Here is a 72,089-nt window from a genome sequence, read left to right as displayed (position 1 = left end):
GTCCCTGTACAAACTGGCTCTATTTTACCTGAGTTGCCCCCCCTCCAGTGTGTACTCCGAAAGAGTGTTTAGTGCAGCCGGGAACCTTGTCAGCGAAAGGCGTAGGAGGTTGCTTCCACAAAATGTGGAGAAGATGATGTTCATAAAATGAATTATCAACTCTTCCAGGGAGACCAGCCTCCAGAACGTACAGAGGGACCTGTGGTTCCAGCAGGGACGAATTAATACTCTGTGAGGATGAGGATGTACACACTGAAGAGGGTGAGGAATCGGTGGATGAGGAGGATGAGGATGACATCTTGCCTCCGTAGAGCCAGTTTGTGCAGGGACACATTAATTGCCAGCTTGTTTTGTGGGGGCCCAAACGAACCAATCATTTCAGCCACAGTTGTGTGGCAGACCCTGGCGCTGAAATGATTGATTTGTTAAAGTGTGCATGTCCTGTTTATACAACATAAGGGTGGGTGGGAGGGCCCAAGGACAATTCCATCTTGCACTTCTTTTTTTTCTTTGCATTATGTACAGTTTGGGGCCTAGTTTTTCTAACTGCCATCCTGTCTGCCACTGCAGTGTCACTCCTAGATGGGTCACGTGTTTGTGCCGCCCACTCGTGTCGCTTAGCATAGTCATCCAGCTACCTCGGTGCAACCTTTTGGACATGAAAACACTATTGTGAGGTGTGAGGTGTTCAGAATAGACTGGAAATGAGTGGAAATTAAGGTTATTGAGGTTAATAATAGCATAGGAGCAGAGAAACCAACAAATTCTGTGGTTTTAGCTGTTTTTATGCTTTTTAAAAAAAAAATACAGATCCAAAACACAAAACCCAGAACCCAAAACACGGAAGGGTGGTTTTGGCAAAACCAATCCAGATCCAAAACACGAAGAAAGATCCAGATCCAAAACCAAAACACAAAACACGAAAAGTGGCCGGTGCACACCCCTAAATTGAACCCACTAGATCACTAGCTGCTTACTTTCTGAGGTGTTCCAACCTCTATAAATTATAGTAGCAAATTTGGGGAATGGCAAGCGCTCAGTGATCTAGCATGTAGTATGGACATGTGCTAAATTATGTGTATTGGCTGTATCCCTTGATATAAATGTGTAAAGAAAGTTGTGACTCTAAGCTTCTTGTCCTACTGGTCGGCAATAACTGTAGGCAGAATATTCGATATATAAATGTTTTTTGGAATCGTCAGTTTATAGAAAGTTACGTTCTGATAGTCTAATATGCGGACAACTTTCTTTACACATTTATATCAAGGGATACAGCCAATACACATAATTTAGCACATGCCCATACTACATGCTAGATCACTGAGCGCTTGCCATTCCCCAAATTTGCTACTGTAGCAATACAGACAACTGGGCACGCGCCATGGCATAGTGCTACTTGGTTTATGGCTTGGCTCCACTGGGCATGCGGCACACATTCCATTGTCATTGTAACCCCTCCACTGGGCATGCGCTGACATTGACGCAATTTTGCGGTTTAAACGCAGAGTCAGTTTGTAATACAGAGCCCACTCTCTTTAACAGAGACCACTACCAGTTGAAGGTTATAAAAAATCACTATAATGTCCAAGTCTGGGTCAGCGCCGGCATTGACGCAAGTTTGCGTTCTAAGGTATAGTACTGTATGTACAGTAATAAAAATCCAAATTTTGCTGTTTGACTCCCGAAGCACTGGGCATGCGTTCCACATGTACTGAATATTTTAAGTGAAGATTTTAAAAATAATAAAAAAAAACATTTTCAAGGCCTCGAACCCACGGAACAAGAAGAGGGGAGAAGCAGTGAGACTAGGCATTAGACCGCTAGGCCACACGCTTCACCCATTACTAGAGTTCTGTACTTTGTAAAGTAATGAAACCACTACAATGTCTAAGTCTGGGACAGTGCCGACAGTATTTACATTTGCGCAAGTACTGTATGATTTCAACTGCACAGTCAGTGGGTAATACAGAGCTTAATGATTTCAAACTTTATTAGACATTCTTCTACCGCTTTATTATACCATGCATTCCTGATTCCATGTGGAAAACGCTGTAATACTGTATAGTGTACCGAATCACCGCTTCTGTCAACCAATCATTGGGCGGTGATACAGAACATACCGTACAGTACATTGGAAATCACACGCATGCGTTATGTAGTTTAGGAAAAGTGACACCTGGTGGGCAAAATGTTGTATTACACGTAATGAAATTAGACGCATGCACTATGTAGTTTAGGAAAAGTGACATCTGGTGGGCAAAAAGTTGTATTACATGTAATGACTTTTTTCATTACTAAACTTTCTTTGTGGCGCGACTCATGGCGTGGTGTGTGGCGTGCCATGCGTGGCGTGAGAGATAACGCTGTGATGCCACGTGATAGCTGGGCACATCTGTATGATGGAATTTAGTTCTGCTCTTGTCCAAGGACAATGCATTACTACTTCCCTCGTGGGCACTACACCGTTTGCATGTGCATTTTCATTCGGAACAGTTATTGTCTGAATGGGATGCACCTGGTTACCTGGCTGGGGGTTTAGTCTGCTGCTGCTGCTACGTATGGTATGAACAACTTCCTCTATGGGTGCAGAGGGTGTTAACACTTCCCTTGCTGTTACCGATGGAGATGGCGGCACCACTCGTGATTGTGGTGATGCAGCATCTATCATCTGCACAGCATGGGAAATGGCAGACATTACAATAGGCTCATCATCCACATCATGAACATTTTCTTTATAGTTGCTTAAGAGAGGGTACAATTTGCTTGTTAAATTTGTATGGGTATTTTTGGTAACTGTACTTGCACCTCCATCCACATAAGGTGGGGGAGGTGAGCGTGAACTGCTGGCAATACTCTACACAATGCTACCTTGCCGCACGTGCGCGCCATTTTGCGGCTCGCCCATATTGCAATTTAGCGTCGCGGATGTATTCTCTCTCAATGTGCTTGCGATGCTAGTTTGCGTCGTTTGCACATTTTTAAGCCACGCATCCCCTTCATGCTGCCACAGTTTTAAACGTTCATAATATTTAACCTTTTTCTCTCGGGAGCGCATCAGACTGATGTGATCCCGGACATTATCTAACACATTTTTATCAAAACTACCAATTCTGGGAAACGGTCTAACACTCTTCATCGTCACTTTAAACCATACATCACAATACCTTATCGCATAAGTACCATACTTAGTATGCATAATACGATGAGCCGATCCGATCGGCGCCTCCATTAGCAGCACATCATTGTCTAACATCTCTACTGTTTGCGCGGCTCCCATTCTGAGACAAAATCCTACGCTTTTCAATAAAGATTTAAACTGGTGAAAGACAATCAAGATACTTTCACTTACCTATGGACGATTTAAGTCGGCGGCGCCCACACACCTGGATTAGATTTGAAAAAGGCAACTTCCACATCCGGATAAGATTTAGTAAGGCCACTTCCACACCTATGGAAGTTTATATGTCGGCCACTTCCACGCACCTCTCTACAACAAAGACAACATGTACACCTGCTACTGTGTATAGAACGGTAAAGCTGCTTACAGAGCGACTAGCACTTAGCCCTTAAAGGTCATACGGTACCTTTAACTGTAGGGAACAAGTTACCCCTACCAACAAAACACTCGCTGTTACACACTTTTTCCTGCGCAGAAAAATACACGTTAACCAAGATATTGGTAATAATTGAAAAATGTAAACCTCAACGGCTTTATCTAAAACACGTGGCAGCACAACCGGAAGTACGTATACGCTATTGTGCGACCAGTTGCATACACAATAATGCGACTACCACACAACCGTATGACAACCTTTAGCTGCGTACACAAAAGTGCATCTTTGTTGTGCACAAATCTGTGACTTAGCCGAGTATTCAGTACTGCGGCACCCCTTTAAACATAAGGTTCTATCAACAGGGGAAAACAAACTTTTTCCTCTCTTGTCCCTGGATTCTAGTCAGCTTCCTTGATTCACACGGAGATGGATAGCGATCTTTCAGCACAAAGCGGTTGCAGGAAAACCCTGCATGTGGCCACTCCACCCTTTGCTGAAATATCAATAGCCGTATGTACCGTGTGAGCAGGTAAGTGACTTCACTATGAGTCCCAACTAACGATACTGGATCAGAACCTCTATACACACCTTCCTATACCTTCTAATATCCTGCCTATACCTTCTAATATCCTGCCTATACCTTCTAAGGATGATGCTATTTTGCGTATGCAGTCATATAGTAAATAAAGACTTAGACCTGGAATCTGTGGTTCCAAAGCACAAGTATTATTCAAGTAAAAGTACAGTCAGTTACACGCAATTGATCCAGACACAATTTAGGTGCAAAGGAAGTATACAGACCCAAGTACAGTATACATACGCAGCACTTCCGGTACCAGGTGTTAGGAATCAGCAAGAAACCCCTCGTCTATCAGCATTCAGCACGAAGACTAAAAACCCAGTGTTGGAGCACACATATTTATACCCCCCAGGGATAGACAAAACAATAGAGAAGTTTGTTGCTGATGCTATTGGTTCTCAAGGTGGATCCATCTGTTACGGAGCATTTAACAGGCTGATTCAAATAGACTCTCCCAGCCTCTAACAACTGGGGGTCTCTGCCCTCCCACACCATGCAATCATCCTAACAGTTGTTCATATAATATACATTTTGTTGCTTGAAGTCTCTGCAGTCCATAAGTTGAGAATGCATGATGCGATCTCCCCACCGATAACACCGGAATACTGTGAAAAGAGTACGCATCAGTACGAAACCAAACACGGCTTATTTAGCATGTATAAAACCTTAGTTACCAAATATCTTTATTTCACAGCATTTATACTAACTGAACAAACTTAAATCTTATACCTTAAAGCTAATGGAACCTTGTAAGTGAATATGTAATGTGTGAGTGTACGGGGTTTGATATGAAGATGCTAGTTAACTGGGGACGGATGCGTGCGCATTTAGCTACTAAACTGTGTTTTCATTCGGGGTCTTGTGCATTTGCTAATATGCGACTAGTTAACAGCACTATTATCCGTATTATTGTGTATATGAGAAATGATGAGATATGCAATCGCATGGTGCTAATAGTAATCTCGCCATATGTACTTAATTGTGAGTTTATCTAAAATGGCGTTTGGGTGGTCATTCGCAAAATGGCATCTTGCGATCTCATTTCCAAGATGGCGTCTTGCGGCCAGTCGCAAGATGGCGTCGCCGCGATTCAATTTTAAACTGAACTTGTCTCAGCCAATTACTCAGCTTCGACAATTTTGATGGACATCATGTTTTCCACATTTTGGGGAAGGAGTCTCAGGCTGATCACTGACAAGGTTCCCGGCTGTGCTGAAAACTCTTTCTGAGTACACACTGGAAGATGGGCAGCTCAAGTAAAGTAAAGGCAGTTTGTGTAAGGGCCTCCAAATTGCTTCTCTTTCCTGCCAGTAGTTCTTACATCTCTTCAGATCTTTGTCCGTTGGGAAGACAAAACAATGTCTTCATCCCTTCTGTGATAAAAATCCACTCCCAGCAGCAGGCATGGTGCTCAAGAATCCTCAAGAAAGACACAATGTAAGACTTAAATCTGATATGTTGCATTTGCTACTCTGTTCCGCTTGTCCACATATCTGCTCTATTTTAGTGGACAGTTGGTACAATGGCAGTTTGAAGCCCACTAAATGTGAGCATGTGGTAGGGAATATACATTGTAAGCTCCATTGAGGCAGGGAGTGATGTGAATGGATAAATAAAGTGATGCGGAATATGTGTGCACTTTATAAATAACTGCTAATAAATAATAAATAAATAACTGTTTTTTTAATGTCCCTGTACTGGTTGGGAAATGCTTTTCATGTGGAAGCTTTCAAAGGATTATTTAACAGTCAATTGTTTTTGAAAGCATTCTTCCTGGGCCGCTTCTGGGATGAAAATCCACTCCTAGCAGCAGAAGTGTGAGGTTTTGGTCTTGTTGTGGGCCCGGGGTGGTAATAAGAGCAGACACTGAAGCAGATTTAAAAATAAACATGGAGTTTTTAATGAGTGGCTTAATAGACATGAATGTGGTAAAACAGAAAGTCTGGGTATAGCACTAAAGTGCACTTGGGAACTGTAGTGAGGCAATGGGAAAAAGTCCAGGTAGTGAAACAGAAGGCAGTCCAGTAATCCAGGTCTTGTGAGGCTGAAATGAATTGTGGCTGAAGAAATAATGTCCAGAGGAAGGTGCAGGGTAACAGCTGACAGAGATGCTCAGGCAATGGGGAAGGCAAAGGAGGAGGCAGTGGGAGAAGGCAGTGGAAGTCCAGCAGGGTAAGGAGCAGGTTAGGCGAAGCAGGCTTAGGCAGAGATCCAACAGGCAGACGGACAAGCTCAGGAACTCTCTCAGCTTGCGCTGAGAAACACGTTGCACTGGCAATGCAAGGGAGCTCTGAACTCCCTTTTATCCCCAGCGCCCAGCCGTGAGTGGTCAGAGAGTGAGCATGTGACACGCCAGGATTGGGGAACTAGGTAACATGGCCAAAAGCAAGATGGCGGCGCCCATGCAGAACGGAAACACCGCCAGGCCTACTAAGCACAGAGTGACAATATGCCCACACAGGACCGCACACAGCAAATGCTCCCTGCCAAGCACCAGCACCACCACCAGATGCCCCCCGCCATAACATCCACACAGGTAACACCCGCCAACCACCATGCCGAGAAACCCTGGTCGTGACAAGAAGCAGGTGCAGGATTCTCAAGAAAGACACAACATAAGACCTTAAGGGGTAAATTTAATTTACCAAAGTTTTTAGAAGTGAGTTTTAGAAGTCATGTTGCTTGCCCATAGCAACCAATCATATTCTAACTATTATCTTCTAGAACAGAGGTTCTCAAACTCGGTTCTTAGGACCCAACACAGGTCACCCAGCAGGTGCATAGGTGTATTCGTTACTCACTGACACATTTTATAAGATCCACAGGTGGAGCTAATTATTTCACTTGTGATTCTGCCGAGGAGACATAGAAAACATGCACTGTTTGGGGTCATGAGGACCGAGTTTGAGAACTAGAAAGTGCTAGGTAAATGTTAAGTCGAATCTGGTTGCTATGGGCAACATCACTTCTAAACTCACTTGTAAAAACTCTCACTTTAGTAAATTAAATTTACCCCGGCTTAATCTTAAATCTTGCACTTGTCCACATATCTGTGCTGGTTAAGTGGAAGTTTGGAGGGCACTAACTAAGTTTTTTTAATGTCCCTGTGCAGGTTGGGAAATGCTATTTCATGTGGAAGCTTTGCAAAGGATTATTTAACAGTCAATTGTTTTGAAAGCACTACTAAAAGTCTTCCTGGTCCCCTTCTAGGATGAGAAAATCCACTCCTAACAGCAGCAGCAGGCATGGTGCTCAAGGATTCTTCTGGGGCAAGGACTGATGTGAATGTGTAAAATATTTTTTTGTAAATGCCTCCCCTCCTCCATCATAAATTTAGTTCGGAATCAAAAAATTAAATTAAATTTACTACCAATAACCCTTCATGTCCCTGCCTTCAACTACATACATACTCCAACTCCTTCAGGCCTTGAATAATAAAAACATTATTTCCTGATGTGCCATGTTGGAAGTTGTACTGCTTAGCTTAGTCAGCCATCTAGCTTGGTGTAAATGTTGGGCCTAAATTGGATGAAAACAATATAGTGAGCTGTGAGGTGGTCAAAATTGTCTGGAAACTAGTGGAAATAAATGTTATTGAGGTTAAAAATACTGTAGGAACAAAAACATGCCCATAATATGTGATTTTAGCTGTTTTATGATTTTTTAAGAAAAAATCCAGATCCAAAACCAAAAAACAAAAACACAGAAGGGAGGTTTTGGCAAAACCAATCCAGATCCAAAACCAGGGGAGAGCCAGATCCAAAACCAATACCAAAACACGGGAGTCAGCGCACATCCCTAATCAATGTACATTACCGTAGTCACTCACAGAGACTATTTACTTGCAGTGTGATAGACAGTCATGGAGCATTTGTATGAGGTAACGGGGAGTGGCGGCAAAGAATGCAGGCATGTTGTGACCGTTTTTGGGGAGTGTCACAGCCTGCGTCTGCAATCCCGAATGCAGTAAAAATGGCAATGCCATCTCAGTACACATGTCCATTCTGTGCGACCATGGGGCAATTTAGAAGTCCGATTATCAATGGATCTATGACTAATACTGCGTCTTTGTAAGCGGATGCTTGGATTTTCAAAGCTGCAGGTGGGTGTCTCAATACATTCCCCAGTGACTGCAACATTAACATATTTTCGCACAGCAGCTGTGTACGAGATTGTAGCTGTGATGGAATTACCTTACATCTCTGAATCAGGCCCATAATTCAAATATTACTGTGTTTCCCGGTTCAGCCAGTAACTTAACTGTCAAGCCATCTGATCAAATTTTCTGACCCTTGCAGGACACATATGGACCACACATTTGTGCCTCTGCTCAGTTTCTGTCTGAAGCTTATGCTGAGATCTCCAAGCTGCTGCACAGCTCCTTAGTTACAAGAGAAAAGTACTTTTCTGGTACTGTTTTATCTGTTTACTTTTTAGTACTGTTATATATAATTGTGTATTAAATAAACACTTAATAATAAAATTTAGTTTTTTATATTAAGGTGAAACAGTACAGGTAGGGGTATATTTACTACAGGTAAATATTAATTGATTTTGATAAATTTTAAATCAATCTAAATTAGAGATGTGTGCCGACCCCCGTGTTTTGGATCTGTATCACTTTTGTGTTTTAGATCTGGATTTGGTATTTCCATAACCGCCCTTGTGTGTTTTGGTTTTGGATTTGTATTTTTTTCTAAAAAATCATAAAAACAGCTAAAATCACATAATTTGGGCCTGTTTTTGTTCCTACAGTATTATTAACCTCAATAACATTTATTTTCAGTCATTTCCAGTCAATATTGACCACCTCACAATATTGATTTCGTCCAGTTTAGGCCAAAAGGTTGCATCCAGCTAGCTGGCTGACTAAGCTAAGCAACAGCAGTGAATGTCACAAACATGTGGCAGTTCAGCTTTCAACATGGCACATCTAGAAAACAGAGTGGCACTGCAGTGGCAGACAGGATAGCAGTTTAATAAACTATACGACCCCATAGGAAGTTATAACCAAGAATATTTTCATTAATCAAGAACTAGGTCAGAAGCCCGAGGGAGTTGGAGTATGTTTATATTCAGTCTCTGCACCATCGCACAGAGATTCTTGTGGCGTATATGGGTGCAGGCTCACTTAAGCCCTCACATTGTGTCTATGTGAACCAACCACCTAAAACCTGATCACCTGAGTGACATCTGCAGAGCACCTGTTGCTAACACACAGTGAGGACAGCCATTTTGTGCCACATCCTCATTAAATATTGATTCAGCCCATATACGCTGTATATTTATACATCTAATAGAAATGCGGTGGCCTTGCTTGTGGAGGTGCTGCTAAATAGTACACACTGTAAACAGAAGTTTACTTTGTGCTTGGGGAGGTTGATGGAGATAATGGGACCAAGACTTGCTGTTTACCTCAGGGGAAAGCAGCCTGTAGCTCTCCGGCTGAACTACAACTCCCAGTATCTGTGCTCTTTGCCAGGCCTGCTGGAAGTTGTTTGTCAACAATGAACTATTAATGTGGCAGCACACAAAACAGAAGCTCTGAACAGGAAGGGTGCAGAGAGAAACATCTCTTATCTTTGTGCTTCTGAGATTATGTATGGGAAGGCAGGGAGGGGAGGAGGAGAACATCTCCAAATACCATTATAAAATAGCCTCTCCATTTGGTGTTTGAGTTGCATCTGACCAAACATGGCTATTATGATCAAGGAAAGCCAACCCCACTAGGTTGGTTTCTACAAATCAAGGTTGAAAAGTGGCATAAGAGTATTTTGCTAGTATACCTATTTGTGATTTTAGTTGAAATAAATGCAGAATGAAACAAATAAAAGTAAGCATCAGCGCAGCAGCATAAATGCACAGTGCTTATATAGATACACTGGAGTATGGCCTGCAACATCACAGTGCTTATATGGATACACTGGGGTACAGAAATATACACTGGGGTACAGGCTGCAGCATCACAGAGCTTATACGGATACACTGGGGTATGGCCAGCAGTGTCACAGTACTTGTATGGATACAGTGGGATATGGCCTGCAGCGTCACAATACTTGTATGAATATTACACTGTGGTATGACCTACAGCGTCACAATACGTGTATGAATAGTAAACTGTTGTACGGCCAGCAGCATCACAAATCACAATACTTGTATGAATATTACACTGCCGTATAACCTACAGTATCACAATACTTGTATGAATATTACACTGTAGTATGACCTACAGCGTCTCAATACTTGTATGAATATTACACTGTAGTATGACCTACAGCGTCTCGATACTTGTATGAATATTACACTGCAATATGACCTACAGCGTCACAATACTTGTATGAATATGACACTGTAGTATGACCTACAGCATCTCAATACCTGTATGAATATGACGAATATGACACTGCACTATGGTCAGCAGTGTCACAATACTTGTATGAATATTACACTGCAGTATGACCTGCAGCGTCTCAATACTTGTATGAATATTATACTGCAGTATGACCTACAGCATCACAATACTTATATGAATATGACACTGCGGTATGACCTACAGCGTCACAAAACGTGTGTGAATATTACACAGTAGTGTGGTCTGCAGCATCACAATGATTGTGTGAATATTACACTGTGGTTTGACCTACAGTATCACAATACGTGTATGAATATTACACTGCAGTACGGCCAGCAGCGTCACAATACTTGTAAGAATATTACACTGAGGTACGGCCAGCAGCGTCACAATACTTGTATGAATATTACACTGCAGTATGACCTACTTCGTCACAATACATGTATGAATATTACACTGCAGCATGGCCTACAGCGTCACAATACATTAATGAATATTACACTGCGGTATGGCCGGCAGCATCACAATACTTGTAATAAAATTACACTGCGGTACGGCCGGCAGCTTCTCAATACTTGTATGAATATTACATTGCGGTATGACGTACTGCGTCACAACACTTGTATGAATATTACCCTGCGGTATGAATGACCTACAGCGTCACAATACCTGTATGAATATTACACTGCGGTACAGCCGGCAGCGTCACAAATCACAATACTTGTGTGAATATTACACAGCAGTATGACCTACAGCGTCACAATACTTGTATGAATATTATACTGCGGTACTAGCGGGCAGCGTCACATATGCTTATATGGATACACTTGGGGGGTACGGCATACAGTATCACAGTGCTTATATGGATACACTGGTGTACAACACAAAAAAAAATCTTTTTAACTTTTTTTTTTACTTTTATTTACTTTTTTTTTTTTACAGCCTGTGGACGGATAGCACGCCCCTGGATGGACAGCACACTGGATGGACAGCACATCCCTGGATTGCACAGCGCAGCATCCTGGACAGAGCACAGTACACCCCTGGATTGGACAACACAGCACCCTGGACGGAGCACAGCACAGCCCTGGATTGGACAACACTGCCCCCCCTGGACGGAGCACAGCACAGCCCGACAGCCTGGGACTCAGCAAGGAAATGGCGCCGATCACCGCGGGGAGGGACTTATATACGATCCAAAACCTGCAAGAATCTGACAGCAGGAGTATGACGTTTTGCCTCGTTCCAAGTCAGGTGAGAAATCCCAAGCCTGACTCGGATCCTACTGGGATCCACTATGTTCGGGTGGGTCCGGTTCTCTGAGAACCGGACTGGCTCATCTCTAATCTAAATTGATGTGTTTCTGGGGCTAAATCACACATTTACTAACACTTAAAAAAATAATCAAATATTTCCTGTAAATGTGTAATTTAGCTCCAGAAACACAGCATCAATTTAGATCAATTTAAAATTGATTATAATTGTGCTTTAGTAAATATACCTCGTAGTGATTTCTCTTGTATCTAATTAAAACATTCCATTTTTTAATTTAACTTGCTGCTGATGTGTCAACCTAAGAGAATAATTTTATTTAAATGCCTGAGGCATGTGCACAGCCGCTGGGGAGGCAGTGAGGAGGCGACAGAGGGATCCGCTCGGATACCTCTTCGCATCCCCGGAACTCCTTTCCATACGAAGGAACGGGGCTATGAGAATAAGCGCCATCTGAAGGTGTCATTTGTTCTCGCAGGCAAACTCCAAAAACATTAAGTTTTCGGAGTTTGCTGAACATCAGGTGGTCCTATCGGACCCCTGATGATGAATGGCCCGGTAACATAAATATGCAGAAACTAGCATTTCCACATGTGTAATGGGCCATTAATGGATGATAAATGTACCCCTCTGGTATTTTTAATAATGAAAAACCTTTTACTGTCAAATTCCTCTATTGCTACAGCCCAAAATGATAATAAGTATTACATTACAATTTTCTGACCAATGCTGATTTTCTAGCAACACTTTTAGTGGACATATGAGGAGATGTACTAAGCATTGGAGAGAGGTTGGTACTTTGTCTCTCTCCACTTTATCTCTCTCCATGGCTTAGTACATCTACCCCATAGAGAGGGATCAAATTTCTTGTAGGTAAACAGCACACACATGTTGCTGTCACTCGCTGCATAATCACCCTGTTTGCCTGTAACTGTCCCATATTACCACTTACAATTAAGCGGGCAGGATTATTGGATGCTTCCATACTGTATGTCCTATTATAAACTTGCTCTATTTGTATACACCGTTATTTACTGCTCTGTAAGTTCACGTCCTTTGTAAGTAAGGGCAGAAGGACACAGTTGGGGAACAAGAACTCTGCTGTACTCAGTGTGTGCTGGATAAAACATGTTGAAATACATCCAGATGAGCAGACAGAAAAACAAAAAAACACTCCAAGAAGGATAAAACACAGTTTTACAGGTGATGCAGGATATGTACTCACATTGCCTATTTATTATTTTCAGTACCTGCAGTAATCAGTTATATGTAACTACTAACACATCCTATACCATGAAATATCTACTGTATGCTGAAACTGTAAACTGTCCACCTTCACCCAGAATTCCAGGTATCTTCCATATACACCATCTGGATGTTTTTACTTTTTCCACAGCTTAGGTAATGATGTTCCTATGGCAGCAGAGTGTTGTGATCTGTATTGTCCCGGAAATTCCTTGTTAGTTGGTTGCTAGATCCATCCTCAGTAGTACAGATCTTGTCAGCCACTTTCACTATTTATATAACATGCTTCATCATAGTTTGTTAAAGCTTTTCATTTAATAGCTTTTCTTTTGCATCTTATACTGTGACTGTTTTATATCAGAACAATCATCTTTGGCTACCACTTTAGAAGAAATGTGAATCTATGATTTGTGATTAAACCCTGGATATATTGGCTTGTATACAACTGTCAGATGTTATTTTGGAAGTTATTATTTTTGATTTCTGCTTTATGTAGCTTTGGACTGAGCATGTTTGTTGTTCCAGGACAGCATAATATTATATTTGTCTTTTTATTGGTTTGTTTTCTGGTGTCTTGTTTGCTTTTGTTGTTCATACTGTATAGTGTCTTTGTGGAAGTTAACAAACCTTTATGACAATAAAGTTTGTTTATGAACAGAAAAATGTGGAACTAGGGCATTCGAAGATGTGCGCCCACAATGCTTGGACCTGCTGCGAAAAATCAATCAGCATGTACCTCTTACCATATTAGTATCCCCTCCTTGATATATTTAAGCTTTTTTCAATGTTTCTACTAAAAATAAGATTTTTATTCAACGTAAAATATCTTCCTTGTAGTCCATATGGGGGATGCCATTACCTCTGGGTTATGTGTAGTGAGGCATGGAGTCAGACATTAGCTAATTGAAACTGGCTCTCATCCCCTATATAACCTCTTCCCTTGCACCTTAAGCTCAGTCTATGTTTAACAAAGCCGGAGAAAGACCCACGGAAGAACCGAGATACCAGAGACCAACAGGTTTCTAGTGTGAAATGAAACACAGGAGGGATTTTGGCATTCCTCAGATGGACTCCAAGGAACAGATTTTACGGTGAGTAAAAATTGTATTTCCTTTTTCATCCATCTGGGGGATGCCATTACTTCTGGGATATACCAAAGCAAGCCAATTAAGGGTGGGGGCGTCGGAACCGACTGCTCTAAGAATTTTCCGCCCAACACTGGCATCCTTATGCCAAATGTATAAAAGCTGTAACATTCTGTAAAAGTGTGTATGGATGTCCAGGTAGCTGCTTTGCACAGCTGTTCAACTGAGGCACCATACCGTACAGCCCAAGAAGCCCCGATAGCACGAGTCGAGTGGGCCCGAACTGAGGCCGGAACTGTCACATTCGAGGACAAATATGCCTGCTGAATGGCAGAAGTAACCCATCTAGCGATGGATCCTTTCCAGACAGGCCAGCCTCTTTTTGGTGCATCACTCAACACCAACAGGGAATCTGTGCGCCTCAATGATACAGTACGGTCCAAGTAAATGCTTAACGCACGTACCAAATCCAACAGTGCTAATGAAGAAACTTCAATAGTCACTGAATCCTGGCGAAAAGCTGAAAGGACAATATCCTGGTTAATGTGGAAAGCCGATACCATCTTCAGAAAACAGGAAGGTTTACTACCCTATCCTCATGAAAAATGAGAAGCAGAGATTTACAGGAATGAGACACTAGCTCAGATACCCTTCTGGCCTAGGCAATGTCAAAAACGAAAACAACCTTCAAATCAGGGTCTCATATTTGCCTGGGAGTGACATAATTCACCTATGGCCTCAACCATAGACCTGGCCTAATCAGGCATCACCGGCTGTTCAGCCAAACCTCCTGGTAATGAAACCCCCTGTGAACCAGCACCTTGGGTCCGTATGTTTTGCCAATTTTTTCTCACATTTTATACAAGTATAAATAGTGACTGATCCCTGTTTTTTGGACCCCTTGTCTGGCTTATCCATACTGAGAAAGAAAGACAAGACAAGTCCTACCAGTACAGATAGCTACCTAAATTCCTATGGAAAAAGTGTAGCACTGATTGAATAGCAAAAACCAAGAAGAGGCTACTTAAGACTCTAATTCACCCATCTGTTAAATGAAAAAAAAAAAAAACCCGGAATCCTAAAAGTCCAATTCTTTGCAAAAACCAAAAGGTAAACAAATCTTATATACCCCTGTATGTTACAGCCTAAATTCATTACAAAAAGTGCAGCAAAAAAGTGGCTTACATACTATAAGCCCAGAAATCACCAGGTTAACACTAATAAGTAATAATCCTAGTTAACTGCTTATCTTGTTAGTACACATCCATCCCCTTGTATCTGCTGTGAGCTTCTCCCCACAGATCTTCAGCTGTTCTCATAAGATGTTATGCTGCATGGCTTTACAGCCACGTGAGCTGCTGCCAATGAAATACCTGTGGGAGGCGTGGCCAGGCCTGGCGTCCTGTTCACTCAGGTCAACTGATGTAATCATAGCCTCCGGAGTTCCCCGGGGACTACCTGTGGCCACACGTGTAGCAGCACAGAGTACTGGAACCAATCAAGCCTCTCTCTCCTCAAAAGCCAGCAGCATGTTGATGCTCTGTAATTCCCTCTGGCAGTCCACCAAGGAAATCATTGGAGACTGAAAGTGGTGTGGTGCTGTTGAAGCCCCGGGCAGGTGTGAGACATGCCTGCTCTACGGTGCATGTGAGTAATAACAAACCCGGACAATCTGCTCACAAGCAGTGTGCCGGGAAGCAGTACATAAAGGCAAGAAGGTTTTTGATACATATCTGTAAAAAGCGTACCTTCTCTTTGCCAGCGCCCCCTCAGATGTGTGTCTGGCATGGAGAGAGACCCAGGGACTATGTAGTTTTGTGACTCTCTCAGGGGCCGTCTTTAGAGTGGGATACAGGATTCACACAAACCTATATTCTATAACTCCCACTCTGCTAGTCCTTGTCACCTGTTGCCAGGAACTAAGCACCCAAACCAAACATTAAAATAAAGAAATAAAACCTAACTAAAAGCTAGAACCTAGCCAGGTTAAAAGTGGAGGGGTTATATAGGGGGTGGGAGGCAGTTTCAATTAGCTGGTGTCCGACTCCACACCTCACTACGCATAACCCAGAAGTAATGGCATCCCCCAGATGGATGAAAAAGGAATACTGTTCTATTTGGCCCAGGGGCATATTAGCAGTCAAGGGGCCATGTACAAATGGGCCCCCTCCTCTGAGCAGAAACCCACCCCCCATCCATCCACATTCTAAGTGGTTTGTGCAAGAGGATCCCACAGCACCATCTTCCAAGTGATATTCCAGAAGATGGCACATACGCACATGATGGCAAAGGCGTACTTCCCAAAATTTGGGACAGGGAACTTTGTGTGTGCCTAAGGCCCCCGATCGAAAAAGGAGGCATAACCTCACTGCAAGGGTGCATGACGTCAGTCCCTCATTCCAGTGAATAGACAGCACGTGCATGCACATGGCATCTATTCACCACTTGCTATGCTAAGAAAATCAGGATGGTTGGGAGATATGATTGGGAGGTATGAGCAAAGACTGGCACAGTGCCAGGGTCTTTGTTTTCACTGCACAGTGCCATATTTTCCAAGATGTCACTGGGAAGATGTCTCCATGTAGGAGGGTGAACCTGCTTTGCCAGCTCCATGTAAGTATGCTCTTGGCGCAGGGTATTTATTTACCCGACTGGACCCAGAGGCCCATGTGCATCGCACACTTTGCACCTATTATAAATACACCTATGATTTAGCCTATATAGGCACAAGAGTAAGCTGACACTGTATTTCCAGAGCTTGTTGAATGTAGGTCCCTATACTAGTGATAGAACAATGGGCCAGATCGGGGCTGAGAGGTAAGCAGGAGATATCAGTGATATCGCCTGTATAACCTTTATAATTAGACATGAATTACATCGGTACTGCGGCTGATTAGCTGAAATGCAGGCTTCAAGTCAGTCAGCCATAGAAACTTTGTAATTCATGAGTGTCCCAGTTTAAAGGGATAGTACTTAATTTTTACAAAAGTAGGTGAAATTAAATATTAATTTTCATCTATTTTTATATAAATTAAGTGATGATGAATAGACCCCTGTAATAGCTTTATGGTGACTACAAATTTGTCAAATAATTATAAGAAAAAACTGTAACAATCTTCAACATTTGATTATGTTTTGCTGTATGGCCCCTTGCTGTGTCTTTTTACAGTCACTAGTAACATACCAAGTTTGTGACATGAGTTGTCTCTTACAAACCAGGCAATTTGCCAAGAACACTCATTTAAACTGGGCAGAAAGGTTATTTCGTTCACACGGTTACTCTTTCCTTCAATTGTCGTTAATGTGCTTGCTCAAGAGGAATGACATAAAGGGAGCTATGATTTGCTAAATAATTATGCACATATGTATCCAGCACATTACATTTATTATGTATGTTCTTTTTTCTTTACAATTCTACTCTTCTATATGTAAAACTTGTTACATCGTCTGTGACTTGTTAAATTCTAAAAGAAATTCAAACATATAAGCACAACAGACAAGACAGTTTTGCAAATTTGGAATTACCATAAATATTAGTATTTCATAAATTTATATATGGAATAATGGGACTGATTCAGTACGGATCGCTATTGCGATCGCAACAGCCATTATGCACGCAGTCTCACTGCGAAAATATGCTAATGATTGCAATCACAAAGCCATCGCAGCCAAACATATGGATGCCCATGTTACCTTACAGACATCCGTAATACTTAACATTGAGTACCATCGCAGCCTCCCACACACTTGCATAAGGTCTGACTCAGAAATTGCTAACCTCATCGCACGCAGTGAAAGCCTGCGTATGGCATCGCAGTGGCTAATTTATGCATGCCCCTGTAATGGCGTTCAAATGCACTGACACGCCTGCGTTTCACCGGGCACCCCCATCACCACCCCCAAATGGTCACTTCCTGTCCATCACTCTGCGATGGGTCTGCGTAGTCCGATTGCAGTGAGACCTTCGCACACACGCATTGCGATGCATGCACAGAACGTAACAATTGGCCGATTGAATGTGTAATCACAGTTGCGATCGGTAATGTATAAGGCCCAATGTATTCCCAACTGTAACATGTAATGATATTAGATGTCACCATAGAGTTCTGTGACCCAAGCAGGTAAGAAACAAGGGGAGGAAGTAGGAGGAGATCTTGCCTCCAGTAGGTACTATTGATGTTCCGCTACTGAGGTTGAGTTTCTTTGTATGTGCCCTGAATTATACTGTGTATATTCTGGACACAGTGAAAACAAAAAGCCTAGTAAGCTCAGCATTTATGGAATGGCTAAAAAGTAAATATTACACATAGCAGACCCAATTATTAACAAAATGTGCCTCACCATGTCAATCATATAGGATCCAAATGTCCATCATATGTAGGCCAATGTTATCATATATACAACCATGCCCACCCCATGTGGCCTTTGTCAGCTAAACAGTCTAATAATCTCTGCCTTAAGTTCTATGCCCAAGAAACTAAGGGGGAGATTTATCAAAGCTTGGAGAGAGATAAAGTGGAGAGAGATAAAGTAGAAACCAATCTGCTTCTAACTGTCACTTTACAGGCCGTGGGCCTCATTCAGCATTATCAGGCATGTGCGCATGCGCAGGAGCCGTTCTGTGCATGTGCAGAATGGATCCTGTGTGATTGCACGCAGAGCGGCAGCAGACTGTCAGGGGGCGGGGAGGGGGCAGTGTCGGCCTACTTTTCCCAAAATGAAGGCCTGTCTCGTGTCGTTGGGGGGGAGGGATTTCTTTCGGCCGATGGAGGTTTCCTGGCCTCTTTCCCTCATCTGTGAAGGCCGGCCTGCGTGACCCCTATGGCCACTCAGCCGGCGAGATGATCCGATGCTGTGTCCATGGACGCAGCTTGGATCATTAATGCATGCAGGAGACATGACACCTCCTGCTTCTTTAACATAATTGCAAAGACAGAATTACAAAGCTGCTTGTGTGCAGCTCTGCAATTCCGTCCACTGCTGAATCAGGCCCTGCGTTTGTTAGGACTATCTCTAAGGTTTGATACATCTCCGCCTAGACATTATAATATAAATTGCAGGGGATGCAGAGGCTCTTGGGCCTGGAATTAAGCGGGGCCTGTAGCATACTTGCCTACTTTTGAAGAAGCATTTCAGGGAGATTGTGAAAGCAGCACATATGGGCGCGAGTTACAGTGGGCGTATACTGCTACATCTGAGAGGTGTGTCATAAAACTGACTTACATCCAAATGTAAACGAGCCCAATAGCAATTAGTAAGATCTATTTGTTGATGGAAACACGTTAATACTTTTCAGAAAATGCATAGGGATCATTGTGCCTTATAACCGATGCAGGGAAATTATACTAATGATCTAATTTGAATGAATATATCTGGTTTTTTTTTTTTACATAACAGCTTCATAATGGGGGTAAGGTGCAATCAGGGAGATTGCTAGGGGTAAATTTACTAAAGTGAGAGTTTTTAGAAGTGAGTTTTAAAGTGATGTTGCCCATAGCAACCAATCAGATTCCAGCTATTATCGTCTACAAGGTGCTAGTTAAATGTTAACTAGAATCTGATAGGTTGCTATAGGCAACATCACTTTTAAAACTCACTTCTAGAACTCTCACTTTAGTAAATTTACCCCATAGACTCTTCAGGGAGACAGGGAGATTGCTACTATTTCAGGGAGTCTCCCTGACAATGAAGGAGAGTAAACAAGTATGTCCTGTAGCCACTGATCTTTCTGTACAATCGCAGTAGTTCCTCCTACTATGATTTCAGTGCAAGCGCAGTGAAGCCGGAGTTTGCAGGCCTCATGTTGCAGCAACAAATATAGGACTTACATAACAATAGATATCACTGTTAGAGAGGAGAGCTCAGTGCGCTGTCTCTTCTGCTACAGACACCAGATAATAGAACACAGAGCGTCAGACTCCTGGAGGCGTGATTTCAGACATGAACTACATGTGCGGCTCCCCATCACGTATTTCTCCCTGCTCCATAATGGACATGCCCCTGTGAGTCCTCAGATAAGTAATATTGTGTCGTGAGGTGTCTTCCTTACCAAACTTATTATTCTGTCCCACCACTTCAGCACAGGGTCCACTGTTGCTCAACAGAGAGGTAAAGAAGGATCGTTGCACACAGAAAATATTACAATATCTAAAAACTTTCACCACAATAACATTTTATACAATTTATTTAGCTGAAAACGACTTAGTAAATTTCAGAAAGAACTTCTGGTTGATCAACATAACAATTGTACCTTACAATAAACACTTTGTAATATTACACTTATGCAGTTGTATTATCCCTGTAATAAAACACTTCTCGTATGTTAGACCAAATTTCTTATACTTACGACCAGGGGCGTTTCTAGGGAGGAGGGGCCCATGTGCAGTCTCCGTCACGGGCCCCCTCCTCTCAATTTGGCAGCTGACAGCGCTTTGAACTGTGCTCGGCCAGCGCCGGAGTTATAGACTCTGGGCACTAGAGTGTGCCCAGAGTCTATAGCGCATGCACAGGTCACAGGGAAAATGGCCATGGCAGCCATTTTCCCTGAACTGCGCATGCGCAGTCGACAGGAAAATGGCAGCTGCGGCCATTTTCCAGATGTTTTTTACAGCGCCGGACCCCGTGCCGATGTGGGATTCAGGAGAGGTAAGTATATCATGGGTGCAGGGCCACCCTGCACCCATTATAGATATGCCCCTGCTTACGACCAATTTAAAGCATCACACAATAACAGTTCACAGTGTAAACAACATTTTACATGGAACAAGGCAGTCACATATATTAATGTTAACCTTGGGGCCACATAAAGTAAGATAACTCTATTCAATACGATGGAGCTCGGTGGTGCACTCACCAGAACGAATTTCCTCCTAGATTTTTTATCAGAGTTATGGAGTTTATATATAAGAGGGCTGAAAAGTAATGAGACTGCCTCTGTTTTTCTGTCCCATAGGTAGATGTGGCAATTCTATTCTGGTTATTGTGAAGCTCCTACATCGATGTGTCTGAACCTGTGGTTGTACTGCCGTAGTCTTCTTTATTTGGTCACAGCGAGTGGAAGATCTTCGTACGTTTCGTCATGGTGGATGAGGAAGACGTGTCTGTGAGATTACGTCAGAGATGTGTGATTGAATTTTGTGTTAAACTAGGAAAAAGCAGAAATGAAACTCATGAAATGTTACAGCAAGCATACGGTGGAGAAACAATTAGCCGTGCTGCAGTATTTCGGTGGTGGAAGCACTTCAAAGAGGGTAATACACGAGTGACTGACAAAGCGCATTCTTGAAGACCATCCACCGTGGTTACAGATGTCAACAAATGCGGATATGCCAAAACTGCGGAGATATTGCAAAATGACAGAAGGCTAACTTTACTTTCGGCTTCACTTGGCATCTCACTCAAACGGGTTCCGCATATGGTGACAAAGGAACTGTAAATGCATCGCGTGTAGGCCAGGTGGGTACTCAGACTCCTCACAGAAGAGCAAATGCGACGACGAATTGAATCGTGCATGAATACCGTTCGAATGTCGAAGAGGAGACCCGGTTTCCTGACATTAATTGTGACATATGATGAATCGTGGATTCGTAATTATGATCCGGAATCCAAACAAATGTCCAGTGTATGGAAACACGCAAATTCGCCTCCACTCAAAACATTCAGTGTGATTCCTGCAGCGTGTAAAGTTAGGCTTCTGCTCTTCTTTGATGTGCACGATATGATCCTACAGTACAGGGTTCCCCATGGAAATCAATGTTGACTACTATGCAAATGTTCTGAAAACCCATTTGCATGGTGCCATGAGGAAGAAACTGGTTTTTGCTCCAAGACAATGCCCGACCACATGTTGCTGCTGTTGCATTGGCAGCACTGACTGAAATTAATGGGACAGCACTGGAACACCCTCCATATAGCCCTGACTTAGCACCCTCTGATTTCTGGGCATTCCCAGCCCTGAAAAAATAAATAAAATAAAAGAAGTTCTCAACAGATGATGAAGTGAAAAATGTATTGAATGTGAAGGATGCTACTTTGAAAAAGAAAAATGTTCAGACTCCTGTAGAGTCATCTGAATATCGTATGTTACACAGCAGGTACTGTGTTTGCTAAACTGTGCTGAATTAACGACTAAACTGTCTAAGACTGGGTACATACTAGACCAGGCATGTCAAACATGCGTCCCGAATAGGGATGTGCAGGCTCGGTTCTACTCGGTTCCGTTCGGTTCTTTTTACCGAATCTTATTGGCTATCCAAAACTCGTGACAGCTGAAACCCAATAAGATCCGGTAAAAAGAACCGAACGGAACCGAGTAGAACCGAGCCTGCACATCCCTAGTCCCGAATAAACATTTCATGCGGCCCGACAGTGTGGGCCCAAATATATATAATATGCGGCCCACACCGCTGCCATGATAGGAGCTCAGCTCCGATCGGGAAGTGTTTACTTTATTTAAAACTGTTGGAAGCCTAAAGTAGCCTCTGATCGCTTCAGAGGCCAGCATTCCCAGTGATGCAGCGCGCAGGTGACGTCATGACATCACCCGTGTCTCCCGCAATGAGAGGAGCTTGCGCCTGCCGCTCTGAATCTAATTAGATCCAGTCAGTGGCAGTGTCTATGAGGGACGGTGGTAGTGATGATGGCATGGCCTGGAGCGGTGACCAGCGGTCATCATGAAGAAAGGTAAGTACTGCACAGGTGAGAGGGGCCTGTTCTATACTGGGGCATTACTGGGGGCACAACATGAGGTGCACTACTAAGGGTATTACTGGGGACACAGCATAAGGTGCACTACTAGGGGCACAACATAAGGGCCACTACTAGGGACATTTCTGGTGCGCTGCATAAGAGGCACTACTGGGGGCTCTACATAAGGGGCACTACAGGGGCACTGCATAAGGGGCATTATTGGGGGCACAGCATAAAGTGTACTACTGGGGGCAGTGCATAAGGTGCACTACTGGGGGCACTGCATAAGGGGCACTACTAGTGGCATTATTGGGGGCACAACATAAGTGGAACTACTAGGGCCATTACTGGGGCTCTGCATAATGGGCATTACTGGGGGCTCTGCATAAGGGGCATTACTGGGGGCACTGCATAAGTTGCACTACTAGGGGCATTACTGGGGGCACCGCATAAGGGGCACTACTAGGGGCATTACCGGGGCACTGCATAATGGGCAATACTGGGGGCACTGCATAAAGGGCATTGCAAAATGGACACAACTTCAGAGGGCATTGCATAATGGGCTCTAATACAGGGGGGAATTGCATAAGGGGCACTACTACAGGGGGAGCTGCATTATTTTTGATTAATAATAAACCTTTTAAAATTGCTTATAAGACTTTTTTTTGTTGCGGCACACACACTCTTAGACCTTGAATATTCGGACGTTTGGTATTTTGAGTTTGACGTGTATGTACTAGACCAGTGTTGGCTAACCTTGACACTCCAGCTGTTATGGAACTACATAACCCAGCATGCACTGCTACAGTCTTGCTATTAGGGCATGCTAAAATATATAGTTCCACAACAGCTGGAGTGTCAAGGTTAGCCAACACTGTACTAGACGATAAATTGGACGAATTGTCGTTTTGAACCGAATTGGAATGACAAATTGTCCACATTGTCTAATGTGTAGGCACTATTGTGCACTCCAGTGCGTTGTTCTGATCTGCTGTACATGCACGGCAAAAAAGAAGATATCTTTAGCGAATTGATGTAAATCGGGAAGTGTGTACGCCTAACCGGACGACCAAGCGATATGTTAACGTTATATCTTAACGATCTAACGACCAAATGATGCAAGAGGGGTCGTTACAAGGGTTCCACAGTGTGTTCGCGGTACAGGGCCGTAACTAGGGGAGTGCGAATGGTGCGGCTGCACAGAGCGCAGCGCTCTGTGGGCGGCACCGCTGCTCACTCACAGCTCCTGCATCTGGCTAGCTGGGTGCCTGTAACAGCACCCTGCTGCCAGAATCTCTGCAGCAGTGCCACCTGGAATGTCCTTAGGATGCTCCAGACAGTCACAATGCTGCCCTTACAGCACCCCAGAGCATCTTGAATATGCTTCGGCATTGCTGTAATCACCTGCTCCCGGCGCCTGGTGCAGGACATGCCTCCTCCACGTGACGTCATACGGAGGGAGCGTGGCCTACACAGGGTGGCGGGATCGCTAGCTTTGGCACTGACGCACTATATCGTTTAAAAGTAAAAAATTAGCGCTCTGTGGTACAGGGATATGTGTATTACTTGTGTTATGATGTGTATTGTAGCCCCTACAGTATATAAACGTTCTATTAAACTGTAGATAGTTCCTAGTGGACTTATAGCAGGTTGACAATAACTGTAGGCAGGATATTCCTGATGGTAACAAAATACCACTATAGTCTTATATCTGGTAGGCAAAAACTTTGGGCGGTGTATTCACAGAGCAGGTGAGAGCAAGCGGAGGCCAGAGAGACACAGAGCCAGGCAGCAGACAGAGGGCGCTGGCTTAGAGTCAGTTACAAGGTGGAGTTTAGAGCAAGATGCTTGTGTTTCTGCACATTACCAGGTGACAAATGAATCTTATTCTACTGCGACTCGCACTCCAGTTACGAGTCAACAATCAGGGGGACCAGCAGATGCCATTCCTTTGGCGAGTACATTTCAACATATTGACAACCTGCATATATACTGTCCATCTTCCCTGATACTGCATTCATTGATTCATTTTGAGGTGCCAATGATAATGTAAACAAAGGAAGGAGGAAAACATTCAGAGACTTTCTGTTAAAAAAAGGATCTTTGGATTACAAATACTTAAAAGACATATTTTATTATTTGAACACACTGCCCTAAGTTTTTGCCTACCAGATATAAGACTATAGTGGTATTTTGTTACCATTAGGAATATCCTGCCTACAGTTATTGCCAACCTGCTATATGTCCACTACAGTTAAATAGAACATTTCTATAGGGGCTACAATACACATCATAACACAAGCAATACACATATCCCTGTACCACAGAACGCTAAGCTTTTCCTTTTTTTCGTTATTTGCTAAAAGGGGTTTTGGAACACCCCACAGAGCTAGCATCCGCCTATTCCCATTACCTTGCAGTATATCGTTTGTTTGGGGATAAAGGGAAGTCGGGACCATCATTGCGTCGTTTGCACATAGTGTACCCAGTGTTACTTTGTAAACATCCAAGCAATTAGCAACAAAGTTTCTTTACTACTTTGCTCCAGAAAGTCTCTGTGCTCAATATTATTACTGGAGAGTTTGCTGGCTCAAAAGATGTTAATAAGATGCTGGCATTGTTCCTTGATCAGGGTGAACGCTGTACCCTCTCTGTTTTGACTGGGTATTAAGTATTTTTCCATTACACTGCCCAGTCCTGGCTTTCCCTAAAAGGCGCAACTACTAGCTCTGTGCAATCAGCATGACTGACTCTCTATAGTCTTTTCTGACACGCTTATGCTGGGTACACACTAGACGATTTCTTAAAATGATTTGTCGTTTTCCTATGGATCTGAACGTCAAATCAGTTAAACCGTCCAGCGTGTACACGCTATGGCCACTCCGGCGGGGTCGTCCGTCGCATCCTCAGATCTGCATTACATGCTGTTCAATCTGAGATCTGACTGACAACACCATGCTTTTGGATGAGGCAGGGGAATAACATATTGTACAGTCGTTCACCAGATCGTGCAGTGTGTATGGACCGCACAATATGTCTCTTGTCGCATCCGCCGTCGGTCGGGTACGCAGGTCATCTAGTGTGCACTCAGCTTTAGAGGGACTGTCTTTTAGATTATGGTAATTTAACTCCTCACTGGTATTAACAAAAGTGGCAAATAGGCTCTGCATTGTTCATCTAAAAGTTTATACTGTCTCTGGCATTGTACCTCTCTAAAATGGACTTGGGCTGTGTGTGGATAGTAATGCAGGACTACCGACCTATAACATACACTTTGGCTCCAACTGTTAACTGAGGGCTGACAAGATGCCCAGTTTATCTGTAGCCACTGCTCTCACCAAGTGACTAGATATCTTCTTCTGCTGCCCAGAGAGTGCCTGTTAAGGGAGAAGCCCTCAGGTCACCAAGAAAAACCACTGGGAATTGGGTAAAACACAAACCATGCAGCTCCGCTACCACCGGCAGTTACTTCACCACAGCGCAGCCACAAACTGCCATTTTCTCTAGTACAATCCTTGAGCCTCCAAAGTACCCACTGATCCCCTAATATCCAGCAGCACTGAGGGATCCAGTGCCTATATTAGACAAGGAGGCACATTATAACTTTACATCCTTGTACCTCAGCAGGGGTAGGCACACAGGGTCTCGGTAGGGTGTCACACCTGTACTAACAGAAACTGTGCCTACTGTTGGATAAGGAGCACTCTGCACTGCCTCCATCCATTTAGATGAGCTGGCACTCTCTAGGACCCACTGTGGCTCAGTCTGAGAGTCTGACCTCCGACATGTGCTACTGCGCATACGTGTAATAACTGCACGTCTTTCTCCTATGTGTCCTTACTGCATGGTGGTGCCCCTGAGACCAGCTACATTAGTGCCATTAAGGTCCTCACATTGTGCCCCCAATCCTCTGCCCCACCATTGCATAGCACAATGAGCATACCTGTGTGCCACCAGAAGCATAGGTGCTGTCATCACCTGGTGCACTAAAACTCCCAGCATACCGTTATCGCTCCAGGCTGCACCCAGCACAAAAACTGCCTTATACCTGTTTAATCTTGTGTCCAATACACAGATCAATTTACCTGGTTAATAAACCCTAAGCTGGATACGCACGGTATGATGTGTACCCAGTGATGCAATCCACGATCCGATGGACGACATATTGGGCAGCCCCTCCATATCGAGCGATCCGGTGCCCGATCACCTGATATGCTGGCCCCCCTCCCCCACACGCATAGACCAGCTTGGGATCATTCATCGCTTCTCCAGATCTCTTTGTGCATGCAGAAAGATCTGGGGGGAAAAAAAGGATGGCCTCACAGGAGGGCGCAGCGAACAATATCATGCCCACACACAGAACAATATAGCTGCGATATCATTCCAATCCATCAGATCAGCCACTATATTGCTCCGTGTGTGGGCGCCTAAAGACCTGGTCAAATTGCCTCCTGCTTGGACTAACTGCCACTCACACACCTGCTGCGCAATCCAGCAAGCAACACTAGTACTCCCTAGGCCCAGAGTACTGTTAAGGGTCACATTCTACTAAATTCTGTTCAGCCAACTCGGCTAATACCTAGAGCTATACAGACCCCAATATCCACTATATCACCACCACTCTGTGTATAGCACATATTGGCCCTGATTCAGAGCCGCTCGTAAGCGGCCGCTCGTTCGTTCTGACCGATGTTCTCACATCTGCGCATGCGTACGGATCATAATACGCATGCGTGAACCAGTCAGTGCGGCCGAAAATCATTTGTTCGCTATATAGCGAATGCCTGCTATTTTGAGTGACAGAGGAAGGCGTATGTGGGTGGTAACAGGGGAAGGTGCTTGAAAACGGGGGTGTGGAATTAGATCGCAGGCATGCTTAAAGGTCAAAACGGGCGTTTTAAGGGAGTGCATAATTAATACAGCAGCGTCATTGGCCACGTCACTTGTTTTTTTTTTACTCCGAACTGCTCGCAAAATAGAGGTTGAAAAAACCAGCCACAAGAATAGTGAGCAGTTCATACGCTGTTCGATGTACTCGATTAATCTAATAAATAGCGGACATGACCTAGGATGCGAGCGGCCAGGGGGCGTATTTATCAAAATTACAACCGCAAGTTTTTCTCGCTCGTTCAGACTTAGAGGCGTGAACAGACCGCAATTAGCGAACGGTTCATTTGAATAGCCACCCCTTGTTTTAGAACGAACGACCGCAAATAGAGAGCGGCTCAGATTGCACGCTATTGCAGCTGTGACTGTGTTTTTTTGCCACAGCACAACTGCAACTTTATGCTTATACCATGGCTGATGGTATTCGTCTTGTTAGCCAACCCTCTTTGAATCTAAATTCATTCTGCGGCTACTGGCGGTAACCGCCAAGAGGCATATGCAGTGCAACTCGGATGCAGATGCAGACAGAAAATATCATCCGCTTGCATACAGCATTGACATTGGGCCTGATTCAGAGCCGCTCGTAAGCGGCCGCTCGTTCGCTCCGAGCGATGTTTGCCCAACTGCGCATGTGTACGGATCGTTATACGCATGCGCGAACCAGTCAGTGCGGTCGAAATTCATGTGCTCGCAAAATAGCGAATGCCTGATAATTTCAGTGACAGAAAGAGGCGTATGTGGGTGGTAACGGGGGAAGGTGCTTGAAAACGGGGAGTGGAGATACGAACGCAGGCGTGCTTAAAGGTCAAAACGGGCGTTTTATGGGTGTGCATAATTAAAACAGCAGCGTCATTGACCACGTCACTGGGTTATTTTATAGTCAGAACTGCTCGCAAAATTGTGGTAGGAAAAACCAACCACAAGAATAGCGAGCAGTTCATACCCTGGTCGATGTACTCGATTAATCTAATAAATAGCGGACATGACGTAGGATGCGAGCGGCCAGGGGGCGTATTTTTTCAAAAAACGACCGCAAGTTTGGTTCGCTCGTTCAGACCTAGAGGCGTGAACAGACCGCAAAGAGTGAACGGTTGATTTGAATAGCCACCCCTATTTTCTGGACGAGCGAGCGCTAATTGTGTCCGGCTCTGAATCAAGCCCATTATGCGCATCTCTGAATCAGGCCCATAGTGAATTCATACCAGGCACACCACAATGCCCAGCAACCCTAAATGCTCCCTGCTGCAACTGGCTGTACCTTGTTTCCTCCACCTGCTTCCATATGCTGTTAATTCTGTGTTGACCTGTACCTCTGATCTGCTGTGAGGACTAACCTCAATTGCACACCGCTGCCACCTACCATCATAGTGTCTGCCAATAGTAACTAATAAAAAAAGTAATAAGTCAAATTACCACAAAAAAACTTAACAAAAAAAAACAAGATAGTGTTGGAGGCTTAGCAGCAAAGTGTCCTTGGAAATGATATAAGATATTGCCAGATGCATACTTGCGTTATGTTTAATGTATGGCTAGGAATAAGTGAATGGATCAAAAAATCCCCTCAAAAGGTACAGAAAACATAACAACACAAAGGGTTAAATTCACTAAAGTGAGAGTTTTTAGAAGTGGAGATGTTGCCCATAGCAACTAATCAGATTCTGCTTAACATTTATCTAACACCTTCTAGAAGATAATAGCTAGAATCTGATTGGTTGCTATGGGCAACATTTCCATTTCTAAAAACTCTCACTTTAGTAAATTTACCCCAAAGTATCTATGTGTAAACATATCGGTGTACTGCACCATTCACACCGTTACTTTTTACAGCACATGCACTTATTTTAGATACATAAAATAAATACTGAGTTTTAAGGACACATATGGGCATATTTATCAATATTATTTTGCGGGATATCCCCTGAAAACTGACATTTTCTGAGAATATTTCCAAAAATTAAGCATCTCCAAGATATAAGAGAGGAAGCAAATTTGAAATTACAAAAGCAGCTTCAATAACTTTCTATTAATTATATTAAGTATCTTACTCGCTGCGAGCACCAGAGTAAGCCAACATTGCGCCAGTGCAGAGACAACTTATCTGAAGATCAGTTGTCCCCGTGATTCCTTTAACCACTACTTTAGTAACAGTGAAACTTTGCACTGCGAGTCTTAATCGGTAGTGTTAAATTGGATTCACGCATGCGCGACTTCCGGTGGCAGAAGCTGAGCAGGGCTGAAGGAATCAGACCGGGACTACTTCCCCTAGAAAAGCAGCGAGGGTACGGGAACAAATGCCATCTGAAGATAATGAATGTTCCTGCTGTCAAGTTCCGAAAATGTTGTATTTTCAGAGCTTGATGAATTTAGGTCCACGTTCTAGTGTATGGGGAGACAGCGAGACAGATAGGGAGTGAAAGGTAAACAGGAGATATTCGATATCTCCTGTGTTACCATTATAATGAATGGGCCAAACAATTTATTCAAAAGTAGGTGAAAATGTTAATTTTCACCTGCTTTTGTAGAAATTAAGTGATGATGAATAGACCTCTATGGAGCGTTGCCCCAATAGCTAGCACCATTGTATCCTATGGGCTACATTACTTGCACATGCATGACTGTGTATAGTAGCTGTGCTGGGGTATATGCAAATACTTTACTTCTACTGGGACAAACTCTTATCAGAATCAGTGACCAAATCCTGATTGTGCGACGATGAGGAATCTAAATGTTCAGGGGCAGAGCTTTTTTATTTAATAATAATTATGGCCCTCATTCAGAGCCGTACGCTCTGAGCAGAGCGCACGCTCTGAATGAGGGCCGCCCTCCATAAAAATGGAGCGTCCTCCTGGACGCTCGTATAGCTGTGGGTCACCACCCACAGCCTATACGAGCGTGCAGTTTGATGGCTGCGATGGTCTTGACCGTCGCGACCATCGAAACTGCGAGCCGGAGCCTGCGGTTGAGGTTTTCAACCGCAAAGCCCGGAGTGATTTTGGCTCTATCAGAGCCAAAATCACTCCCACTGACATCACTAGTGATGTCAGTGGGCCGGCTTCTGACGGTAGGCGTTCCCTTGGGAACGCCCCTGTCAGGGAGGCACGCCCCCGGCACGCCCACCAAAGGGGGCGTGCTGTCAATCAACATCGACAGCATGCCCCCTTTGATCAGACACAACGAGTGAAGGAAAGTACTTCGCTCGTCGCGTCTGGCGCATGCGCACGACGGAGCTCCCTCCGTCGTGCGCATGCTCAGTGCAGACCATCGACCCACTTGCGAGCGGACAGCCGCTCGCGAGTGGGTCTGAATCAGGCCCAATGTCCCATCCTGTAGTAACATATTGAAAATTTGCTAATAAAATACATTGCAGTGTTCAATTTGGAATGATTCTAGAAACTTTGATAATGTAACATCATGATACAATATACTTTGTGTAAGCTTTATGTACATAACTGATGTCATGTATACATCTGTACAAAATAAATCCTACACTGTAATAAATGACTAATATAGATCTACAATCATGATATTTAAATAAATAAGTAGAATATGAATTTATGCATGCATCATTTTACACACTTACATATTCAAATGCATAATTGGTTACACTGCTTTCAAAATTTCATGTTCTCGGGGTAGTTTGAGGCTATTTTGCCTAATGTCATTTATGCTAATGAATTTTATGCAAATACAACAATTTAGCCAGCTGACAGTTATTAAACATGAATATTGAAATTAGCATGTACTGGTAAACACAGCAATGTTTATGTATTATGTATACGAAATCCAGAATTTCTATATTTTTTATGAATAAAAATATTTATATTCCGAACAAAATATGAGGGGCAATTCATTAATCCTAAAGTCATTAATTGCATTTTCTCTCTGCACTTCTTTTTATACTGTTGCTTTGTCTTTTTAACCATTACCTAGGTTTTTGGCTACATAGAATTAAAGATCAATAGTTTACATAACCTTAGAGGTAATACTCAACAGCTATCTTCAATGAGCCTCCGCTAGCTCAGTTTAGGCACAATGGACCTGATTGAGAGGTGGACGCAGAGTAGATGTAGAACACAAATGGAAGATGTTATGAGTCTATACAGAGCCGGCTCCAGGTCTACTAGCACCCTGTGTGAGAATTTTTAGAGCGCCCCCTCAGTTAATAATATTCCCCCAGAATAGTGCGCTAGTACCCCTGTTAATAATATGTCCCGACAGTATTGTCCCTGTTAATTATATGCCCCCACAGTGATGCTCCATTTAATAAAATGTTGCCACGGTAGTGCTCCAGTTAATGATATGCCCCCACAGTAGTGCCAGTTAATATGCCCACTCATTAGTGCCACAATTAATATGTCCTGGAGTAGTGCCATAGTTAATGAAATGCCCAAGCAGTTGTGACACAGTTAATGAAATGCCCAGGCAGAAGTGCCACAGTTAATGAATTGCCCAGGCAGTAGTGCCAAAGTTAATGATATGCACCCACAGTAGTACCCCAGTTAATTATATGCCTCTACAGTAGAGCCAGTTTATATGCCCCCACAGCAGTGCCACAGTAAATAATATACCCACACAGTAGTGCCACAGTTAAAAATATGTCCCCACAGTAGCGCTCAACCTAGTATGCCCCCACACTGTAATGCCCCATATGCCCCCAAACTGTAGTATCCCAACTGCGCCCACTCTTGTAGTGCCCCATACACACCCACACTTGTAGTGTCCCATACTGTATATCCCTACACTAATGCCCTGTATGCCATTGCCCCCACACCAAAAAATATTGGTTATTTATTGACTACCCAAGACTCATCAAAATAAAAAATAAAAATCCAATTTACAGACATACCAGTTTTGCCATTGAAGTACATCCAATAGGCAGGCTACCGGTGGTGGCCGCCTTGTGCGGGCACTGATGCTGCAGCTGCTAATTCGTCCCTGTGATTAAGGAAACGCTGTAGAGGAATAAAATTTCCTTACTCCACTAAGGAAGTAGTATTGCTCTGTGTGACCCTGATGTAGTTGTAGTATTCACTGCGGCCTGTCCCACCACAGAATGTTATTAGGTGGGGCGGATCAGCACACGAAATGAGTCTGAGAAGGACCGGCCACAATGTCATGCCTAGTTCCCTGGAGTTAGTCTGCACCACGGTGAGCTCTCTATGGCATGATGCCCCTTTTTTGGCCTCAATCTGAATGGGCTGTAAGCCGGCCCTGAGTCTGTGCTTGCATCCAAGTCACACCGCGTACACCGATTGTCTGCACACCGAGACGCAGCACAAAATCGGAGTCACTAAGAGATTTAGTGGGCATTCATGGGAGGTAATAGGGGGGTGGCGAAGCCAACATGAGCATGTTGTTGAAGGAGCTGCGTTCAAAGACGCTCAGCTGCTCGCAATGGAGGCCATACTCGGACAGAGAACCTGCACCTGCTATAAGGCTGGTGCAAATTTTGATAGTGCCCTGATGGTGCATCTAAATACACACAGTGAGTGGGATCCATTGTCCTAAGATGCTATAAATGGGGGTCTCAGTTTTTTAAAAACAGATGCAACATTAACATAAAGACACAAAGGCGACTGCGTCAAAAGACCCAGCCACGTCTGCATCCACCTCAGAATCAGGCCATATATGTCTAGGATATACAAGGCCTTATACAGGCGGTGGACGCAATGGCTATATCGGACGCAAGCGGTCAATGTGTTGAGTTTGCGCATGCTTCCAAGTTGCACTTCTCAATGATTTGGAGGCAGCAGCTGAGGATTACAGTGGGCTCTCCAGGGAGGTAACATGGGTGTAACATGGGGGTGGCAAGACAGATGCAGTCGTGTTGTGGGCGCATTGCTGACAAAGGCTGTGTCTTAAGACGCAGTAGTGCTGACACAGGATGCCATGTTCAGATGCCAAAGTTGCTCCTGCCATAGGGCTGGTGCAAGTTTCAATGTTGCCACTGATGGTGCGTCTATATAAGCAAACAAAATGGAATAGTACTGTGGCACCCCACCAACATCCTGTGTTCCTACCCACACTGATGTGCCTCTATGAAAAGTAAAATATTAATGTGACTCTTGCCATTGTCTAATATAGGGCATGATTTAATTGGTTTCATTAAGGTTCAGGGACTATTTGCACTGCCCCCTCAGCGGTGGTGGACATTAGGGGACCAGTGAGTACTGTAGCAGGCTCAAGGATTTGAACTAGAGAAAAATGGCAGTTGGTGTGTGCAGTTGGTGAGGTAGCTGGACAGGAGAAGGGGCTGCGCTGCCTTGATGCTGAGCTGAGGGCTGCAGCTGTACTCCGGGACGAGCAGCGGAGGTCTCTGAGGTGGGAAATATCCAGTGGGACCAAGCTGTGTTATCCGGGGAGGTTCCTGAGAACAATCAGCCTAAGAGGGGTGTGTCGGACAACCCCCAAGGGAGTGCCTCAAGCGGAGCTGCAGAAATATAGAGACTGAGCTTGTAAAGGAGCCGGAGGTAAGAAAGCTGCTGCAACCTCCCAAATAGACACTCAGTGACATTAGCGCCTATTAACTGGAGACCTACAGTTGTCCACCGTTACATATGCACAGCAGTCCCTGCAGAGATCAGCGTGGGGTTTATAGACTGCATCATAATAGTAAGATTAACCCCCTGATACCACATATTGGAGGTTAGGTACAACAGTTACCAGCAGCAGTATTAGGGCGACACTTCAGTGCCAGCACCTGTAATACTATGAGTATGAACTAAGGTTGCTAAGCAGAGAAGGAACTGACTGTAATACCAACACCATCGCAGCAGGATCATTTACAGAGGATTACAGTGTTGCATTAAATACAGACAAGTACTGTAGCTGGAGCAGTTTAAGAACTATTCTTCATATCCCGGGCAACGAAGGGTGCACCCTATTAACTATTTCAGCGCTGAACTAGCATTGTATGAGACATGTAAAGTGCAGTAGTGTGAGGAAAACATTTTCATGAAAAGGTGTATAGAAAAGTAACACAAGTTTGCAATTGTATTCTTGATGTAAACTTATCCGTTTATCATACTCACGTGAGGTTTTTTTTATATATTTTAGAGATGTTAAGGGAATTGCAAAATTAGTCATTTGTTAATTGACACTAGAGCATACTTACCCATTTATAGTTTGCAGGTTCGAAGTCCAGAGTTCGCTAGTGATCTACAGGTTCCTGAAAAATAAAATAAACAAGAGTGTTAATGTGTGTGTTTCTGTCTACTGAAATGCATTGTTGATATATGCCAAGTGTTTCTTTGTTCTTACAAAGTATAATAAACATAAGAAAGGATTCACTATTGCCATCTTTACTGCTATACTATATTGTATGATTACATTGTGACTAAACCCATAGTATAGGGTATAACAGTACCACTGCTCAGGGGCGGCTCAGTAAGATCAGAATTGGTCACGGCAGTAGCATAAAGTCGCAGACGCTGTTGCGACAAAAGAACTCAAAATCAGGCTCATTGTCAGGTAATCCCTTCCTGTAACTGAGCCACACTCCCTAACTCATTCTGATAATCACAGCTATGTTTAGCCACATGGGGCAACAAGCTCCATATCAGAAAAGCAATGCTGCTATTTGTCACATTGGGTGATCTGTCAGCAGACGCTGCTCAGACAGGTATTAGTTAGCTTAGCTAACATCACAGCTAATGTCAGATCTGCACATAAATTCCCATTGCTTGGAGTTCAGAAGTTTACAGCTCATAGAGGGGAAAATGAAAATCCCAGCTCATTCCAATAAAAATAGAGCAGTGTTTTGCTAGGAAAATAATCTAAAGATATAAGTCTAGGCATGGCCTTTCTGTCCAGAGACGAGAGCAATGTTTTACGTTTGTTATTTCTAAGTCTCCCTGGATTTACATCCACTTGTAAGAGAGTAAACAAAGTATCTCGGGATAGTAAACCTGCCTAAGTGGCACATGTATTTATTGGTGAGATTTAACAAGAACATAAATAAGACAAGCAAACCCCATATTTGTTTACAGCACCTCCATTTAAGGTTTTCCCTTATGCCATTGAGATTCAGTGCATTTTTTTGTCAACTTTACTGCACTTTACACAGTAATAAAAACATCATACAAGTATTAATAGTGGTAATGCTTTTTCTGTCCGTCTCTCTATATAAATAACTGCTACCATTTACCTGCGTTCATCCACAGCATTTATTCTTCACAATATTAGTCATATAAACAAACAAGCTGCTTAGGTAAAGGTCTTCTCCCAGGTTACTCTCTAGCGTAATTACACAATGTGGCAAGAAAGGGTTAAGTTAGCATAATGGATGAGGACAAAAAGGTGGGTAATGGTACAGTAATGCCAATAAAACTAATGTGCTTGTTGTGGCAAACAATAATATTTATAGGGGATGTAGTTAAAATGCTGGAGGACAGGATTCCGGCCGTCAATATACCGACGCCGGAATCCTGACCACCTGCAAAATGCCGACACCGCTATCCCAAATTACATCAGGATAACGTCCGGATGGAGGCAAGTAGCGCACTGTACCGCACTGTCCCCGGGGATGGGGGGGGGGGTCAGGTTTAGGCATCCTTGGCTTGACAAAAGGGCTAGGCACCCCCCCAGGAGGGTTAGGTTTAATGTGCAGGAAGGGGAGGGGAGGCTAGGGATAGGCAACACCAGGGGGGAGGTTAGGCACCACTAAGGGAGGGTTAGGGATTGCATACGTACCACCCCTTGACTGTGCGGAGTTCAGGCGTCAGGATTTCATACCCATTCCAATTATAGACTGCAGTATAAAACTGAATACCTGTATGTGTGAAATTCCATCAGGTATTCCTGTCTCCTCCCACATTTGTAAAGCTACAGGTGGGCGTCTCAATACATTCCTCAGCGTCTGCGACATTACCATACGTACAGGATCGCAGCTGCATTGGCATTAGCATACATCTCTGACTCAGGCTTACAATTTTGCAAATAGTACTAACCACTTCCCCAGACTGTATGATACTGTGAAGTGTCTCTTAGGGTCCTATTTATTAGAAGTAATTTGCGGGATATTCCCCAAATGGCGTTAGCCTATAGCAGAGCCGTAACTATACTTTTTGGTGCCCTGTGCCAGAAAGAGCAGTGGTGTCCCACCTATATTTAAATAGGGAGATGACACCTGAAAAAGGGGCATGGCCACATGGGGAAGGACCAGGGAGGAGATAAGGGAGGTCAGGAGATGCTGGGGATAGAAGAAGAGGAACCTACAAGTGAGAATGATAATAAACAGAAAAATGACAGACCTGAACAGCGCCCCCTGCCCTGCGGTGCACGGTGCCATGGCACATGTCGCACCACCCTAGTTACAGCCCTGGCCTATAGACTACAAACTGCAATAATAGGGGGAGCAGTATCCATAGGCCACTCACACAGTAGTGTGCCCGATTCATGAAGGAGAAGTGAAGTAATTGCATTACCGATCACTGCACTTCTAAAACATTGCAGGGACAGGCTCCTATTGAAGTCCCTTTCCCCTGCATTTTTAATACAATCAGGAGATACATCATTTGTTATTGCCGCAATAAACTGTGCTAAGACATTCTAATTATTGAATCTAGAAACCGATAATTAATAAATATGTCCCTACGGAGAGATGTAATAAGCCTTGGAAAGAGGAAAAAAGTGTACAGATATAAGTACCAACCAATCACCTCCTAACTATCATTTTACAGTCTGTGTTTGAAAAATGAGTTAGGAGTTGATTGGCTGGTCCTTTATCTCTGTACACTTTCTCTCTTTCCAAGGCTTAGTACATCTACCCCACAGCGGTCTTATGTACTAAGCTTTTGAGAGCGATAAAGTGGATGGAGATAAAGTACCAACCAATCAGCTCCTAATGCATTTAAAAAAAAACCACAGCCTATAAGTGACAGTTAGTAGCTGATTGGTTGGTATTTATTTCCTTCCACTTTATCTCTCTCCAAGGCTTAGTACGGTTACCCTAGTCTATTGTGAATTATCATTGCAGGCATTATAGGAAATATAGGGAAATGCCAGGGAAGGACTAGGGGCAAGAATCAGCCTCGGCATCTATAGTGAAAATGGCATGGCCATGCATCACAGACACATGGCTCATAAAAATGGCCATGTTCACGCATCATGGAGATATTGCCACATGTCACAGGGGTGTATAGATAGTCCACTCCGGCAGAGCAGAGTGCCGGGAGGCGGTGCACTGTACTCTAACTACACTCCCATCATCCCATGGCACTCCCAAGACACTTCCACAAGATGGAACAGTCCAGTCACCACCCCGAAAACATCAATTTTATGCAAAGAGATAACTAGCCAAGATCCATCTGAATCAGAATCGGCTGTAGTAGGTATTCATATATGTGTAAATTTGCTTCTGAACCTGTGTTGTATTGCAAAATTTGCTATTTGCATCCATGAAAAAGGATATGTCCGACTCATTCAGCCCATAGTTGTGTAACTAATAAGAGCTATGAAGTCACCAGGGCCCTCGAGAGCTGTGAAGGCCCCAGGTATAGAGGGAGGCATGATAAATCTGGAAGGCGTGGCCACGCCCTCCCAATTTTTTTCTAAAAAAGTGCTATTTGTGGTGGAAGGGCTAAGAAGGGGGGAAGATTTGTCTCCCTCGGCCAGGGTGCAGATCCAGGGAAGTGGGGACGGTCAGTGCGATCATCCCCCTACCCCTCCATAACACTTGCAGGGAGAGACAGAAGACTGCTGATGCCCAGTAGCAGCAGTCTCCCTAGACCCTCCGCAGCTCAGCACACAGCATCAGCAACAGTCTCCTCTTTCTCGCTACCCGATGTGCTACTGACCCAGGCCTGGGTAGGTGGTGCATGCTCCCCCATCCTTCTTGGCGCTCCTGACTGGCTTTTCTCTCTTTAAGGTTACTGTCGTGCACCATTTTTGTAGAGCTAAAAACAAAAATGTTTCCACTATTAATCTAACAGCATCAGCATATATTATGTTTCTGGAGATGACTGTGCTCATCTTGGGAGAGGCAGTGCCCTGTGTGGTGTTTAAGCAGTGAGGTCCGGTGAGGTCAATGGCTGGGGAGGCACACATGGAGAAGGGTCTGAGTCCTGGGAGGCTGTTTCACCCCCTCCTCACTGTAACTCTCCCCTCACTATACTTAAGCTTCAGTGTCCATTGATTCTCCTACCTGCATCACTGTGACTTCTCTTGCTGCTACTGACTCAGCTCCTATCTCTAGACACTGCAGGGCACTTACTGGCCACATGACACATCCACGGTGTCCATCAGTGCTTTAAAGCACGCCTCCCATACTTAGAGGCATGCCTCTAATAGCTCTCTTTCTGTGCAATTTACTGCCTGTGGTGGGTCCCAGACCCAGCTCTGCAAGCAGTGTCTTACTATACAGAAATGAGGCTGAGTGGTTGCTGCCTCATGTCTCATCCCCCTGCAGTCCCAGGGAGCTCCACAAAGCTGGTATGTGTTAACTATAAAAATGATTAGAATAAGCAAAGATGTTTATAAGTTATAAATACCTTTTTTGTATTATTCTAATAATTTTTATGTAAAATCTCGGGAGTATAACAGGGGAGGCTCTGCACACTCCTGTGAGGGCAAGAGAGTGACAGTGAGAGTGTCATTATGTGTGAGTGGAATGAGGAAACATGATGCCAAAGATGAGTATGATCACCCCACAACAAGGTAATATTGTTCTCGGCCCTGATGCATGAGGCTTGGAATGTCAAAAACAGTTGTGTAGAAAACAAAGTTCATACATTCAACTTGTGCATAATTGCATAGGTGCACATCTCACTTCTTCAGCTTAGTTAGAGTGATCCCCTCTGGTCACAGAACTGCTACTGTGCCCTTTTAGTGCCCTCTATGCTACAAATAACTAGGGGGTATATTTACTAAGGTGAGAGTTTTAAGAAGTAGAGATGTTGCCCATAGCAACCAATCAGATTCTACTTAACATTTAACTAACATATTCTAGAAGATAATAGCTAGAATATGATTGGCTGCTATGGGCAACAGCTCGACTAAAAACTCTCACTTTAGCAAATTTACCCCTAGATGTGCATGGTGTTATTGGCATAGCATTGGCAAATTGTGATAGTGCTTTAAGCTAAGAGAACATTTGGAGGCCTTTTTATTTATGACCAACAGAAGGAGGTTCTTCATTCATCCAAATACTGGCTACAGGCAACAGGTGGCAGTGCACCAACAACTGCATATTCTCTTTCTACTACTACAAACAACATTTTGTTAAAGGTCAAGTAAATGAGAGACCCCACCTTTAGAAGGCCCTTACTCCTACCAATATGCAAGGCTAAAGTTGTAATTTTATTTTTCAGTTAGTGCTGAAAAGAGTCTTGTTTTGTTTGCCAGTTTATTGACTTCAGCTTCATGATCTATATTATCCAAGCCATTACCTTTGGGCATTCCTCATGATTCTACCTTCACAAACTTATTAACTTCAAGACCAGTATTCAGGAGAGTCAGCTTCAGTGGAAAGAGATAGCTACTCACATCACTGTTAGCTCATCAAACACTATGATATACAATTTAAGTGCTTGAAGGAGCCTATGAAGATGTAAGGGCTCTTCTTGGGAAGAAGTCTATATAATGTGACTCCTGAAGCCACTGGAACAAAAAGTGCACAGAATTGAAAACATAATTGAGCTGTAGGTCCACAAAATTCACAAAACTTGACCTGCAAGGGTCCCACAGAATAAACTGTTCACTGTCCAGGAGAGGGAAAATTGGAAACTGGTCACTATGAATGTGAAGTCATGCCAGCCTACTTCCAAGCATTTTGAGAAGATAGGGGTGTTTCCTTCAACTAATCCAGATTGAGCTTCCTGGGTGTAAAAATTTAAGTTTTCCTCAACCAGAAGTGTGTGGGGTTTAGCAACTACTGTTAATGTTTTAATAACAACATTTTCAGTAGACTACTAAGGACTCATGGTCTCTCCATGCAATACTGCCTTGTGATATAGAACCTTAAAATGTCTCTTCACTTCTGCGCCCACACTCCGGTATCCCAAACCCGGTCATGAGTGAATAGGCATCTAAGAGTTGAGCAATGGCCATGATCTCCCAGACTGATGAGAAGGATACCCATCACCGCTCAACTTTCTTTTCAAAGCATTTTCACCTGTTTTTATTAATTTTTGGTCGTGCAAAGTTGGAATTTTGTTTTTCATCTGCGCTTCAAAGAGTCTTCTTCGTGTGGCTGTTTGTAGAATTAGTAAGTTAGAAGCTGAAGTTGACATTCTCCAACCCATTGACTTCACCTTTGTTACTAATGATTCTAAATTCTCAAATCAATCATGGTTTGTTTCTTATTACCCTAGACAAATGGTTTACTTTTGGGAGAAACAAGTACTCTTATACCTCACCTTGTGCTTATCAATCGAAATAGAATTTTCAAAGAGAAAGGAGCTTGAAGGTCTTTTGCCTGAATACTCTGCTACTATGCAAAGTTAGATGGTAGCATGCTAATGACTGGTAATGCCCTGCATTTCACACTCCAACTACTTTTTTGAGCGTTCAAAATGAGCATTAACAATTTTGAAAACGGATTATGCCCTGACTTTATTTCCACTACACCCGTGCCACAAAAGCTAAAATAGTCTGCACTACTGTACTGTACATCTAAAAACGCTTGGTAAATCTACCCCAGTTCAAGATCACCTGAAAACTAATGGGACTTCCTATTTCCAGATAAAATTACTTAATTTGTGAATATTGCTCTAGACTCACATTACATCAACTTATATTTCAGATCTAATGGCTCTCTATAAGTGGTTATAGCCATAATATCCAACAATGTTGGCTAATTAGTCCTGAATAATTAAATACAACTGAAATCACTAATCGCTATATGTTAATTTTTTATTTCAAAACCGGGAAATTACAGTCCTGTCTGTAAATGCAATTTTCCCTCATAGTCCTTCTAGCACGTAAATTGAATTATGACCTTTAGGACATTCCAAGCTAGAGCAGTCTGTGCTGAAAATCTGGCATCCGGTCTCATCAGTGTAAACGATGAGATTGCTCAATTGCCAAGCAATACTGTTTCTTCAGTACTCCAGCCATTTATAATTCTATGTCATTTTAAGTTATTTCAGAAAGTAAGTGAAGTGTTGGCTTAAATGTTGACCCTTAATGTCATTCAATAAAATGACTAGTTTGCATATTAGTAACAGTGATGGCAGCAGTATAGTATGGTAACATTTGGGTCATAAGACAAAGGTCAAGCCCCTCTTATTTTGCCATTACCCAATGCTCATTTTGCCCCTCTTATTTTGCCATTACCCAATGCTCACCTGCCCAAGATGGGTGCTAACCACTGACACAACTATGGGTATATTCCCAAGTGACCCATCTTCCAGGCTTGGCACTACCATTAAGCAGTTTTGGCAGCTGCCTAGGGTGCCGGGACCTGTGGAGCGCTGTTGAGGCCACCTAACACTAAAATAGAGATGTTTCTAACATACTTATTGTACTGAATGCTGACGGTGGCCACAAATACTATAAGCCACCATTTACTGTAGCCCCACCCCCCCAGCTCCACCCTGACCCTTGTTCTTTCACATGGTCCAGACATGGTTACTGGAAGGGCTGCTGCTGCAAGCCAGTCGTAGCTGTCCCCTTTCCTCCCAGCCAGTGAGTCAGTGAAGCTCTGCCCTTCAGAAAGGAGCGAAGAGCTGAAAATTAATGGAGCTGCACTGTGCATGAAAACTGCAAACACGACACCTGGATTACCTGTTATAATAGTAGTGAGCATGTTTATAATTTAAAATATGATATTATAAATATGATATTATAAAGTAAAATAAAAGTAATAGTAAAATGAAGCATTTCAAGCACATATTATATATATATCATTTTCATTGACTCTATCCCTGGAAGCCCAAGACCAGATTTCTAGTACAATGCGCAGAAGGGACCACTAAGTAAAGCACTGGTTACTGCTAACAGCCATTGTCGCCAGGGAGCTGAGCATGGCTCAGCTGCACCGCCAAGTTTTATTGTTAAATAGACCCCAAAAGGATTTTGTCAATAGCAAATCTGATTTTTTTTTTCATTTGATAAATACATCTCTAAGGGGTCGATCCCTTTTTTTCTCCCCAGCAACAGCTCTTGTCTAAATTGACAGGAGAAATTTAATTGTTTGTTCCCCTGGACGCAAGTACCCCAGGTGCCCACTATATCTGATAATGGTCATATGTGCCACATGTTAATGCACTTTACAGTCATGTTACAGTAAGTGAAACTTTTCTGGGGTGATAGTCCTGGAGAAGGGACCATCACATGGGCCATCGAATGTGAGTGCCTCCAGGACTGTGGAGACACTGTGGCCCTGATTCAGAGCCGGACGCTCTAACAGAGCGCTCGCTCTGAATCAGGGCCATCCCTCTTACTGTTTGGGAAGGCCTCCTGGCCGCTTGCATAGCTGTGGGTGACCACCCACAGCTATAGCGAGCGGCCAAAATGATGGTCGCGATGGTCTTGCGATGAGACCCTTGCGATGAGACCCTTGCGGTAGGGTCTCCCTGCCACAAGCCCTTGAGTGCTTTTGGCTCTATCAGAGTCAAAAGCACTCCCACTGACATCACTAGTGATGTCAGTGGGGCCGGCCCCAGACGGTAGGCGTTCCCATGGGAACGCCTCCGTCTGGGCAGCTATGCCCCCGACACGCCCACCAAAGGGGGCGTGCTGTCAATCACCATCGACAGCATGCCCCTTTTGGTGCGAGACCCATAACGACAGCTTGGCCGTCGTTATTCGGATCTTGCGCATGCGCATGATGGAGCCGCCTCCGTCGTGCGCATGCGCACTTGGGCAACATCGACCCGCTTGCGAGCGGGTCTGAATCAGGCCCAGTGTCAGCAATCATAATATCATAATTTAAGTATTACAAATTAACATTAAGCCAAATATTACTTTTTTAGCCACCTTGAATTCATGGTTTAACATTAAGATATTCACAGAGATGGGTGTGATCAGTAAATTCTAAGAAAATATAAGGAAATGATACATATATGAAAGAATTGCAATGGAATGTATTGCTATAGCTTTAGGGTGATGTCATGTCAAGAACATAGATCTGGAACATCTTGTGTTGTCAACCAGATAACATCTCTATAATAAGCTGAAGTTGATTCACGCAGGTTTATTGTGTTTGATTGCATTAGAACCGTTCCCATTTCATACATGATAAAAGATGTTTGATTTATTTTCAGTTTCCAGCATAATGACTTTGAGAGTGATTCAGTGGAAAGCACTGAAAGAACATGAGCTTGCTTGAAATGTATTAATATGCTGCATTTTATTATTTTTGCTAGAGCCATTTCCAGATTATGTGTCGGGGAGAACAAAGACCTTCAGTTCAGATAATTATTTACCTAATGACATCAAGTTCTCTGTCTCTATGTTGCTTATGTCATCAGGTAGTTCATGGAAATAATTATGGAGACATGAGTTAGACTGGGATTAGCTTCTGTATGCGCTCAAATTTGTACTCACAGTATCTCTTGTCCCAAATGCTGGCTTAGGGGTTGTGCTTCTTTTGTCAAACTGACAGAATGGTTTGGCATGTAAATGTGTACAGGGAACATCATTACTGAAACACATACATATTGTTTCATATAAACAAATATATGTATGTAAGCAGTTCACAAATACAGTACATGCATAGTGTTGAGCTAATTATGTACATGCATATTGTACTACCCCGCACTAAGGGGATCATTCAGACCCGCTCGCGAGCAAAGTTCGCTCGCAAGCGGGTCGATGTTGTGAGAATAGAGCCAAAATCACTCCTGGGCTTGCTTCAGCGAGACCCTACCGCAAGGGTCTCGTCGCAAGCCCGATGGTCACGATGGTCTTGACCATCGCGACCATCATCATGGACGCTTGCATAAGCTGTGGGTGGTAACCCACAGCTATGTGAGCATCCATAAGGCAGCTCCACATTTAAATAGGACGGCCCTGATTCAGAGCGAGCGTTCTGCTCAGAGCGTTCAGCTCTGAATCAGGGCCTAAGTGTCTGACAAATTTGGAGCAGCCAGCATAACCAATACTCTATCTTCCAATAATCCAGTCAGATGTGATCTGAAGAACTGAGTTTATTATTCGATAGAGGAACTTACGTGGAAATTATAAGTAATGTGAGTAATGACAAGTGATGTGGTAAAACTGTAAACAAACAATGAAAAGCAGTTACTATATGCACATGGGAATGCAAGGCAAACATATAACATGGGACATGCAAACAACATGAAACATACAGCATGCAAAGTACAGGCTGCAATGTCACATAGTGCAGCTAACATGTATTACTAACTAAGCAGATCTACAATATAATGGCACAGTTGAAGCTTAGAATTCACCATCGGATGCTGTACCAGGTTGAGCATATGTAATGATGTCTGGGACCATGTGAAAAGGAAAATGGCTGCTTACAGCTCCTTTAGCCCAGAATGCATTGCTAGACTGCTAAGGCATGCTAAGAAGGACAAAATAGATCAGATTTAAACTGCTGCTGTCCTGACCACTAGGTGGGGCTGCTAATATGAAATAGTGCAACATACTGTAACAAACTCTATGCTGAAGGCATGACACATATTGTTGAGCTAACATATTATGAGCTACTTATGATCTCTAGCATAATATGGAAATACCTTTAGCTTTAAGAAGGCTAGTGTTGTCATTTACACATTTACAGTGGTTCCTTTAGTGCATCTCAATCTTATCTTAATGGTTATTCCATTAAACCAATGTTCCACATCTAGCACTGATAAGAACTAATAAGTTTGAAATAGCTGTATGCACCCTGTAATTAACCTTTCTTTAAATAGCACAAATGTATTATGCAGTGCTTTTACACAGAACTATAATCATTTACGTAAGTTATTTTCCTAATGGAATTTATAGTCTAAATTCTCATCCACGCAAACACTAAAGCCGCGTATCCACTACACGATTAAATGAAAGATTGAACGATAACGACATCGTTATCGTTCATTATATTGTGCAGTGGACATTGAGCCCACACTGAATGATATATTGTTCAGTGCTGTCACCCTCCCTCATCCCTGAACCAGCACAACCTGACGATATCGTCAGGTTGGACAGCAGGTGTAGGCGATGAGCGACGGCGTCAATGACCAGCAGAGGCGCGCATCGCTAGTCATTGATTTCGTATCCACTGCACAATATTGCAGATGATAACTATGTCATTATCATTCAATTGTTCGTTTTATCATGTAGTGCAGTGGTTCTCAAACTCGGTCCTCAGGACCCCACACAGTTCACTTTTTGCAGGTCACCCAGCAGGTGCACAGGTGTATTCATTAGTCACTGACATGTTTTAAAAGATCCACAGGTGCAGCTAACTGTTTCACTAGTAATTATGTGAGGAGACCTGAAAACATGCACTGTTTGGGGTCCTGAGGACCGAGTTTGAGAACCTGTGTTGTAGTGGATACGCGGCTTTAGATCAATTTTTCTTAAAGTAGCTTAACATACCAGTGTGTTTTTGGACTTTGGCAGGAGGCCAAATATCACAGGTGAAACTCACGTGATCATGGGGAAAATATACAAACTCTGCACAGATAGACAGACAGTTGGAATCAAACTCATACCACCTGTGAGGCAATGGTGCTAATCACTGAGCTACCCATATTTGGCTGCGCTACCAACCATCAATTCTGTCTGCAAAGTAATTTTTTGTTTTGTAAGGCAATGCTAATTTATAGCTGTTTTAAGAAGACTATTGCATTATACAATATAGTAGGGCTATAAAATGTTAGGATAAAATGATTACACAAGGTGGACTTTTCAACGGTGATGCATCCAAAGTGGCCGCTTTTTAGCTAAGCTCATCTGATCTATCTCCATCATACTATATGTGGCTGACTTTTGCCTCAGAAAACTGTAGATGCTGATGGAGACTGTGCCCTAGAGTAGAACAGTGTTTATATTTTGGAATCGGACAGAGAAAAGCTTACTCTTTCAGCCCCGAAGTCCTGCTGGTCCACTAGTTCCTTCTACCAACTCTGTGCACTGTAACGGTCCTCTGGGACACATATGACCTTGCTTCCTTCTACATTACCTTTGAGGTACCAGCTAAGAACTCCTTTGTAATTGTGTTAGGAGTTGTGCACGGTCTTGCTTCGGCCAGCATTCCTGTAGTATAGATATTCCAGTACCTTCCCCATTCTCTCAACTGACTTTCTCCTGCATATTTCTCTGCCCGGAGTTTCCCTATATTAATGGACATTACAGTGTTCTTGTGTGTATAGCTTACCTAGGGTTAGATGTACTAAGCTCTGGAAAACCTGTCGACATGACAGCCTGTGACATGACAGTTAGGAGTTGATTGGCTGGTAGTTTATCACTCTTCAATTTATCATTTCCAGAGCTTAGTACATCTCTCCAATTGAGTGGAATTCAATTGTTTTAGTGAGCTCGATCTCCCGTCTAAAGTGACAGGAGATTGCAGGGCGCTATTCAATTGATGCCGATCTTCACGTCGATCGCGCTCAAAGAGGTCGGGTTTGGCCGCATAAAACGGCTACACCCGACCAAACTGCTGGGCGCAACCGTAAAAAGTGCCTTTTTTGCGCCAAAATGGTGCCGGCAGCTGATCGCTCCCAACAGAACCATCAATTGAATAGCTCAGTCGGGCATGAAGGGGAGCTAAAACAATTGAATACCGCCTTTAGTCTGAATTTCCCATTCATTGTTTATTTTGTGTTACTTTGTTATTGCTAGTTTACACTCCGTGTCCTATAGTAGTTAGCCAATATTGATAGGAGTTTGCTAACCAATGATGGTCAATGGCCATTCCTACTACAAACAGCTTATAGTGCTACTCTTGAGCCGCATCCCTGTTGTTCCCGACCCCTGTGAAGAGCTTCTCCAATGATCATACTATTTGCTAACTGCCCCTTAGTTTGTTTGACTCAAGCTCTTTAATTGTTCCTTACCATCTACAGTCAGGTCCAGGATGAGTGACAGTTTTTACCTTTTCCCTTGTCTCTTTGGAATGTAAGGTTCCGGCTCCAGCCTGTTCTCCAGAGGCAATTGGATATCAAACTCTTCTACTTCTTACTGACCCATAAGGGGAAAATATGCCAAAATCTGCTGTGGATTCCCTGTATTTTTGTCATTTTTAGATGAACTTACTCTCCCTACAGCGTCACCCATAGTTCACACCCATTATTTTTTTGCATACATGCTCCTGCCTACATTTCTCAAATAGACTGCCCAACTTCAATTGTCACCTGTCTCTAGCCCTACAACCAGCCATGGACCATGCACCTGTGGGAGACTCCTGGGGTTTTGGCCTTTGTGGATATTATGCCTTCATTCTTCACAGGTTTGGGACATTGGCCACCTAATTATTTTGTAATTACTCTACTTTTCCTGTAGTGTGCCTTTAATACCTAGCTACCATGCAACATACAGTACCTTCTGTTTTGTATGCCTACTATCACCTTGTGGCCATTATGTTGTTGTACCAATAAGGTGATACTTTTTTTCTCATACTTTGACCAACTCTTGTTTGATATTTTATCTCTCTGTGCCATCTCAGGGCTATGATTCAGCTTTGGTAGTTCTATACCATGTGAGATTTTTGCTCCTTAAGAACCACAATCTACTTGATTTCCAATCCCTTGCTGGGGCACATTTGTCTACTTGGTTACGACTTGCCCTTTAATACCTATCACTGTGTCATTGACCCATAGCTCTGGTTAAATTGACCACTCAATGTTGGCATAGCATGTAAACTATTTCTCACTTAAGCTTACATTATTTTGTATGGGAGCCTGCACTTGTGACTTGTGTACGGTCAATGAGGGAATCCAATTAGCCCCCCATGCTATTCAATGAAATAGCATTTTCCCTGGATGGTAAATCAGGGGTTATTGTGTAGAAACCCACTGATTCCACATAATGGGTTTCCCCACATGCGAAAACCCTGATGATGTCTTTTTCTTGCTAACTCTTCCTCGCAGTTCCTGAAGCTGTAAGGAAAGGTCCACCTAGGGGAAATGACATGCTGGGTTAAACCCGCTAATTGAATTGCCAGTCGTGGGTAAGCACCGCGAGGTAAACCTCTTGCTAATTGGCAGTGGCAGGCTGCGCCGGGGGGCAGGGTGCCATGTGCCCCCCGGCCGCAGCATCATGCGGGCCGTCTGTGTCACTGTGACACAGACTGCACCGCGTGTGTAGCGCTGACCGGACGGAGTTCGGTCAGTGCTACACAGCATAAACACACAGCCGCCGGAGCCGGCAGCTGTGTGTTTGCTGTAATCAGCAGCGGAAGAGAGTCTGTCAGACTCTCATCGGCTGCTGCTGCTCCCACTGCGGGAGCCATCTTCCGGCTCCCGCAGTGGGTAACGGGAGAGACGTCGTCATGACGACGTCTCTCCCATAATGCAAAGCGGCTGGAGGAGCCGGTAGAAGCGTCGGGACCAGGAGCGGGAGTTTCAGGTAAGTGTTGTTTTATTTTTTTATTAAGTCTCTCTCTACTGGGGGGGGACTACTGGGGGCACTACCAGGGGGGGGGATTACTATGGGGGCACTACCAGGGGGGTATTACTACTGGGGCACTACCAGGGGGGTGGATTACTACTGGGGGCACTACAATGGGGGGGACTACTACTACTGGGGGCACTACAAGGGGGGGAGATCTACTACTGGGGAAACTACAAGGGGGGACTACTACTACTGGGGGAACTACAAGGGGGGGCTACTACTGGGGGCACTACAAGGAGGGGCTACTACTACTGGGGGCACTACAAATGGGGGGACTACTACTACTGGGGGCACTACAAGGGGGGGACTACTACTACTGGGGGCACTACAAGGGGGGACTACTACTACTGGGGGCACTACAAGGGGGGGGGCTACTACTGGGGGCACTACAAGTGGGTACTACTACTACTGGGGGCACTACAAGGGGGAGACTACTACTAGGGGCACTACAAGGGGAGGGGACTACTATTAGGGGCACTGCATAGGGGGGAGGGGACTACTACTAGGGGCACTACATAGGGGAGGGGACTACCACTGGGGGCACTGCATCGAGGGACCACTGCTGGGGGCTCTATATAAAGGGCAATACTGGGGGTACTGCATAGGGGGGAGACTACAACTGGGGCCACTATTTAAGGGGCATTGCATAAGGGTTACCACTATTGGGGGCACTGCATGGGGGGTGGACTGCTACTGGGGGCACAATATAAGGGGCACTGCATAGGGGGTACCACTATTGGGGGCATTATATAAGGGGCTTACTACTGGGGGCACAAGGAGCACTGCATAGGGGGGATCACTACTGGGGGCACTACTGGAGGCCTGCATAAGGGTGTTCTCTCCTGTGGCACACGGGGGCACTACGACAGGGAGCTGCCCCATATCTTTATTTTTACCTTACATTAATCCCATATGGACCCGCCTCCTCCCTGAAACACTTGAGGGGGGGCGGCGCCGTAGCACGCACATTCTTCGGGCACCTTGGCTACACGCTACTCCTCTGCCAGGGCCGCTTGCATGCATTTGCCCCCCAGGCTAAAAGTTGCCAGCCAGCCCCTGCTAATTGGGTTCCCCCCTATGTGATGCTACTGTTGACCTGTGCTCTCCCTATTACTGTGGTACACACACACACACACACATGCACACATATGCTGTTGCAATGCAAGAGGAGTATCAAGCATTAATAACTTTGGCAGAAAACATAAGTTATGAGATACAAGAATTACAGTACTTGACAGGAAAATATTGCAGAGTTTAGATTACTTTGCATTAGTAACACCTTTGTTCAAGCTATAGTTCCGCAACAAGAAGTTAATCTCTTCTTAAACTAGGGGTACACTGTACAATATATAAACCGATCTGTAGTGTGTACCACAAATCAACAAAATTCATCTTTTGATGAATTGTGTGGTTGCATCTCCCCATCTCATGTGCTGCACATCAGGTGGGACGATGCCACGGATGACGCAGTGTTGTTACATTATGCATGTAACAATATATATATCCCGCTGTACATACCCAGCTTTACATACAACAGTCAAAACTTGGGTTAGAGTGTCTATAAATATTTAGCAGTAATTAGATAATTGTGTATGTCTGTAATGTAACAGTTGTGCTTGCCACTAATCTAGTTCATGTGTTAAAGACTGGCTACATTTGTAAAAAACCAATGTACATAATTGAAAAAAAATTATGATTTTATTAATAGTCCTTTATTAAAAAATACCAAATATTTTAATCTATTCAGTCTAAGCTTTAAGTGTCATTTTATTTAAAGCGGAGGAGAGGAGAGGGGTTTATTTTTCATCTTTAGCAATGGACAATATCCAAATTACACAATACTTATGAAACACTGTTTGCAATGGCCAACAATTACTTTTTGTTATACATTCAAATATTTTTCCTTTTTTGCATTGTGAAGAGAATTTGTTTATTCAATAGCTATAGGAAATATAGAGTGAATGTATATTCAGTTTCCATTATACATTTTAGGTAGATATAGACGCAATATTTTTAATTAATGCAAATAAGTTTACTGTGTTTTCATTTCAAACAAAAAAGCACACCAACATGGCAATGTTATAGTTTTATCCTAGGTGCCTACATCTCTTCTCTGCATATATCTCATTGGATGCTAAATCACATGATTCAAATTATAGGGAAGCACAGTGGCACAGTGGTTAGCATTGTTGCCTCACAGCATGGACTCATTTAAAAACCAAGGACTTATGTGTACAGTGTTTTGTATTTTCTACCCATGTTTATTTGGGTTTCATGCACCCAGGTGTTCTGATTTCATCCCACACTCCTAAAACATACTGGTAACTTAAGGCGGGTATCCACTACCCGATTAAACAGAGTGATTGAACGATAACTACATCGTTATCGTTAAATCGCTTGTTAATTGGGCACAAATCGGGCAGTTTAATGTCGAAAATGACCAGCAATGCGGGCTCCCGCTGGTCGTTTTTGACATCTATCATCGCCCGAACATGGTGGTCAATCTGCAGATAACGACAGACTGGCCATGTTTGGGGATGAGGGAGGGTGCTTACACTGAGCGACTGATCGTTCAGTGTAGGCACAGCATAGACCGTGTAACGACTGCACGATTACAATGTCGTAATTGTTCAATCGTTTCACAGTCTGCTAGTGGATACGCACCTTAACTTGTGTTAAATATTAATAGTTTCTTATTAAATGAACCCTAGTGGTAAGGAATATTGGGTCTGATTCAAAGTTGTACACTATTCGCATTACGCAGTGCAGATGCAAAATATGCTAATGTCGCGGAAGGCGTCTTGTGTAAATAGACACCTACTGCCTGCTTCTGTCACCACCCCTTCCCCAACCTAGGTGACATGCTGCGGCTTACTGGGTACTGAGACCGTCATCGCAGGCAGAGATCGGAACATGCACAGTACAGGTCCAAATGCCCCCCAATCGTAGTTGTACGCAGCCATCAGGTTTGCGTACAACTTTAAATCAAGCCCATAAATGGTAAGCCCCAATTGGGCAGGGACTGATGGAATGTTTAAACATTTTATGTAACGTGATTTGTAATACGTAGATGCTTTATTAATAACTACTAATAATGGTTTCCTGTCCCTTTCCACTTTTACCTATATGGCCACGGAACACAGCTTCGAAAATATGCTAATGTTTAGAAAGGCTTACCTGAGCTTAGGGACGCCCACTGCTGCCTTCTCATATCCGTCCTACGACGTGCAACAGCGCAAACATCAGTAACATTGATGTAGCTTAGGCAGCCATGCAGCATATGCCGCAAGTCTTACCTGTCTCAAACACAGCGTCTCTCCTGACACACAGAGAGCTCTCATGCTGTGAAGGTGATCGCAGCTGATGAAATAGCGTTTAAATGGTCAGACACACCAGCATTTGCCTAGCCACCCCCGGCTACATCCCCCAAATGCTGACTACCCATCACTCACTTTGCAAATGGAGCCTCTGTGTGAACATAATCGCAAAATAGTCGCTGCGTCTGCACAGTGTGGGTGATGCGAACAATGGCAAACAATCATACGATCTGTGTAAAAATCTGCATTGCGTACATCTCTGAATCTGGCCCTTACGGTAGATCTGCTAAAAACCTTCAAGAAATGTTTATACCTAGCTCAGCTACCTCTTCTGTATGTACAGCACTCACATCTGCCTTCTGAGAAAATGCCATTTTCCCATCACTCTTTATTACTTCACTCATCAAAATATGCTCCTCAAAGCACATACTTTTCTATGTTTACACGCAATATTATAGCAGCATGGCTTCCCACGTAGCCCATTTCAACACTTATCTATCTACACCTCTATTGCATAGTATGTGGGTGGACAATACAAGTACCATATGTCTATCACAGTTATATTGTATTTATTTGTCATCTCGTTGTACAGCACAGTGCTGCCTTTTTCTTTGCACAGAACTTAAACATTCTGTTTTTACTTACGTACACAGCACAATTTCTCTGGAAAAACTGAATTATATTTTTATAGTGGGAACCTAAAGGAGCTAATTCAGACCTGATCGCAAGAGGCGGCCGCTGCTGGCAAAAAGGGTCCGGATATTTAAATTAAGCGCTCGCACTGTGTGGCGTAAGGACGCCCTCTATGTCTTAGCGAGCTACGGCACTGAGCGCTCGCTAGTGTATAAAGATGCCCCCTTTCTACTCGCAACACACGTCATCTCCAGGAATTGTAGGTTTAATCGGTAACATCGAGAGCCATCAGAGCTGCTCGCAGCCCTTGAGGTAGCCTTACCCCGCCGCAAGCACTGCGATCAGTGCTGGCTGAAACAGATGCAGGTGACGTGTAGAATGACGCTACTTTGCTAATTATGCACACCCTTTAAATTGCGTTTTGGCGGCCTGACACGCCTGTGTCCGCAACACCACTCCCCAAATTTACAAGCACCTTCCCCTGTTACCACCCACAAAAGGCACTTTCACTCAAAGTAGCGACCTGATAGTGGCTTACGAGCAACTAAAATCACATCGCAAAGACAGGCTTGCGCACGCGCACTGCAAATTATACGCATGCGCAGAGGGGCGAAAATCGCTCAGAGGGTCTGAATCAGGTCCAAAGTTCCTATATTTTTAAGTTGTATGCAGTTATCATGTAACATGCTCATTGCACCTATGGGTGGGATAGGAAGGGGTTACAAAAATTGTGTATGGGTCCTGCAGCTGCAATTGGTTGTCAGCAAAGTACAAGCTTTTGCAACAGTGGCAAAACTATTGCTGGAGCAGAGGGATGGACGCAATGATGTTGGTTATATTGGTTTCGGGTGCACAGGAACTAAAAACCGAAAATGGGGATTCACTTCAGAGGGATTTTACTAATGGCGCTGGCAGTGCTTTTATCTATAAAAATAAAAGCTACTGGTACTCAGAAAGAGGGTGCCAGCACTCACCTAAAGGTACACATTAATACAAGATTTATTGTAACTTATTTGTTATTTTCTAAAATGATTTAACAGATTTCTTCCTGTTTCCAGAACTAAAGGCACACATCCACTAGACGTGCATTTGGACAGCCACCTCTCCACCCGCGGTGTGCTGTGCTGTCCCTGCTGCCTGCTGTGCTGGATTTGGCACTGCCTGATACCACGCCCTCACCCACTTCCTGTGCCTCTGGACGAGGACTACAGAATTGAGGGACCGCAGCACATATATCGGAGATATCTGCTGCTGCCTCTCCTTTATACATACAGCTGATACTTAACATTTACGGGTATACTACAAAAGCGGGTGTTTTCAGTGGATATGCCACAAATATTATTTGATAAATAAGCCCCTTAATATCTGTGCTGTGCTTTCAGCTTAGAGTCCTGAAACCCTTTGACTGACTTCTGCTCTGTCTGTGTGCTCTATCATATAATTTTATGTCAATGTCACAATCAAAATCTGAATGTCAGATGCAGTTGGGATGTGATAAATTCTCCCTAAATTGTGATATATGAATACATCGCAAGGATGTATCAAATGTCGCATGGAGAAACAGAGCTTCTCTCAGGGTATTTTTGCAAAAATACCCTGAGAGTGTGACCATGCATGTGCCGCCGGCTTCAAGTGCAGTGCTGAAATAGGCAAACAGCCCATGGTAGAAAATACCGGCGCCGGAACCCGACAGCATTGAGATCCCGGCTCCAGTATCCCAACCGCCGGAATCCCAAAGGTAAGTATCTGGGGTTAGGGGAAGGGTTAGGAGCTAGGATTAGGCACTAGGGACAGGGTTAGGCCAGAAAGAGCCGGCCCTAGGCATAGGCATTCTAAACAAATGTCATGGGGCGACTTAAATGCCTAGGGGCATTCGGCTCTGCAGCCCCCCTCCCCTCTCCCTCATTTGGAAGGCAGTGCAGACTAGGTCAGGTCACTGTGGGATCATAGTGACAGCAAAGCCAGCCCAACGCGCATTACTCAGGGGTATGGTAAGGTATGCGGCAGCAGAGAGCATCACAAAGAGGAGCGTGCTGCAAAACTGGGTATCAGTGAGGAAATGTGATGGGGCAGCAGGCAGGTGCCGGGTCTTAGGGGACCGGTAATAGATAATTTTCAGTAATTATACCCTGCACCCTCCGGCACCCCCCCCAGGAGAAACTGGACCACGGGGGTTCGGGCGCAAGGCCATGCCCCTTCCCAAGAGGCCATGCCCCTTCCCGTGAGGCCACACCCATTTATATTGGCACTGCGCGGTGTACGTCTCTATTTGGGAACATGATGAAGATGGGTGGCAAATGCTTGTTGCATATAGTCTACACGAGGGGGCATGTCAGGGAGACTCCAGGTAAATGGGGAACATGCTGCTGTGGGAGCCTTGTCACAAACTCTGGGGGCATTTGTGGCACAAAGTCCATATGTAACAAACACATTGTTGTGTAGGGGGCATGTCATAGACTTTTGGTTCATATGGAGCACAGGGGCATAAGTGGAGAATGCAGTTGGGGACAGCTGGGGGCATTTTGTGCACAGGGGGTATGTGAAGAAGATACTGCTGGGGAGACAGACAGATGCCAGGGGAGTTTGGTGCATGGGGCATTTGAGGGAAAACCTGCTGTGGAATGAGTATGTCAAAGATGCTGGAGGCATTTGTGGCACAAGGTGCATGTTGGGAGGACGTTGCTAGGGAGCAGATGTTGTGGTTATTTTGGGGCACAAAGTGGGGCATGTCACAGATATTTAGGGCACAGGGGGCATGTGGTTAACATGGTGCCAGGGGGGCAGATGTTGGGAGCATTTTGCAAACATACTGCTAGAGCGAGGCAGATGCTAAGGGTATTTATTTAAGACATACAGGTGGGAAATACCTGGATGCGGAGGGAGCATGTCAGGGGGAACCTGGGGCCATGTGGGTCAGACAGGATTTTCAGTGGTGGGAAGGTGTGTCATGCAATTGAAGGGGTGGGTATGTGAGAGAGGAGGTGTTCAGCGTGATGTAATTGATGGTCTAGGCAGGGCTATATGTCCAAAAAGCTTCTTGCATACCACCTATGCTCACCATCCACTGTCTCACATCTGCACTCACCAACCATTTCACCCACAACTTATACTACCACTGTTTACTAAACCAGAGCCTTCATCTTGTGTGTCTCTATATGTAACCCTGTCTCTGGTATGCAGTCGGGATGCCGACGGTCTAAATGCCGACCGTCGGCATCCCGACTGTCTAATCCTGGCATAGGTCTAATGACAGGCATCGATATCCCAACACCTGTCATTTTACCTACGCCGGGAGCCTGACGCTCGGTATCCCGATCGAAGGTAAGCCAGGCGCCTGGCACGGATCAGCTGCGCGGGAGGGGGGGGATTAGGTTGGGGGCTCCCGGCGGGGACTTAGGGTTAGGCAGCTCCACGGTAGGTTTAAGCTAGGGGAAGGGGGGGTTAGGCAGCCCCAGGGGGAGGTTAGGGTTAGGCATCCCTGGGAAACTTAGGTTTAGACTGCGGGAAAGGGGGGGTTTGGTTTAGACACTTAGAGGGAGGTTAGGGTTAGGACTTGGGGGGGGGGTTAGGGTTAGGCACCCCTAAAGGAGATTTAGGGTAGGGAATTAGGTTAGCGATACTAACTGAAATTAGCAGTGTGGATCTTCACCGCTGCCGGGCTTCCATGCGGCCGGCGGTAAATCATACTGATTCCCTGTCTCTATAAGTGTGTCTCTCTATATGTAACACTGCCTGTATGCGTGTGTATGTCTCTATATGTAACCCTTCTGTGTGTCTCAAAATGTAACCCTGCCTGTATGTGTATAAATGTCCCTATATGTAACCCTGCTAGTATGTGTTTGTCTTTTTGATGTGAAGCCTATGTGTTTTATTTTTTAAGTACTATATATTCGTAGGCGAAATGGGCACTCCCAAGTAAAATAACAACAGTGGGTGCCAAGATATAAGTAGAAAATATAGTAGCAAAGTTGTGGCACTCTTTTGTGTAATTCTCATGTAAAGATGCATCGGTGCCCTCCTTAGTGGTACTCAGCGTCTTAATGTAAATTGTGTAAGTTTTAATCCGATGTTTCAGGCCGCAGCCAATCATCAGGGATACATCTATATATCTATATCTGCAGGCATCCGGCACTCATCAATGAAAAAGATTAATAAATCTGATATTTCGAATGACACTGCCTTGACTGAGCAGCTTTGTTACCTGGTTATATAAAACCCCTGGGTGCCACCTCACCCCCTTATCGATATATATATATATAATTTTTTTTTCTGGTAGGATTATCTGCTAGGGGGCACCAACCAAAATTGTGCCTAGGGCACCAAATTGGCTAGGGCCGGATCTGAGGCCAGAGGTTCCCAAATGTGGTCCTCAAGGCTCCCCAACAGTTCAGGTTTTAGAGATATCCCTGGTTGACCACAGATGGTTAAATCAAATTGACTGTGGTACTAAATAAGTCACCTGTTCTCAACCATGGATATCTCTAACACCTGAACTGTTGGGGAGCCTTGAGGACCGCGTTTGGGAACCTCTGGGTTAGGCACTAAGGTTTAGGGTGTGGGAAGGGGAAGGTTAGGTTTAGGCACTAGGGGGAGCTTAGGTTCAGGCACCAGGGAGGGAGGGTTAGGGGTAAGGGTTAGGGTACTTACCTGATGGTGTTGGGATTCTGACCGCCGAGATCCTATACCCAACCAGGTGGAAAAACATTTCTGTAAATTACTGGGATGGTGGATGAGCTGGTCCAGAGTAGGGATGTGCAGGCTCGGTTTTACTCGGATTTACTCGGTTCATATCGCCACTTTACCGCAAATTCGGATTTATTATATTGGCTATCCAAAACACATGATAGGCGCTAGCCAATAAAATGCCATTTAAAGATCTGAGTAAATCCGAGTAAAACCGAACCCGCTCACCCCTAGTCCAGAGTAAGTTACATGCTGGGCATCTTGATCTCATTGTTGGCAGTGGGAGCTGTGAGCAGGATGCATGTGTGCTCCTGTAATACCCTGGTAGGAATAATTGACGGTGTGTATACAATTCACTAACCTCTTGATTCTTCAGCCGAATTGTTTCCACTTCAGGTTCGCTAATGATGGAGGAGCTATGGAAGTACAATACCTGTCTCTGGTATGGCGTGCAAGGCCTCCGTGAGGTCGTTTTAATTGCATGAAAGAAATTAAATTGAGTAAAGGAACACTGCCCACAGGATGGGTGCACCACAATGACAAACAATATAAACACTGGATATGCAACTCATCAAAAATTAGCAATAATCACTTGTGTATCAATATACTCAATCTATGAACCACTTTTACACACACCATGGATCACACAATAACATGAGTGACTTTCCAATATTATACGCAATAGTATACATCACTCTCAGACATTACATTCAAGAAAGAAATAATTTTTCCAATATATTGGCAATATCACTATTTATTTAGTAAGTTTCCTGTAATATAACACCAAGGCAGTTCACTGTAACAATATTAATGGGATATAGTTTCGGTATACCTGAGCTCACATACGCGCACGCAAGGGGGTTTCTGAGTACCTAGAAACCCCCCCTGGCCACCGCTCCATCGCCGCACAGCTAAACATCATTTTATTTATTTAATTGAAGGGAGCTGCCGGAGTTCAGGCAATTGTGCCTGCTCTTACTGGCTGCGGCTGGAGCTGGGCTGGCTGACTGTAGGGGGAGCTGGTGTGGCAGTGTGCAGCTCCTTCTAGGAAGTTCTGATGGGGCAATGATTGCCAGAGGGCCAGGCTGAGCTGCCGCCGGGTGACTATATTTCCGGTGGTTTCTCCTGCACCCGGAGCCACAGGTGAAGTTATGTGGGGGGGTGCCCAGTGGGGGAACAGCTGCCGGCGGGGGATTACTGCCAGCGCTGGGGTTTACTGCCATCGGGGGGAGGGGTTGCCAGTGAGGGTGTTCTTTTTTAACTGATGCTGTACTTGTGTGCCTGTGTTTATGTTTTTCTATGAAAGATGTGTGTGTGTCTGCATGTGTGTCAGTGTCTGTATTGGTGTGTGTGTCTTTGTGTCTTTGTGAGTGTCTGTCCAGGTTAGAGTGTGTCTGTGTCATGCCGAACTGACTGTCCATCATCTATATATATAAATATATATATATATATATTGTGATAGGATCACTGGTAAAGTGGTCTGTGGCAGGTACATTTGTCCCAGATTCCTGTCTTTTGTGTTTTAAACCCCCAGGAGAAAGTCTGCAGTGTAGCAGGCTTGAGTTTCGGCTTTTTGAAAAGCCGGTTTTGGGACCTGGGGGTTGTGGGTGAGAGGAGAGGGAGGGCTCCACCCACGGCCACTCCAGGTTTTGGTTCTCGCAGCCTGGTAACAGGATTGTTAGTTTTCCACCTGAGAGTGGCCAATATAAGCCTAGTTTGTTTAGGGCTGATTATCTCACCTGGGAGAGCAGGCAGGGAGTTTGCTCAGAGACACTTGGAAACCTAACCATGAGTATTGTGCTGTGCTTTTGTTGCTGGCGAGGGCATTAGACCCTGCCAGGTTCTGGTAGTGAGGGAACTTCCTGTGAAGTTAGTGCCCCGACAGGGCTAGGATTTATATTTATATTTTCTTTATGTTTCTGACATTGTACAATAAAGACTGGCGCCGACCAGCTTGTACTTGCATCCAGACTGGTGTGCTGCTTCCCTGCTGCTGTGTGTGTGTGTAAGGAAGGAGCCCTCTACCCAGGAGAGGGACCCCCTAACCTAACTGTGTCACAATATGGTGGAGAATTCGGGCACCCACACACACTGAAGTTGCAGCAAGAGGAAAACTTTCCATTTAAAAATTAAAGGGACAGACACCCAATTTGTGAGTGTGGAAATAACACTGTGTCCTTGGAGTCCCATAGAGGAGGCATCAGCCAATGCTCAGAGAGGCAAGGTTCAGCTTCCAACCTACACCCCAGGACAAAATGGAGGACATTATTAAGGCCTTGCTTCAAGCTACAGCAGCTCAGCGGGAGACAAACAGAATTCAACAGGAATCTAACAGACTTCAACAGGTCGCCATTGAGGAAACCCGCCAGGCCTTAGAGGAAAACCACCAGGCCTTAGCGGAAAACAGCCAGGCCATAAAAGAGGTGGTACAGCACATGGTCGCCCGGCCCAGAGATGTTAATACTGGTCCTCCCACCACCACTCACTCCGTACGAGCCAGTCACTTCCTCCAAAAGATGACTTCGGGCGATGATGTGGAGGCCTATCTCGCCGCATTTGAAAGAACGGCCGAAAGGGAGAGTTGGCCCCAGGAGCAGTGTGCAAGTCTGGTGGCACCTTTTTTGTCTGGGGAGCCACAAAAAGCATATTTCGACTTATGCCTGGCTGATGCCAAGCACTATAAAAAACTAAAACAGGAGATCCTAACTCGCTTGAGAGTCACCACCTTTGTTCGTGCCCAACGGGTCCACCGCTGGGAGTTCCATAAGGACAAGCCTCCACGTTCACAGATGCATGACCTCGTCCATCTGTCCTCAAAATGGCTACAGCCTGAGACGCTGACAGGACCACAGATCGTGGAAAGGGTCGTGATGGACCGGTACCTGCGATCATTACCTGTGACTCTGCGCAAGTGGGTGAGCCATGCAGACCCTAAGTCCACGGACCAGTTGGTCGAGCTGGTGGAGAGGTACGTGGCGGCTGAGGAGCTGATGAGTATGCCCCACCGAGCCCCGATGGTGCACCGGCGAACTCCCAGAGACACTGGTAAGACTGAGGGTGTAGAACCTGGAGACAGGCCTGCCAGCCCGGGAAGGTTCTTTCCCCGTAAACGACTAGACATTAATATGACTCAGTGTTTCCGATGTGGTGGCTTCGGCCATATTGCCGCTAATTGTGCACTTACAACTGAACCTATGCAATGTGATACTGCTCATGTCTACCGCAGGGGGTCTTTCTTTGCACAGATAGCCTGTACGGCTGACCGGCAGGCTGAGACTGATAAGCACATGTGTGTACTCACTGTAGATGGCAACCGAGTAGAGGCACTGTTAGACTCTGGTAGCTTGGTGACACTTATAAAAGCTGAGCTGGTGAACCCCTTGAGGCATACAGGGAAAACTGTTGGTGTGACCTGCATACCTGGGGATACTCGATATTATGTTATGGCCGAGGTGAACATCGAGACACCATGTGGCTCTGCTATAGTTTCTGTGGGTTTGGTGCATGGTCTGGTGTACACTGCAATATTGGGGAGAGACTTTGCTCACTTCTGGAAGTTGTGGGAAAGCCGTTTTGTTCCAGAGGTGAACAACGCCGATCCATTTGAGAAGGTTGTCGATGTAGTGGAGGAGGGAGTTTCTTCTGAGTCAGAGTTATTCCCTTTTTCTACTATGGTTGGCGAACTAGAGAATGCGGAACATGACGGTGGCCTGCCAACTGATGTGCCTCCCATTGAGGTGGGAAGTGTTTTTGGGCCAGGTGATCATCTGCCTGATTTAGAGGTCAGAAGAGAGGTCTTTGCCGTGGAGCAGTTGAATGACCCTACTTTGGTAAAAGCCAGGGAGAATGTAAAAGTAGTTGATGGTAAACCCGTAGACCCTGATAGTCCTTTGTCCTATCCCCACATGGCAATGTGTCAGGATTTGTTATATCAGGTGACTAAGAAGGGGGAAGATGTTGTGGAACAACTAATAGTTCCCAAAGCCTACAGAAGAACAGTGTTGGATCTGGCCCATGGTCATATAATGGCAGGCCATCTAGGGGTAGAGAAAACCACTGACCTAATAATGCAGAGGTTTTTCTGGCCCGGGCTTCATAAAGAGGTATCTGACTTTTGCGCATCCTGCCCTGAGTGTCAGTATCATGCTCCCAGGCCACATTTTAAGGGTCCACTAGTTCCATTGCCTATCATAGAGGTGCCGTTTGAAAGAATAGCGATGGATTTGGTTGGACCCTTAATGAAGTCTGCCAGGGGACACCAGTATATTCTGGTCATAATGGATTACGCTACCAGGTACCCGGAAGCGATCCCGTTGCGCAATTCGGCAACCAAGACCATTGCCAGAGAGCTAGTTCATGTCTTTAGCAGGCTGGGTATACCTAAGGAGATACTAACTGACCAGGGTACACCGTTTATGTCCAAAGTCATGAAAGAGTTATGCCGCCTGTTTAAAATTGAACAGTTAAGAACTTTGGTTTATCACCCCCAAACCGATGGGCTGGTCGAGAGGTTTAACAAGACGTTAAAACACATGCTTAGGAAAGTGGTCGACAAGGATGGTAGGGATTGGGACTACTTATTGCCGTATTTATTGTTGGCCATAAGAGAAGTTCCCCAGTCCTCCACCGGGTTTTCACCCTTCGACTTGTTGTATGGGAGACACCCAAGGGGGTTACTAGACATTGCTAAAGAGACATGGGAGGGGCAGTCTAGTCCTTACAAAACGGTGATTGAGTATGTTTCTCAAATGCAGGAGAGAATTGCTGCGGTAGTGCCGATAGTGAGAGAGCACCTGGAACAGGCTCAACAGGCACAGCAGAGGGTATACAACCGCAATGCTCGGTTACGCAGCTTTGCTCCTGGGGACAGAGTGTTAGTATTGGTTCCCACTGTGGAAAATAAACTTTTGGCTAAATGGCAAGGGTCCTTTGAAATCTTAGAAAGAGTGGGGCAGGTCAATTACAAAGTTTACCAGCCGGGGAAAAGAAAGCCGGAACAGATATACCATATAAATCTGTTAAAGCCCTGGAAAGATAGAACGGTACTGTCGGCCGTCCGAGACCCTCCAGTAATGCGAGAATTACAAGATGGTTCTTGGCATTACAAACTTCTACATTTTCAGTGGAACACAGGCCAGGAAGCCAGCTGGCCAATGCTGACGCGTTGTCACACGTTCATTGTTTGGGGGCTTCAGTTGTTCCGCCCCACAGGTCGAAACAAAGGGGGGGGATATGTGATAGGATCACTGGTAAAGTGGTCTGTGGCAGGTACATTTGTCCCAGATTCCTGTCTTTTGTGTTTTAAACCCCCAGGAGAAAGTCTGCAGTGTAGCAGGCTTGAGTTTCGGCTTTTTGAAAAGCCGGTTTTGGGACCTGGGGGTTGTGGATGAGAAGAGAGGGAGGGCTCCACCCACGGCCACTCCAGGTTTTGGTTCTCGCAGCCTGGTAACAGGATTGTTAGTTTTCCACCTGAGAGTGGCCAATATAAGCCTAGTTTGTTTAGGGCTGATTGTCTCACCTGGGAGAGCAGGCAGGGAGTTTGCTCAGAGACACTTGGAAACCTAACCGTGAGTGTTGTGCTGTGCTTTTGTTGCTGGAGAGGGCATTAGGCCCTGCCAGGTTCTGGTAGTGAGGGAACTACCTGTGAAGTTAGTGCCCCGACAGGGCTAGGATTTATATTTATATTTTCTTTATGTTTCTGACATTGTACAATAAAGACTGGCGCCGACCAGCTAGTACTTGCATCCAGACTGGTGTGCTGCTTCCCTGCTGCTGTGTGTGTGTAAGGAAGGAGTCCTCTACCCAGGAGAGGGACCCCCTAACCTAACTGTGTCACAATATATATATATATATATATATATATATATTCACTGTATCAACAGTTTGTATGGTCCTGATGACGGGGCGAGAGCTCCGAAACTGTTGATATTTTTACAATACAAGCTATTGTTCTTTACACTAGTGTCCTAGTGCCGTTTGTTTTTTGGAGATATATATATATATCTATATGTATATATATATATTTGTGGATAGATATATTTTTGTATTTGGAAACCCCCCTTTCAAATTCCTGCGTTTGCCACTGGCTCAGGGTGGGAGATCCCAATATAAGAAGAGATGTATATGCATATACATAAAGCCCTTAAATGCAAGATTAATTCCTCCAAAAGACACAGTAGTGGGAATGATCCTGAGTGACAAGGACACTGGACCTCATTCAGAGTCGGTCGCTGCGGCCGCTCGGTCGTAAGGTAAAAGGGGCCGGATATGCAAATGAAGCACACGCAACTTGCGTCGTTAAGATGGGATCATTAGCTGGACGAGCAAAGGGAGGATGCGGCCGTAAGACTAAAAATACGCCCCCTTCTCGTTCGCATTACACGTCATCTCCGGGCTCATAAGGATTAATCGAGACCATCGGAGCTGTTAGTAGAGCTTAAGGTTGACCATACCCTCTCTTAAGCACTACGATCAAGTCAGTGTAAAAACCTCCCATGTCACATGTGCCATGACACTACTTAGTTAATTATGCACTCCCATAAAACGCTGTTTGCATAGTCAGGCACGCCAGCGTTTGGATCTCCACTCCCCCATTCACAAGCACCTTGCCCTGTTACCACCCACAAACGCCTCATCCTGTCACTCAAACTAACGACTTGGCTGTGTTCAAGGAGAGAGCAATTTCTGATCGTAATAGCTAGTTTGCGCACACGCATTGTGAATTTTACGCATGCACAGTTTAGCGAACATCGATGGCGTACCACCGAGCGGCCGCAACGACCGACTCTGAATGAGGTCCACTGTTCTCCCTAGGATAATTCAAGGGTCTTATCAAAAGCTTGCAACGTTCTCCAACACAGACTGGAATCTGCTTCCTTTCAACTAAAGGTAAATTAGTTGTCTCCCTTTACTACTAGCTTGGTCAGGAGTCAGTACACAATACTGGGTGGTGTGGGTAGGTACTCACTCAGTCCTGGTAGGTGTGCTGGTTCACCGGGTCTCTCACATGCATTACTGGATCAGGCTGCAGGGTCACTCTTTAGGTGCAGGGCTTCCCTCTCTGCATCAGCTCTTGTCTGAGTGCTGATAGCAGGGGTTTCCCCTGTTGCTGTGGCAGTCTCCTCTGCACTTGTGTGGTTACAAGTGTCGATGGGACTCCCTCTTTACTTGCTGCCAGCATTCACCCTGTATTCTCCCTCTGTGCCTCTCCGCAAGGCTGCATGTGAAGCTGAGGATCTGCAGCTGGATACTCTGTACTAATCAGTAACTCTCTGCTCATCAACAACGCTGTCTCTCCACACTGGCTCTTCTCTGCACTACTCAGCTCCCTTCAGGTGCAGGGCATATTTAATCTGTAGATCTTATTTCCCCTTCTTGCTAAGGACCTGGAAGTGACTTGAGTGAGGACGGAAGTGCAGTTCATGCCCATGAAGGCCAGCTAAACAAGAAAGTTACCCCACTTAAGCAAGAAAGTTGTCCCTGTCGCAGGCTCGTTGTGCTCACCACGCTTCGGGCATGGTGGCTCGCTATACTCGCCACATGGTTATATTCCCCCTCTATGCCCACTTGGATGGTAGGGAATAATGCTGGACACTGGTTGATGATGTCACGGTCCTCTCTGTGAAGGGAATTTAGATACTACCATTTTTAATCCCTTTCTCTGCCCGGGGCAACATTCCATGCCTGGGATTCCCGCTCTCAGAGTATCCAATTAGGGGAAGGTAAGGAGGCTTGCAGCTGGCAACATTGTATTGTCCCTAGCTGCATTAACCCATGTTGTCCCTGTAATTTCTGTAGATGTGGGCTGTGTGCAGCATTGCCTTGCTGGCTGCAGAAGCATGCTGGCACCTGTAGTTCCACAGATTTCTATGGGGGTACCACATTCATCCCCGCTTTCAATTATGTGTGCCCTCGCGCAAGTAAACTCTTGAGCAAAGTCTTTGCAAATCATCACTAAACTGAGGCATAAAAAGTCCATGCATCATAAACATTACAGTATTACATTTCAATAACAAGTAAAGCGAGCATGTAATCATCAAGCGTAAGAGAATCAACAAATTTCCATGTACCTTACGGGCAGTGTCCCTCTTGTGCTCCTAGTTGAACATCTCAAAATGGGGCCAGTAACAGTCTCTTCAGGGCCTCAATTTGTGTCTTGAGCTTCGGGAACAGATACATCTTCTGAAATCTGCGGTGACCCACTCTGTCCCAGGTATACATGACTGGACAGGAGAGGGCTATACATGCCTACCAACAGTTCCCAAGGATCACTCTGCAGTTTAGGAGCAACTTGGTTGGTTCGGGATGAGCATTCTATGGTAGTTATTCCACCTGCATCGGCTTCTTCATACTGAACGGGGTGGCGCTTGAGTTGATCTCGATGGACTAACGTTACCACTCAGTACGGGGTGAGTTCCCATTGGGAGTCCAATTTGCTATGGCGGCGATTATTTTTCTTCAGTATCCAGCTTCCCACGGGTATCGGATTCGCATTAGCACAGGTATCATAGTTTTGTTTCTGTCGTTCTCTAACAAGGTCCATGCACCGTGACACTATGGCTTGAGCTTCTTGCAATCTGTTTTGCTACTCCTGCACCCATGTGGTTTCTGGCAGGATCGTATTGCTGTGGAGGTCAAGCTGAAGATCGGCTGGGAGTTTTCCCAGCCATGCAAAGAGCAGGTAATACAGAGTATATCCCGTTGAACCATGTGGAGTGTTATTGTACACAAAGATTAATTCAGCCAACAAGGTGGGCCACTCTGGCCTTTGTTCGAGCAGAACAGTTCGTAGTAGATTTATAAGGGTCTGGTTCATTCTTTCACAAGTGCCGTTCCCTTGGGGGTGGATGCGGTCCTTCATAACTTTTTGCATCCGTACAATGGGCCTGATTCAGAGCCGGGCGCTCTGACAGAGCGCTTGCTCTGAATCAGGGCCGGCCTTTTGTTTTTTTAGATCGGCCTCCTGGCCGCTCGCATAGCTGTGGGTGACCACCCACAGTTATAGCGAGCAGCCAGGAAGATGGTTGCGGTGGTCAAGACCATCGCAACCATCGGGCTTGTGACGAGACCCTTGTGATAGGGTCTCGTTGCCGCAAGCCCCAGAGTGCTTTCGGCTCTAACAGAGCCGAAAGCACTCCCACTGACATCACTTGTGATGTCAGTGGGGCCGGCCCCAGATGGTAGGCGTTCCCATGGGAATGCCTACGTCTGGGCAGCCACGCCCCCAGCCCGCCCACCAAAGGGGGCGTGCTATCACTCAACTTCAACAGCATGCCCCCTTTGGTACAAGACCCAGAGTGTCGGATTGCCCTCGCGAGCGGGTCTGAATCAGGCCCACAGTCCACAGGGGTTTTGCTAATTTTTGGCTCTGATATAACTTGACTGCATGATTATTGGGGTTTAGTACATGTACTGGGACTTGCCCATTCTCCACCGTCACTAGTGCGCTGGCCATCACCACATCGTGTTTGGCCAATATCAGTCATGGCTCGATCAAGGCTTCATAGGTTCGGCCATTGGGTCCGCAGCGGGTTTTTCCCACGGGTTTTTCTCTGAGTTGGACTGCAGCCTGACAGGCTTGCCATCTGTGAGCCGTACCTTCCCGACTTCTTCGATACTCCGGACAAATCTTTGATGCCCTTGTAGGACCTTAATGGTCTTTTCTAGAACCAGTTGGCCCCTTGGCATTGCCTTGGTCAGCTCCCCCTTCAAGGTCGACACTAACTACATGCAGCTTCAAAGGGACGAGCAGAAGGTGCTGCAGACTTTTTTTTTAATTTTCACCCCGCCACTGCATGCAGCAGCAGGGTGAACACACAGTACAGCTGGAGCCAGAAACCTGAGGAAGGAGTGATGGAGAGCCGGAGAAGGACCATGCTGAAAGCAGGTAAGTATAACACAAGCTGCCGTCTGAACGGCAGCTTGTGAGTGCTTTCAGGTGCTGTACACCGTCTGGAGATGGCGTATATTTACATAATCAATTACCGAAAATCTAAGATTTTCGGGCTTTGATGAATACAAGAATTTTGACATTCCCATATTGTTATACGGGGAGTGCGGAAAGTAACTGAGAGTGACATAACCAGGAGATATTAGTATATCTCCTGCATTAAGCCTTTTGATGAGTACAAGGGATACATAATTATTGTAAAAAGTAGCTTAAAAATGCAAGTTTAGATTTGATGAATAGGCCCCTATGTCCCTAACATACCTCTGACTGCTCCCTATGTCTCAGAGGCACTGTCCAGCCCAGTGTCCCCCACCATTATTGACCAATCACTGTGCCCATCTCACTGCCCCCCCACCTAGAACCTCCCAGCCAGTCCAATTATATTGATCCTCCCTCATTCAGCCCAGTATTCCCCCTTCCTCCTCTTTCTCACTGCCCCCTTCCTATCCTGCCCAGTGCCCCCATTCACAAAGTGTTCCCCCCATCCAGCCCAGTGTCTTCCACCATCTAATTGACCCCCTATCCCAGTGTCTTCCACCCTACCTGCCCAGTGTCTCCCCCCTTTCCTCCCCCAACCAGCCCACTGCCCCTGAGCAAGAAGCCCCCCAGCCAGTCCAGTCAGTGTCCCCCCTTATTCAGCCCAGTGTACCCTCTTCTCCAGTCTAGCATGCCTTCCCTCCCATCACCATCTCACTGCCCCTTCTCATGCAGCCCAGTGTCCCCCTATATATCACCCACTGCCTCTCCCCATCACCCACTACCTTTCACCCTCTACCTGGCATCACCCACTGCCTCTACCCACCCACTGCCTGTCACCCTCTCCCTGGCATCACCCACTGCCACTCTCTATCATCCTCTACATCACCCACTGCCTCCCTCTGGTGTCACCCACTGCCTCCCCCTGTCACCCATTCCCAGGCATCACCCACTGTCTCTCCAATGAGGGTGTTGCTCGTAGATACGGCATTCCATTTCAGGACACACCCTTTGCTATGAGGCCACACCCACTTTCCCTTTGGCACTCGCAAACCTCCCCTTTCCCTGTCAACCACTACCTTTTACCCTCTACCTGATTTCACCCACTGCCTCTATTTGGCATCACCCACTCTCTCCTTGTCACTCACTGCCTCCCCCGTCATTCTCTGCCTCTCCCCTGCATCATTATCTTCCCATCACCGTCTCTCTACTATCACACTCTTCCTCTCTAAGACATCGCCCTCTTTTTCATTGTTCCTCACTGCCTCTTCCTGTCACCTTCTCCCTGTCACCCGTCTCTCCTCATCACCTTCTCCCTGTCACCCACTGCCTCTCCCCGTCACCCTTTCCTGTTACCCACTGCCTCTCCATCTCCCACTATCTCTCCCTGTTACCTCTCTCCTGTCACCATCTCCCTATCACCCTCTGCATCTATCCGTCACCTTTCCCTGTCACCCACTGCCTCTCCTGTCACCCTTTCTCTGTCATCCACTGCCTCTCCCCATCGTTTTCTCCCTGTCATCCACTGCCTCTCCCCATCACCCTTTCCTGTCACTCACTGCCTATCCCCATCATCATCTACATCACCCGCTGCCTTCCTCTGGTGTCACCCACTGCCAACCCCTGTCACCCATTGCCATCAACCACTGCCTCTCCAACAAGGCTGTGGTTCGTAGATATGGTGTTCCATTTCAGGCCACACCCCTTACTGTGAGGCCATACCCACTTTCCAGGTAGACTGCACCTGCGCTATTCTGGCAGGGGAGAATGGCAAGGCCATGGTGGCTGCCACAATGTCCATCTAACACTTAAGAAAAAAGACAAGTAGTGAGGTCCGGAGAGAGCAAACAATAAATGGCCCAGTAACCAGTTTCCCCATATGTAAGCTACCGGGCCATTCTGTTAGGATTTGCGGTTAGCAAATCACCTGGTGGCATTCCCAGTCTTAGTTGTTACTGGGATACTGCATCATTTCCTATCCTTGTTCTGGCTTTTTGCAGGAAGCTGGAAATCCTGTCTTGTCTGTGTCAATTCATTGCTTGTCATTCAGGTCTGTCTGTGTTTGTGTTGTTTCATGTGTTCACTAATTAACTAGCTATTTCCTTGCAGAGCAGGTACACACATGCCTTTTAATTAGGAATCACTCTTCAGGAATGGTCTGTGATTGGATCCTGCATCTCAAAAGTATACACCCAGCCATGATCTCATTTCCTGTTATACTGTGTCAGCACCAGTATATGTTTGCTGTGTTCAGTTCCTAGTGCTTGCCGGTCTACTGAGTACTTTGGTTATTGAATCTGGATCCTGTCTCCATTCAGCCCTGCAGTAATATACCACAGTCCTGTCTGTCCGCATTTATCTTGTTACCTTCAGTGTTTCCACCTCACTGCTTTCATTATGTGTTACTGCAGCATCTGAATCCACCTGTCTGCTGTTTAGGCCTCAGCCTAGACCATCTCAGCTGCTTGTGTCAACCGGGCGACACAGGCTGCATTACAGAGTGTTTGTGAGTTCCCTCAGCCTGGCTGCACAGTCCGGTTGTTCCTGTTCTGTTCACCAATCTCCAAACGGCTTCCTAGCCATATCCAGCAGCTCCCATGCTGCCATCGTTCATCATACGGCTTCCAGGCCGCTCCAAGTAGCTTCCGTGTTACCACCTATCTCCAAACGGCTTCCTAGCCGTATCCAGCAGCTCCCGTGCTGCCAACGTTCATCCTACGGCGATTGCCCCAACATCTGCATCATCGCTGCAACATCGGCACACCTGCCGCACCATCGGCTCTCAAAGCCATCATCAAACCATAGACTGTTTATCCACGGCAATTGCTCCAACATCGGCACCATCGCTGCAACATCGGCACACTTGCCGCACCATCGGCTCTCAAAGCCACTATTAAACCTTAGAGTGCTTATCTATGGCAACTGCCTCAACATCGGCACCATTGCTGCAACATCGGCACACTTGCCGCACCATCGGCTCTCAGAGCCATTTACTAAGCCTAGACTGTTTATCTATGGCTATAGCTGCACCATCGGCACCATTGCCACACCATCGGCATAATTGCCGCACCTTCAGCATCACTGCCGCACCATTGCTGCACCATCGGCACAGCTACCACACCATCGGCCCCCAAGCTATTGTCCAAAAAACCAAACTGTACTCCCACAACATCTGGACCATCGATATCCTTATCAACTGTGTCAGTCCTAACTGTACATTATTTACCTATTGAATTCACCTGTATCTCCATGTGAGCCACTACTACCTCGAGCATAAGTCCAGGCGGCTGCCTAAGTACCGGTGAACGTATCCTAGTTCTAAGGGAACAACGGGCGGTTATTATTGGCGGAAGATCTCGCTAGCTGGGTTCTTGTGGTGTCACATGGAGTAGGCAGCGTAATTCGTAACATTTTCATCATGAGGGGTCCCCTTTGGTATTCAGCAAACTCCGAAAACTGAAAGTTTTTGGAGTTTGCTGCCAAGAACAAGTGCCATTTTCAGTGGTGCTTGTTCTCAGATTCCCGCTCCTTCCTATACAAGAAACAACAAAAAGTAATCCCCCAGCACTCAGAATGAAATCAGCAATAAAATTTTAAAAACTACATGGTGGTAGATAATTCAAAGATCTCAGTTGCATATATTTGCAAAATTATGGCTAAGCCTCCAGGTCATGTCACAGCTTCTCTGGTACTGTAGGTCCCTAATACTTGGTCAGAGTCTGGGGTGCAGTACCCCAAAAAGCCAGCGAAGGCCAGCTACCGCAGGGAAGCACACCAGTGATAGGCTAAGGTGTTAGTATGTTTTAATAAGAATAAAGCAAAAACTATGTGTTAATAGGTGATACATAATTGAAAGGTGTAATTAAAATGCATAAAAAGATTAAAAAAATATATAGATATACTAAGAGAAAAAAATATAATTTGAAGGTGTTAAAGTGTTAAATTGTGCCACCCCAGAGCAGCCCAGCCACACCAAACCCGTGGGGCACCGCACCCCAAACGAATCCCACAGAAGTAGCTGCAATATTAACCTTTTCGGAGAAGTTGTCCCCTCACTGGAGCAATGGTGAATTGCTCCGATGTCACTTTTCCCTTGCTGTGAGTTGGATACTTAAGTATCCTTCGCAGCGAGTTCAAAACTTCGTCATCAGAGGCCATACAGCCTTCGATGATGAATAGGCCCCCCCAGAGAGATGTTTGGAGAGAGACCTTGTGCAGACCTAGGGTCTGATTCAGCAGGGATCGTTATTGCGATCACAGCTCCGATTACGCACGCAGTTTAACTGCGATAGTATGCTAATCCTTTGCGATCGCTATGCCGCTGCAGCACTACATAAGGATGGCCACTTTACCTTACA

At 44.9% G+C, this 72,089-nt stretch overlaps 1 long non-coding RNA gene across 1 annotated transcript; it reads right to left on the bottom strand.

The window, feature by feature from the left end:
* Positions 1–20,636: 20,636 nt before the first annotated feature.
* On the bottom strand, positions 20,637–64,989 carry LOC148539692 (uncharacterized). The gene is made up of 3 exons (XR_015869869.1): positions 64,774–64,989; positions 34,778–34,831; positions 20,637–21,232 (listed from the first exon to the last, which is right to left on the bottom strand). It is a non-coding gene; the product is annotated as an uncharacterized LOC148539692 (long non-coding RNA).
* Positions 64,990–72,089: the final 7,100 nt, after the last annotated feature.

Source organism: Taudactylus pleione, unplaced genomic scaffold (assembly GCF_031769625.1).
Source record: "Taudactylus pleione unplaced genomic scaffold, aTauple2 ptg000021l, whole genome shotgun sequence".
Classification (NCBI taxonomy): domain Eukaryota; kingdom Metazoa; phylum Chordata; class Amphibia; order Anura; family Myobatrachidae; genus Taudactylus; species Taudactylus pleione.
This window is presented reverse-complemented; position numbering and strand designations above follow the sequence as displayed.